The sequence below is a fragment of the Hibiscus syriacus genome, unplaced genomic scaffold (assembly GCF_006381635.1).
Source record: "Hibiscus syriacus cultivar Baekdansim isolate YM2019G1 unplaced genomic scaffold, ASM638163v2 tig00111013_pilon, whole genome shotgun sequence".
Classification (NCBI taxonomy): domain Eukaryota; kingdom Viridiplantae; phylum Streptophyta; class Magnoliopsida; order Malvales; family Malvaceae; genus Hibiscus; species Hibiscus syriacus.
Window position 1 is genome coordinate 1,569,069 of NW_024062953.1, and position 70,788 is coordinate 1,639,856.

General features: G+C 32.5%; 8 protein-coding genes and 1 long non-coding RNA gene across 16 annotated transcripts; 6 read left to right on the plus strand and 3 right to left on the minus strand.

Annotated features, from left to right (window-relative positions):
* The first annotated feature begins 8,187 nt into the window (after positions 1-8,187).
* Positions 8,188-15,828, plus strand: LOC120150116 (probable serine/threonine-protein kinase SIS8). 2 transcript variants are annotated; one of them, XM_039162837.1, is made up of 13 exons: positions 8,188-8,619; positions 10,407-10,847; positions 11,099-11,202; positions 11,550-12,574; positions 12,962-13,002; positions 13,400-13,468; positions 13,597-13,697; positions 14,159-14,237; positions 14,367-14,465; positions 14,595-14,663; positions 14,779-14,828; positions 14,919-15,095; positions 15,413-15,828. In XM_039162837.1, the coding sequence occupies exons 1-13, from the start codon at positions 8,227-8,229 to the stop codon at positions 15,516-15,518; spliced, it is 2,754 nt and encodes a 917-aa protein (XP_039018768.1). In that variant the 5' UTR covers positions 8,188-8,226; the 3' UTR covers positions 15,519-15,828. The 2 variants fall into 2 exon arrangements, with proteins under 2 accessions (XP_039018768.1, XP_039018769.1); XM_039162838.1 differs by lacking the exon at positions 15,413-15,828 and having other exon boundaries at positions 8,201-8,619; positions 14,779-14,849; positions 14,919-15,052.
* Positions 9,080-31,803, minus strand: LOC120150120 (protein NDL2-like). The gene is made up of 14 exons (XM_039162845.1): positions 31,687-31,803; positions 31,041-31,140; positions 30,616-30,713; positions 30,421-30,509; positions 30,020-30,080; positions 29,835-29,921; positions 29,679-29,756; positions 29,529-29,585; positions 29,375-29,430; positions 29,146-29,281; positions 28,786-29,032; positions 28,662-28,708; positions 15,127-15,134; positions 9,080-9,099 (listed from the first exon to the last, which is right to left on the minus strand). The coding sequence occupies exons 1-11, from the start codon at positions 31,744-31,746 to the stop codon at positions 28,820-28,822; spliced, it is 1,035 nt and encodes a 344-aa protein (XP_039018776.1). The 5' UTR covers positions 31,747-31,803; the 3' UTR covers positions 9,080-9,099; positions 15,127-15,134; positions 28,662-28,708; positions 28,786-28,819.
* Positions 22,346-26,243, plus strand: LOC120150117 (homeobox protein ATH1-like). Of its 5 annotated transcripts, none has more exons than XM_039162842.1 (6): positions 22,346-22,587; positions 23,705-23,735; positions 23,769-24,990; positions 25,439-25,791; positions 25,873-25,933; positions 26,041-26,243. In XM_039162842.1, exons 3-6 carry the CDS (start codon positions 23,848-23,850, stop codon positions 26,206-26,208), a joined length of 1,725 nt encoding a protein of 574 aa, XP_039018773.1. In that variant the 5' UTR covers positions 22,346-22,587; positions 23,705-23,735; positions 23,769-23,847; the 3' UTR covers positions 26,209-26,243. The 5 variants fall into 5 exon arrangements, with proteins under 5 accessions (XP_039018773.1, XP_039018771.1, XP_039018774.1 ...); XM_039162843.1 differs by lacking the exons at positions 22,346-22,587; positions 23,705-23,735 and adding exons at positions 23,058-23,132; positions 23,245-23,269 and having other exon boundaries at positions 23,802-24,990; XM_039162841.1 differs by lacking the exon at positions 22,346-22,587 and adding an exon at positions 23,147-23,269.
* LOC120150121 lies at positions 22,679-22,925 on the plus strand. Its single transcript, XR_005518503.1, has 2 exons — positions 22,679-22,762; positions 22,824-22,925. It is a non-coding gene; the product is annotated as an uncharacterized LOC120150121 (long non-coding RNA).
* A 9,708-nt stretch (positions 31,804-41,511) lies between the features above and the next one.
* LOC120150053 (NADH dehydrogenase [ubiquinone] iron-sulfur protein 7, mitochondrial) lies at positions 41,512-43,537 on the plus strand. Its single transcript, XM_039162755.1, has 2 exons — positions 41,512-41,982; positions 43,043-43,537. Exons 1-2 carry the CDS (start codon positions 41,579-41,581, stop codon positions 43,275-43,277), a joined length of 639 nt encoding a protein of 212 aa, XP_039018686.1. The 5' UTR covers positions 41,512-41,578; the 3' UTR covers positions 43,278-43,537.
* A 1,629-nt stretch (positions 43,538-45,166) lies between these two features.
* On the plus strand, positions 45,167-48,400 carry LOC120150049 (vacuolar-processing enzyme-like). Its single transcript, XM_039162750.1, has 9 exons — positions 45,167-45,403; positions 46,010-46,174; positions 46,239-46,395; positions 46,527-46,612; positions 46,709-46,908; positions 47,238-47,286; positions 47,365-47,574; positions 47,840-48,046; positions 48,131-48,400. Exons 1-9 carry the CDS (start codon positions 45,197-45,199, stop codon positions 48,311-48,313), a joined length of 1,464 nt encoding a protein of 487 aa, XP_039018681.1. The 5' UTR covers positions 45,167-45,196; the 3' UTR covers positions 48,314-48,400.
* Positions 48,401-51,430: 3,030 nt separating this feature from the next.
* Positions 51,431-59,120, plus strand: LOC120150052 (probable serine/threonine-protein kinase DDB_G0282963). Of its 3 annotated transcripts, XM_039162754.1 has the most exons (9): positions 51,431-51,633; positions 51,738-51,830; positions 51,930-52,157; positions 52,865-52,937; positions 53,061-53,454; positions 56,299-56,695; positions 58,526-58,603; positions 58,868-58,931; positions 58,987-59,120. In XM_039162754.1, exons 5-8 carry the CDS (start codon positions 53,075-53,077, stop codon positions 58,922-58,924), a joined length of 912 nt encoding a protein of 303 aa, XP_039018685.1. In that variant the 5' UTR covers positions 51,431-51,633; positions 51,738-51,830; positions 51,930-52,157; positions 52,865-52,937; positions 53,061-53,074; the 3' UTR covers positions 58,925-58,931; positions 58,987-59,120. The 3 variants fall into 3 exon arrangements, with proteins under 3 accessions (XP_039018685.1, XP_039018683.1, XP_039018684.1); XM_039162752.1 differs by lacking the exon at positions 52,865-52,937 and having other exon boundaries at positions 51,433-51,633; XM_039162753.1 differs by lacking the exon at positions 52,865-52,937 and having other exon boundaries at positions 51,433-51,633; positions 51,738-52,157.
* Positions 59,121-61,704: 2,584 nt separating this feature from the next.
* Positions 61,705-62,648, minus strand: LOC120149987 (transcription factor MYB36-like). Its single transcript, XM_039162692.1, is given in 2 exon segments — positions 61,705-62,330; positions 62,464-62,648. Coding segments are annotated over 2 exon segments (762 nt in total). The 5' UTR covers positions 62,600-62,648.
* Positions 62,649-67,449: 4,801 nt separating this feature from the next.
* Positions 67,450-68,537, minus strand: LOC120150051 (zinc finger CCCH domain-containing protein 23-like). The gene has a single exon (XM_039162751.1). The coding sequence runs from the start codon at positions 68,495-68,497 to the stop codon at positions 67,481-67,483; it is 1,017 nt and encodes a 338-aa protein (XP_039018682.1). The 5' UTR covers positions 68,498-68,537; the 3' UTR covers positions 67,450-67,480.
* Between the last annotated feature and the right edge of the window lie 2,251 nt (positions 68,538-70,788).

Genomic DNA, 70,788 nt, shown 5'->3' on the forward strand with positions numbered 1-70,788 from the left:
TTGATATTCAAAGAATTGTAAGTTTGCAAATGTGATTCATTGCTCGTCATCATTAAAGTAACATAAATTTATTCAAATGTTCTTACAAAAACTTGAGAAAAAAATGAAAAAACAAACTCAAACAGAATGCCTCAAATGATGAAATGATCTTCTTCACTTGGATGCCCCCGAGTTATTGAAGTCGATCCAATTCTTGTTATGTATTTTCAATACGATTCTCTTGAATGTGGAGTAGTTCTCGATAGTGCGCCCTGGGACACCGCTATGATATTCGCAATGAGCGTTCTCATTATACTACATGGGGTACGGGGGCTTCATGGATTCATATGGATATGGTGATACCACATGTGCGTCAAACAACTGTTGGTAAAGCTCTTTATATGTCATAGGATCGAAATGTTATCATTTTTACGAGACATGTGAATATAATAAAAAAAAATAAAAAAAATGTGAAATATGCAAGAATGCATGAAGCATGCAATATTCGAGGCGTTGATAAAAAAATGTGTATGTTATTAAAAATAATCCTTATTGGGGACAAAAGTATTTTATCTTTTAAGAGACAAAAATATCCTGACATGTTGATCAGTCTTCTACCTTTGTCTGTCACCGGTTGAATAACATGTCGAACTGCTTTGGCTTCTCTGGATGAACCGTGCAAATGTTGAGTTGCTTTTTGTACTGGCCCAAGAAGTCTCGAATGACTGCATCTCTGGCATTTATCTTTTGTTGAACCTGTTCCCAACGAATACGTCATTGGAGTCCTCAATTGATAGGAATTATGTGAAATTCATTTGCCTGTTTCTTAAATTCGTCAGCAATAGTCTCCAATTTCAGATATAGTTTTGCCATTGTTGTCTTTGAAGGGACTCCCAAGATCAATAACCTTCATCTTGCCCCTGCAAGCTCTGCCAGTCAGTTCTTCAAAGATAGACTTTCATTGTGCTTGACGTAGACCCGATTCATTCTGAGTCCTTTATGATGCAACAGAGTGATATACTTTTCAATTGTGGGCACCACGTCCTCTGGATTGAAGGTGAAACATATTCGTCTTGTAGAATGTCCTCTGTATTTTTATCTCTTGTATTACAACCCCTTTGTCCATTAATGCAGATTATTCATATTTAACAAACACATTTTTGGTAGATCAATACCTCTTTTAAATGATGCGAATGATGATAACAAAATGAAAGAGAAAAAAAATAGTTAGTGAGGTAAATCAAAACAATAATAAAAATGAAAAATTCTACCCCACATGATATCTACCCCACATACTTATTATTCATACCTGAACATGATCTCTATCTCGTATGTTAATTTCAAACAAATCCTAACCGCATATTTGTTTAGTTCACATGCTTTGAACAGAAAGTAAAGCAGGAAATAACTCAGGTATCCTAGGGTTTGAAATGAGGTTTTTGGGTGGGCTCTAATTCTCCATTGTCTCCCGGTTTAGGTTATAAAAAATGGTACTCGAGTTCTCCTTACCGGTATTCCCTTGGGCTTGCCAGACCCTTAGTCCTAAACCTATCACAGGCTTGTGTGGACTAAGTTAAACTCGAGAGGATACATTCCCTTATGACCGCCTTTCGGTTGTATTACAACCCCGAATTGGGCTTTGACTTAGATTAAATGAATTGGAGTCGCCACTGACAATTTAAAACGAATTTAGGTGGGCCGGACACCATCTTACATGATATGCGTTGTACCAGAAACGTGTCGGGTTCAAGAGTCGGTTACGGTCAAAGAATGATTAGCACCCTTGAACCGTCCTTTCGATAATAATTAATTTTTCGGTTATCTTTAATTGCGAAAATTGAAATTTAAAAACCCGATTCAAATTGTTTACCTTCGGTTGAAATTACTACCGAAGAAAAAATAAACAAAATGGTAGATGACAAAATAAAATATTGAATGCTAAACAAAAAAGAAAAAATGAATAATAAATAATAAAATAAATAATAAATAAATAAATAATAATAAATAATGTATTATCATTTCTTAATTCATATTTATTATGACAAATGAATATGAGAAACACCAATATGTGAAATAAACACAACAAATATAGAACTCATCCATTTCAAAACAGTCAGCGTTGGTATTTTATAAAGCAGAAAAAACAACAATTGTAAAATTCCGCAAACAAACACGTTCCAAAACAACAACAACAATTAAAAAAAACCTTTCGAACTGCAAATGGAAATTAAAGTCCGTGTATTCAGCTCAGCTACAAATCCTTAGCGCTTCTTCTTGCTTGCTTTTGCACCACTGGTGTAACCCCGGACTTGGATTTAAATGTCTTGGGATCGTGTGAAGCAGCAACACACTGGGTACTTTGTGTTTCAGACTCTGGAATGTGGTCCCACGTTTTTCTCTATGTTCTTTTCTCTTGATGCTTGAGTCTATTTATAGTATAAAGAAACCTATTTTTAGCTCAGATTTAGAGTCCTACTTGGACTCAAATGCTTCACTTTTAGTGTTTCAATAGGACTCAAATATGTTGATGTTAGTGTTTTAATAAGACTCAAATATGTTGATTTATTTTCTGGATCTCACTAAATCAAAGTTGTTGAGTGTGGGGCCTACAAAAATAATAAAGAAATATTATTATTAATAATAATAAATATAATATAATATAATAAAATATTTTTGTAGACCCGAATAAAAACGGGTGTCTATACTATCATTATTTATTTATTTTTTCGTATGTTGTACTTTGCAAAATCCTTACACGTGGTATTGTTGGGGTTAGACTTGTGGGTCCGTACACGAGTAAACGTGAGGTCCTCTCTCATTAAGGGTGCGTTTGGTTCATGGAATGTAAAATTATCATGGAATAGGATTACTGAGAATGTGGTATTTTGTGTTTGGTTGGCTTAGCAGGAATGTAATATTACTGTGTTTGGTTAAAGGAATAAAAGATTATTGGAATGTATATTTGACCTAATTGTCATTGTTATATATTTGTTTTTTTAACAAGTTGGAAAATATTTATATATTTTCTTTAAAAAATTTAAATTCATAAAATTTATATATATTTTTTTTACAAAATTAAAAATATAAAAAGTTTTAATGAAATGGTAAAATTTTATTTTAACCCCTGAACTTTATATAAAATTTTAATTATAGTTTTTTTTGTAAATCTAAAATAGTTTAAGGATAAATTTGTAATTTAACATTCGTAGAATTTTTATTATTCAATGATAGAAGAATGATATTTTTGAAAGAAAAAAATTTAAGGGCATTTTAGTCCAAAACGCCAGTAATCCAACAATACTTAAGGAAAGAGAGGTAATGACATTCCCGATAATATACTCCAAAAAATCTACTATTGATAATCTTACATTACCGGGAATGGGATTCCTGAGCTAACTAAACGGTGGATTTCATTCCCATGGGAATCCCACATTCCCCCATCCAAACGCCCCCTAAAGAATATTGATAAGTGATCGCATTTTCTCACTCCTAAACTGTGCTGTATTGCTACATTCACTTGAAGTCACTTCTCCAATTTTTTATTTAATCATTAGTATTCGGTTTATTAATCGATTAATTTATATAAAATATTATAGATACTCTGATTTTTTTAATTTAATTTAAATTTTTATGATATAAAGGTTCAAACTCTTAACTTACTTTAAAAGAATCTAATATTTTATCTCATAAGACCAAATAATTATAGGTAAAATTATTAATATTTTAATATAATTATTATTTTAATATAAATATTTATATCTAATTTATCAATCAATTAAATTGAATACTATACATATTCATTATTAAATAATTATTTCAATTTAATTTTTATTTATAAAATAAAAAATTAACATTAATTTTAATAGACTAATTAATAATTAATATACATATAAAAATTTCAATACTTTACTTCTAACCTCTTAATTTAATCTTTTATATTTGATTGTTCGAGAGCGAATTAAAAAACTATTGTAATCACCACCGACAAATATGGATGTTGGTAAAACACATAAATTAACAGTTAATTAGACTATTTTTTTAATTATATGGTTCTCTCTATTAGGTGTCTTTATTTGGTCCGTTCAAAATAACAATAAGGGTAAAGTATAGTAATGGTCAATAAACTTTTCTAAAGCTTTCATATAGGTCCCTCAACTTTTAAAACTTACAATAAAGTCCTCGAACATTTAGTCCGTTTGCAATATGGTCCCCAACGTTACACTGCCGTTAGTACGTTTACAATATGATCACTGAACTTTTCAGACGCTTACATTTAGGTCCCCCAACTTTTAAAACTTGCAACACAGTCTTCAATTTCATTATAAACCCCAAATTCCTTTTCGATCTCGAATTTTCTTTTTCGTTTCTCTCTTCTCATTTCTAGCGTAACTTTTCAGTCGGGGATGCATGAGAAATTCTAATATAACTTTGAATTATGTGGACGTGTTGACTTGAATAAGAGTTCATAGAGAGAAGACCCGACCAAGGGACTGTCGGGACCATCAACGATTCAAGGTGTAATGTTAGATACAAGTCATCTCAGGAGAAGCATAGATGTTCGATGAAATGTTTGTGAAAACAGTGGGGTTAGAAATGCAGAGTTGAAAAATATTACTAAGATGAACTAAGTATCATTGTTGAAAGTCACCAACAAAGCTGGAATTATTTTATATAAATGCCATATAATAATTTATTCGCTTAATCCTTGTGGTTAAAGATTTTCCCACATATGATCAAATATAATGAAATCCCAAACAGTGCATTCACCTCTCAGTCTCTTTCGTAACTCGAAAGGCATAATGACAAGCTCAAGTAGCTACTCCAAATATAATACCCTGTCATGATGTCTTTCGAGTTGCGTGCATGCAGAATTGTCTTCTAAAGCTATAATTCAATACAATTCGACTGTAAAATTTCCAAAACATGTAAAAAAAATCCAATTTGTTCACGATATATCAGTCCCATAATCAACATGAACTTATTAAAAAGAATACGAGCTCACATGACGTTGAAAACCACAAGTCAGATCAATACAATTCCAGTAAACTAGTACCAGCAATATCTTGGATTGAGCCTGACGATTTCACTGTGTTGATACTCATAACCAATTCCTTGATTTAAAGAAAAACCAAACAAGAAGATCAAAAAAATTTAGCCTAAGACCCTCTTTCACTTCTATTATGGTGGACTGGATATATTTCATAAGGAGTACTAAAAGTTTTGATTAATAATAAATAAAGAAAATTAGAAGGTTTTGGTTCAAAACTAACACTAAATATCTAGATCATTGACATGCAGTTCCATAAACATATAAATTTAACAAAAAACACACAATGCGAGTTGAATGAGAAAGTGCGAAAGAGGAAAAACTTACTTCTGGATAGCATAAAAGAGAAAATAAACACCTTCTTGCAAGTGAGGGGAGAGGCTAAGAAATAAACGCAATAGGTGTTACGTTCCAACAATTCTTCGTCCATTTTTTCGTTGTAAATAAAAAGATGAAAGACAGAGCACTGCTTGGGTTTACAATTTTACATGACGGAAAATTGAAGAACAAAAAATAAATGAGAGTGCATGTGAGCGAAAGAGATTGAGACGTGAATGTGATGTTTGGGATTTCATTATATTTGATCATCTGTTGGAAAATCTTTAACCACAAGGATTAAACGAATAAATTATTATATGCCATTTATACAAAATAATTACAGCTTTGTTGGTGACTTTCAATAATGATACTTAGTTAATCTTAGTAGTATTTTTCAACTCTGCATTTCTAACCCTATTTTTTCTCACAAGCATTTCGTCGAACATCTATGCTTCACCTGAGATGACTTGTATCTAACATTACACCTTGAATCGTTGATGGTCCCGACAGTCCCTTGGTCGGGTCTTCTCTCTATGGACCCTTATTCAAGTCAACACATCCACATAATTCAAAGTTATATTAGAATTTCCCATGCATCATCAACTGAAAAGTTACGTTGGAAATGAGAAGAGAGAAACGAAAAAGGAAATTCGAGATCGAAAAGAAAATTCGAGATCGAAAAGGAAATTCGAGATCGAAAAGGAAATTCGAGATCGAAAAGGAATTTGGGGTTTAAAATGAAATTGAGGTATGTGTTGAAAGTTTTAAAAGTCGGGGGACCTAAATGCAAGTGTCTGAAAAGTTCAGTGACCATATTGTAAACATACTAACGACAGTGTAACGTCGGGGACTATATTGTAAACGAACTAAATGTTGGAGGATTGTATTGTAAGTTTTTAAAGTTGGGGGACCTAAATGAAAGCTTTAAAAAAGTTAAGTGACCATTACTATACTTTACCCTAACAATAATTCTACATTTTTAAAAGATAGATTATTTCATTTGGTCACGTATTATTTGTTAAATTTAAAAAGTTAAATGTTACTTTTTATAAATATTAAATTTATGTTATAAAATTACTTGATATTTTAATATGTGTGTCGTTTTATACTGTATTTGTAATAAACTATTTTAAAAATATACATTTTTATAATGTTAAATTTGTTTAATATATCAATTGTCCTTTAAACTTCAAAATGTCCCCCCCCAAAAAAAAAAAAAAAAAAAAACTGGGCACATGAATTTGAGTGTACAATGTTGGATGTGCAAATATGCATGGCATAGTCAATGTCACAGTCACCTTGATCTTTGTGCTATTCGTGTTATTCTTACCTATTATAATTGGATTGAGAATATGAGTGTAGGCTTGCAAGGACATTAGCATAATTTTATGTTAATTATCGAATTTTTAAAATTTTAGGAGAAAATAAAATTATAAAATTTTGTATAACGAAAATAAGCTTTTAATAATATATATATAAATTAGATTATATATTTTAAATTAGGAGACAATTGTTCTCATACGCCCCCTTTTCAGTCCATCTCTATATGAATAGATGGACTCAAGAAGGAACGAGCGAAGTAGTCGTTATTTTAAAAATTTTAAATTATTATATATTTTAGAACTTTTTTATGTTAATATTGATAACCTATATTCGTTCTTCTTAATTTTATAAGTTTATTCTCCTATAATTTTTAGAAATTAATTTCTTCTAACGTAAAATCTTATGTTCGTCCTAAGTGTGTACTTGATGCATTCAAGTTCAGAGTTTAAGATTTATAATTTTATGTATAATATAATAAATTTGACAATTATTTTACAATAATAAATAATCTCTAAAGTAAGTGATTAAATCTTTCAGTTAACATATATCATTTTTCAAAAGTTATAAGTTCAATATCCATCAGGATAAAAATTCCCCTTCATATTCTCCAAGAAATTGTTTAAAAAATAATTATTTTATAATAATTTAATAAATTTTAATAATTATTTAAGAATTTAATAAATTTTAATGATTATTTTTGTAACAACTAAATGAATTTAATTACTTATAAATTTTAAACATTAAGTGACTAAATAATTGTTTAAATATAATTTAATGATTTCAATTGTAATTCATAATTTAATTTAGAGTTAATTGTACCATATGTTCTCAAATTATTACCCTTATTTTAAATTGATCTTTATAATTTTGAACACATCAATTTTATCCCTATATTATGAATATTATTTTAAATTAGTCATTAAAATTTTTAACATTGCAATTTCATCCCAAAACTATAATATTCATTCTAAATTAGTTCCTAATTTTTTTAATAGTTCAATTATCCCAAACTATAAGTATATGCTAATCATATTCCTTGTTAATAAAACGTAACACCAAACTATATTATTATATGTTTTAAAAAATAAAATTTAGGTTAAATTATTGTTGAAACTAATTACATATTTGGATGAATTTGATGATGAAATTAGAAGATTCAAAAGTTTGGAGACCAATTTAAAGTAAGGGTTATGGTTTGGAGATAAAATTAAAATGTTTGATAGTTTGAGGATTAATTTTGAATACGAGCCATAATTTTAAGATAAAATTGAAATATTTAAAATAAGAGTCATAATTGGAAGATGTGTGATGAAATTAAGTATCTAATTTATTACTTTTTGTGTGTGTATTTGGAGGGAATTGGAGGGCGCAGGATAAGCGAATCTACTTTTGCCTTTTGGGCGTAGGTTAAGCCTGTAGATAGAATAGTAAGAAACCAAGAACAGCGGAACAAGGACAAAATAAATAAATAATATAAAAATACTTTAAATTTTCTATTTATTTTTCTTAAAAGGAAAAAGAGAGAAAACAAAAAGGAAAAGAATCGCCGTTAATGATCGATGTCGAAAATGAAGCATCTCTTAAGGAAACTCCACATCGGCGGTGGTTTAAATGAGCACCAACGATTGGCGGAGGCGCTGCCCGTGACCGCCCCGAGTCCGAACTCGAATTCCATGACCGTGGTGGAACCGGAAACGATGACTTCTTTTTCACCGTCTTCAGTTAATTCAAGGACAATGGGGAGAATCGGGGCCGTTGAACCGGTCGGGGCAGATCGGACGGCTGGAAATGAGTTCGATTTTAATTTACTGGAAGAGGAGTTTCAGATGCAGTTGGCTTTGGCGATCAGTGCCTCCGATCCCGAGACAGCTCAGATCGACGCCGCTAAAAGGATTAGCCTCGCTGGCACCGTCACCGGCGCCTTCGCTGAGTTACTCTCGCTTCGTTATTGGGTAATATATTCTTTTGTATATCAATTATATATATAAATAGGTTTTTGAAATTGCATTTCCTGTTTGAATCGGTTCCAGCATTGAACTATTTGTCCCCTCAATTTGGTTATGAGGTCATTGTATTTATACCTTTTATTTAATTTTTTGGCGAATTGGTGTCTTTTACTAATAAATTCTGATTGCATTTCATGTTTTCTCGATGTAATTACTAGTGTATTTATTTATTTCCATTTTTTTTTGCAAATGGGGATTTTCGACTGCATATCTCATTTTGAGCAGTATTTTTTGTTGTTGTTGAAAATCTTACATTTGATTCCATTCTCATTAATCATGAATTGGTTGGGTTAAAAATTTACGAGTTCTTGAAATTCTCATAGTCTTGCTACCTCTTTTAATTGAAGTTTTCCTAAATGTAGCAATTGGTAATTTGGTACATCCTTATTGGTTTCTTTCATTTATGTTGATAATATCTCTTTGTTTAAGGCTTTAAGCATGTTTAAGTTTTGCTTGCCGCTTGCCACCAATGAATTGTGTTCCAATTATATGAAAATCGATTTTATTATTTGTGCATGGCAGTTTGTAGGATAAGCAAATCTCAAATCGACTTAAAAAACCATTTTCTTTTTAAATTGAGTTGTTCAAGTTAACTCATATTAATGGTCCAGATTTCGAGTTTGAATATTAAAAATTTGAATCAACGAAAAACTGTATTAAAACTGTGTTGTTTTTGGTTATTAGTTAAGTAATTTCATTGTTTTGCTATTTGGTTATTGATTTCCTTCATTCCTTGTTCCTTCAATCCCTCCATTGTTTTAAGTCTATTTTGACCAAATTTAAACCACATGCTCCTCTACCATGTAGAATATCTTTGTAACTTCACTTCCTCTTGTTGTAATTTGGTCAACTTTGTATTTTATTCAATTTGGTCCTCTGACTGCAACTCTCTGCAAAGTCTTTCTTCCCATCAACCCCTTAACTCCTTTAGACTATCATCAATACTTTGTCATCAAAATCTATTCTTTAAAAAATAATATTATAAATATATTATATAATTTTAGATGATATTCGATTTATTAAATAACATTACAAATCTTACTTACACGTGTGGAAAAGAATATGAACAAATATATATATGTATATCGTATACGGTTAGAGAGTCATTTAAATTGGAAACAACCAATACCATAACATTATAAACTCGAGATATTCAATTTGACTCGAATCTTATTTCATAAACTCGAGTTGAAAAAATTTCAAATGAAGTTTGAATGATAAAAAGTGCTCGTCAACTTGACTAACTCAATTTTTTCCCATTTGATTCAACTCGATTCGATCAAATACTCACCCCTAGCAGTTCACTAGTTTCTTTGATTTGTGTTATATAATGCCAGGTCCTTTGTAACTAGAGCTAGTTGGTAAACACTCCCAAAAAAGAAGAAGAAAAATACGTATGCTTTTTTCCATAAATATAAATATATATATATATATATATATATATAGAGAGAGAGAGAGAGAGAGATCTTGTTTTTATTGATTCCTGTTTGATGATTTCATTCACTATTGGTTATGACGGTGGGATATTGTATTCAATATGGATATGAATATTACTTGTTATTAGTTTTGAATGTGGATTTTTTATGTTGATTAATAAAAATAAATCCATTTTCATCCTTTGGTTTTTACGTGTTGTACATGCCTGGACAAGTTCTAAAACCTATTAGATGATATATTTGTTTCTTTTTCTCTTGAGGAAATGAAAACTAATTTCAATGTTGTGTTGTTTGCAGAATTATAATGTTGTAAACTACGATGAAAAAATTGTGGATGGATTTTATGATGTGTATGGCGTCGCCTCAAATCTGGGTGACCAAGGGAAGATGCCAACTTTGGTTGATCTTCAAGCAGTATCAGTGTCGGATAATGTTGATTATGAAGCGATTTTGGTTAACAGTTTGCTTGATCCTGAATTGCAAGCACTTGAGAAAAGAGTGTATAACGTATATATGCAGTCCCGAGCTTTTGGAAATGGCCCAATTTTAAGTGGCATGATTCAGCAAATTGCGGAAATAGTTGTTAATAGAATGGGTGGTCCTGTTGCTGATGCTGAAGAGATGTTGAGAATGTGGACCTCGAGAAGTTATGAGTTACGGAATTCTCTTAACACTATCATTCTTCCACTTGGACAGCTTGATGTTGGACTTTCTCGTCACAGAGCCTTGCTTTTTAAGGTTGTAAAAACCCTTGACTCCTCTTATTTCCATAAGTTAAACTAACTCATGAAAGATGTTTTCCTTTTGACTTCACTTATGTGAGTTATGCCTATACCGCCCCTCTTTTTCCTTTTCATTTGATGGCTTTTGTTTAACTTGCTTTTGTGCTAGTCATATATCCTGCCACTTTTGTCTAATTTTAACTTGCATTAAGGATAAATGTATGTGGATCGTTTATAAGGAAATTGTTTCAATGTTTCTGGTTCCAGGTTCTAGCTGATAGAATTAACCTCCCCTGCATGCTGTTCAAAGGGAGTTATTACACTGGTACTGATGATGGAGCTGTGAACTTGGTTAGAATCAACAACGGGAGGTAATCTCCTCCGTCTCTACTCTATGTTTTTCCTTATATTATCTTTGATTTTGGTAATTATGTATTGCATTCTACTATTTGTGCATATCAAGGTCTTTTTTCTTGAGCTTGTCCCTCAACATTTCGTCATACCAGTTAAAATTTTCTGTTCACTGTTCAGCCCTGTTCTTTAGGTGATGCAAATTTTGTCCTTAATGCTAAATACACATAGTTTTGAGTTTGTGGTTTTTCTTTCAGTTCCTTCATGTATTCTGTTTTAGCCTTTAAGTGGTTTTGCTGTCTAGTCGAAGAAAAGTTCACTTTTGGATGGGTACATGCTGATGTAATTAATTATCTAAAAATTGCAGTGAATATATAATTGATCTGATGGGTGCTCCTGGGACACTAATTCCTGCTGAAGTGCCAAGCTGTCACCTCCTAAATTCTGCACTGGATGTAAGGGGCTTTGCTGGTCGTAAAGATGCTTCTCAGAGTCCATCTTTTCTGCTTGACAAAGGAATTGAGAATTTGGCAGTTTCAGCTGCTCTTGATATGAGCCCTAAAGTTAGCAGTCAGGCAAATGAAGAGGAACGGAGCCATGCTGAAAGAGCTGTCCTTGAGAGATTTGAACAAGACTTTGGGAAGCTTCTTCCCTTGACGCCTAAATCCAGTGAAAATGTTTCTGGCTTCAATGAAAACCCTTCATCAGTGCAAAAGAGAAAGGTTAAAAATGTTTCTAAGTATGTTATCAGTGCAGCAAAGGACCCAGAATTTGCTCAGAAGTTACATGCTGTTTTGATGGAGAGTGGTGCATCACTTCCTCCAGATTTATTCAGGGATATTAACTCACATGATCTCCGTGAACACAGTGGGCCTGAACAAGTAGTAAAAGGGACAACTGTAGAAGCTGCCGCTAGCTGCAATTCAAATGAGGTGCTAATCAATGTGCACTGTCTTATATCCTCTGGCGCGGAGACTACAGAAAATGCTGATTCAAATCTTAGACAAAACCACATGGCTAAATACCAAAGAGAGTTTGGAATGAATGACATAAAAACTAACGTTGCATCTTCATCTGATGCTACATGTGAGGAATTTCCTGTTGGTAATACGACTAATGTGCGGACACAAGTTTTTGAGACTTTCATCTGCTCTGCTAACGAGTTTTGCCAAATACAGCCAGAAAATGTCTTGGCAACAGATGACAAGTTAATGCGAAGGACGTCTGGTGCAGAGTTCGATAAAGAATCTGCATCAGAATTCATTGAACCCACAGGTGATTTGCATTTGATTAGTAAGGCTCACAGTGAGAAGATACATCCTATGCTTAGAGAGGTTTCAAAATGGGAAATTCCATGGGAGGATCTTCAAATTGGTGAACGCATTGGTATTGGTAAGACCTCATAATAATAATCACACACACACACACACACACACACATATATATATGTCTGGCTCTGCTTTCCCTAGTTCTTTTAAGTTTTGGATATCTCCTCCCTGCACTAACATTGGACTAGCACAGTATAAAGAACAATCCCGTAAGTTTCACATTTTATCTCAAGCCTGCTAGACTTGGAAACTGCAAATAATATTATGAAATTGGTTAAACCTTCTTTTTGATATAACGATTTAGGAATAGGAGCTAGCTTAGTTGATTGTATATTTCTTTTATATTCGTGTTTTACTGGATCTACAGTCGTAGAATGCGGTACTTGCTTGAATATGACTCGACTGTTCCTTACCAGTGCACACTTGCTTAATAGATGAACGCTTCTTGCAGGATCATATGGTGAGGTCTATCGAGCAGATTGGAATGGCACTGTGAGTTGCATTTGCTATTACTTCTGTTCTGTGGAACTTTTAAGAGTTGTATTGTATATACTATATGACACAATAACAATGCTACATGCAGAATTTCCAAAAATTGTTATATCTTTATCTAAGCAGTGACATTGACATTGTTTACCAAGTTTTCTAGTTGGAAAATAGAGTAGGTGTATATGATTGAACAATCAAGGTAATATCTGATTCAAACTTACAAAAATCTCAAAATTTCTTACTGCTGTAGTAAGTTTACTACGTGCACTAGCATTCGCTTCTGCTAAATAATTCATCTATGACTGATAAAAAGTATGTGGCTTGTTCAAAAAGTCTCTTCGATGACTTTTATGGTATTTTCATTTGAGCCTTTGACTCATTGTCTTTGTTGGCTCTTCAGGAAGTTGCTGTGAAGAAGTTTCTAGATCAAGACTTCTCCGGTGATGCATTAGTTCAATTTAAATGTGAAGTAAGCCCCAAAGAACTTACTATAGTATGATGCTTGTTAATTTCCTCCCATGCTTGTGAGCTCAACTTTACTTTTGAATGAATTTATATTGAGAACCAAGGTCATATCTGATTGATGACCCTGTGCAGGTTGAAATCATGTTAAGGTTGAGACATCCAAATGTTGTTCTTTTCATGGGAGCTGTTACTCACTCCCCACATTTCTCTATACTAACAGAGTTTCTGCCCAGGTTGATTTTCTGTCTATTATCGAAACTGTTCTGATTTATCTTCTTTAGTTTTCAATGTTTTCGTTATTAGTAAGTTAACATTTGTTTCTATGCTGTTTTCAATTGTTATGGGTATCATTGGGCATTTTAAGCTTCATGGTAATTACCCTCTGCTATTAAAGGATAAAAAAGGAAAATAGTTTTAGCATGGTAATTTTGTGTGCATATTTTGTCACTGCTGTTATGTTTGCAGATATTAGATATTGGAATCTCCTATTACCCCGTGTAAGCTACTACTAAGTGCATACATTTTGTGCTTTTCTGTGCACGAAAACAAAGTATCCTTCTGTAGATGTGTGTTTTCTTTTTTATTCTGACGACCACTCTAATTGTTTTTGTGGTTTCTGCCCGTAAGTGATTATTTGTAAGACGATGTTGGCCATCCTGCCTTACATTCTTGTTCCTCCCTCATTCTTATGCAGGGGAAGTTTGTATAAGCTATTGCATCGACCCAATCTGCAACTTGATGAGAAGAGACGGATGCGAATGGCTCTTGATGTGGTAGGGGTCACAAGTGAATAATTTTTTTTTTATTTTGCTTCGTATTTTGCACTAAATTTGTGCCTCTCCCTTTCACTCTTCTTCTTCCTGCCTGTTTGTTTTTAATTGAAGCTTTCTATTTTTTTGCAGGCTAAAGGAATGAATTATTTGCACACAAGCCATCCTACTATAGTGCATCGAGATTTGAAAACACCAAATCTCCTTGTCGATAAGAACTGGGTTGTAAAGGTTCATATCATAAATCTAATTTCTGGCAAAAACTGTTTCTTGTTTTTGAGCTACTTTACCGATCGATTTACTTTCTGCTGAAAGATGTTTATGGATTTTTGTTTGGAATATGTTTGTTTCTCTATTCAGGTCTGTGATTTTGGGTTGTCACGCATGAAGCATCACACATTCCTCTCTTCAAAGTCTACGGCTGGAACGGTAGTATTACTAAAAGATTATCCTTGGTTTTCACTTTGAATTTTCTTTCACTTCCCTATTTATACAAATATATCATCTTCATTTTATGAAGTAAAAGTTTTCTCTTGAACTGCAGCCTGAATGGATGGCACCGGAAGTTCTACGGAATGAACCAGCCAATGAGAAGTAGGTGACTTTGATCGCATGATAACACATGCATATTTCACTGGCATTTTCTATTCTGTTTCTTACACGAATAGACTTGCTTGGTTACAGATGTGACGTGTACAGTTTTGGTGTGATATTATGGGAGCTGGTTACGCTATGTATTCCTTGGAAAGGTCTGAACCCGATGCAAGTTGTTGGAGCTGTTGGATTCCAGAATAGGCGTCTTGAAATTCCTGAAGATGTTGATCCAATGATTGCACAGATCATACGTGAATGTTGGCAAACGTGAGTTCTAGACTTAATTTAAGCACATTTATCTGTCTGGAGAATGATCATATAAAATGGACCAACTCAATCTCATCTTTATGTTCAAATATTCAATTGGTCTCTCATTTCTCAAACACTCATGCAACCGAACCAAACCTAGTTATCTTTACTTTCCATTAATCAGAATGATCTTTTTTATGGTTTTTCATGCTTCTTAGTTCTAGTATCATATAGGTAATAGTGAATCATTTGAACGATCTTGTTATTTTCGACTGTCTGCAATATTCATTGTTGTGGAACTCACATTAATAAAACATGTGTTATCATCTTTGCAGGGATCCACATCTCCGACCATCATTTGCGCAGCTCATGTCCCGACTACGACGTCTTCAACGGCTGTATATTGAAGGGCCAAATTTGGAGAATAAATTTATAGGATGATCTAGTGCAAAGTGTGTTGATTTAATAAGAGCTTGCTCGATCAGCTTTTCCCTGGCTCGAAGACCCAGGCACGGCCGGAAAGATTTACTTTCTAAATGTGCAAAGAAAGTTAAAAAAGAGTGAGGAAGCGTGAAGTGCCGGCTCATTCGAAGCGGGGGATCGGCACTTCCTGTCCTGAATGAGAGTGATTCCTCTGTTAAGTAATCAGCTGCATAATTGCAAGGGAGGATAACACTTGAAAATTGTGTCTAGTATTATGAATAGGTTAGCATTTGTCAACTGTAAGAAAGTACAAAAACAAAGTGAAAAGGAAAGAAAGAAAGGAAAATAATTACCCGTGGAGGTCTTTGTTTTTGGGGTAAGAAATCCCAAATCCTGGAATTGTAAACATGTGATCTACATCGTCGTGGGAAGAAAAGAAATTTCATTTGCCAATTTAAATGATTTTAAATTCTAAAATAACATTAAACCCTAAACAAGGTAATAATATACGTTCATAATCTTTCTTAGTTATTGATAATGGAAAACTTATAGACATTTTTTGTATTACTAAAATTGTTCAATGAGTTTATAAACATAATGATATTAGAATAATTAAAAGTTGGAATCAATTTCAAAATCCTTTATATCCTCGTTGAAGATTCTTGTCTCAAAAAGAGATTTCTTTAATATTAATATAAACTATTGTTTATGTGCTCAATATAAGATTTACAATCAATGATAAACATGAGATATTATTTAAGATGTAGGAATTTTTAAGGAGTTACATTAATGAAGACACTAAATTCTATCTGTTGTAAATATTATATGATAGTTACTAACTATATTATATAATATGCATACTTATGTATTTAAAAAAAAAAAAAAAAAAAAAAAAAAGGAGGAGGGGATTTACAGAGAGAGTTTACACTTGAGCCCATACACAGTAATTTTCACACAATCTCACACACACGAGATACACAAACATTACGAGAGGGTACACAAGAAAACACAGGAAACTAGCAAATCTCTTGTAAATTTCGAAAGAGAAATAAATAAAAGGTATCGCTTTTACCTTTGTTTTTCGATTCGGTTCCCTTACACTGCTTGCATGACCATTATTGTTGAGTTTTTGAACCACCAAGAACCATTCGGCCGAGGAACGAGAGGGAGGCCCTTCGTTTTTCAAAAAAAAAAAAATTCAGATCTATGTTTTTCTAGTCAATTTTTGAAAAACAATCTTTGTTTTTAGAAAGGAATTTCAAAAAGCTTTCGAGATCAAAAAAAATATATAAAAACACGAGTTTTGCCGCCGATGAACGACGGCCGGCGCCGTTCAACGGTGACGGCGAGGCGGCGTAGGGTGGCGTTTTACGGGTTCACGAAGAACCATGGCCCTGTTCTTCATTTCTGAAGAACAGGCGAGAACATATTAAAGGAGAAGGGAACGTTTTTTTTTGAGAAGAAGGGAAAATGAAGCATTAACCCTAAGCGTTAGCATATATGCACGACCCATGGGTCGGTTAAGACCCGCTTGCCTACCCGGTTTCACCCCAGATCCACGCGTTTCCAAAATAGAATGGGGAAACTCCCGTTTGGCCCTCTGCTTTTTCAAAACTTTCATTCTGACCCAAAATTTGACTTTTACGTTTTTTAATTTCGACCCCAAACTGGATCTCTCTTTCAAATCAGTCCTTATATTTGTATGCATATATAATTAATTGTATTTTTTTATCGTTTATATTTTTGGTTATTTTTATATATACACTATTTGTACGTTTTTTTATCTTCCTATTCCCTTTGTTTATATTATCATTATTACAATACATATATTTCGTTATTACTATCTTATGTATTTTATATTCTAATTATTTTATTTATATTACACCTTTGATTTATTATTTTTATTATTTCTCAGTACACATTTTGTCCACATGCATAATTGTTATATTCGTTTATTTACTTATTTTACCTTTTTCTTTTAACCCCGTTGTTTATTTGTTTATTTATTTATTTTTTTTTTCCTTTGCATTGTTAACATCATTTTTCCCCCTGTTCTATGTAATTTACTCATTTCTGTTTGATGATTCTTACTTTTTTTTATTTATTTGTTTATTTTATTTATTTATTTTTCTTTTGTTTTCATCATTTCATTTGTTTTCCCATTTTACTTTCTTTATTTCGTTTTCATTCTTTTTATCTAATGTGTTTTTTGGTTCTCTTAAGGGTGCAATTTAAAACAATCTAAAGTAAGTAGCTTGGATCATTGTTTTTACCTTTAAATTTAAACTTTCAATTTTTCTTAATTTAAGACAACTGGAAATTATATAGTACCGAAAGGGCAGTTCAAGGGTGCCAACCCTTCCTTGACTGTAACCGACTCCCGAATCCGACACATCTTTGGTAAGACGCAGATCAGGTAAGAAATAAGGTACCCGGTCAACCCATTTATTTTTAAATAAATGATCGGTGGCGACTCCAATCCATTTTCCTAAGTCGAAGCCCGTATCCCGGGCCCAACCGAAATACGGTTGCGACAATTAAAAATTTAAAATTAAAAACCTTTCTTCTACACCATCTTCTTCTTATTTACCAACCCTTTAAGAAGACCTTTGCTTTGATTCTTATCTGTTTTACCCTCTTTTGCTTCCAAGCATTTACCCTGCTTTCTGTTGCAGGTTAGTGAAACTCCTTCCTTCACTGGTCTAAATCTTTCATTTTTCTTTGGTTTTTTCTCTGTTCCTTTTCTCAATTCAATATGCATTACACAGAGCTGAAGTTCTTGTTTTGTTATGATGCACAGTTTCTGGGTTTTGCTTGGATTGCCTGAAGAAATGATTTAGAACTTTGGGGGAATTGGAAATCTGATTGGTGTCTTTAATTTGGTTTGATTGAAGAGTTTTAGGTAGGGAAAAATAATTTTGATTAGTTGACTGAAGGAGTAGGATCTGATATGTGGGATGCATGCTATTAGGTAAATTATCTATCTGAAGCATTGCAGACTTATGGTGATTTGTCATTGAAAAAAGTCTTCACCTTACAGTGCTCGGTTCACCGTATCGCGGCTATCTTGCCATGGACACCCTTGAGCCAATGTTAACTTTCGGCTATGGGGGGAATTCAATGTTGTAACGAGTCTTCAGTTTGTTAAAATTGGAATGATAGATACAATAAAAGGCCAAAATTAATGTTAGTCGAGATTATAAGGACGAAAACTCGATGCTTGCTAGGTTTCGAATAGACAAGAATGTAACATTTTATTAGGCGATTTAAAAAGGTTCGGATTCACGAATGTGCTATTATATCATAGTGTAGACTGCTTTGGATCTCAATGAACTTTGAACTTACACAAAGGCTTGATGCTCTTACTAAGGTATGCACTCATTCACTCTCTATTTTGGAACACTCACCAAATAAATGAAACATGGACCGGAGCATCAAGATTCAAATTCCGGATATTAAATGGCCAAAAATGTAATTTTGTCATTTTGTTAAATGGTTTAAAGGACTTAAATTAAAGTCTTGATTTTAGGAGGGGTTTAATGTGATATTTTCCCATCTTTCCAAGGGGTAAAGGTATTGGCTGGCTACCCAAATTCGAGCCAACACCAAACACATGCACGTCGCTGATAATGCAGTGCATCGTGGCCCCGAATGCGAATGGTCCGGCCATTCGTCCGGAGCTTCTAAGCCTCCCCGAAAATGCAAACACTTCTTCAGGAAATGTACCATGAGCGGCGTCGGGAGCATCAGGGAAGTCACCGTTGTTTCGGGCCTCCCGACTTTGACAAGTATCGAAAGGCAGGGCAGGTCCTGAGCATAGGCCAGGGGTGCAACCGCCTAAGGCCCTAAACTTGGAGGAGCCAATTTTTAAAAATATTTTTAAGTTTAATAATTAAAAAATATTTTTTTATTTCAAACACTCGAAAATATGATAATTCAGTGGGCCTCGATAATTAAAAAATATTTTTAAATATCATTTTTTATTTAAAAACTTGAAAACATGATGATCCAATAGGTCTCATTTTAATGATTGGAATGGAAATTAAGTGTGGGCTCCCACTTATCTTCTTGTCATCACCTCATGGCATAGGACCCTTAAAATGTGAGGATCGGACCTGCCGAAAGGCTCGAGATTTTGGATGACTCGAGGCGTATATTGAGCTTTAGGGGTGGCGACGGCGAGCATAGGCTGAGAAAAAACCGGTCAGTCACCTCGGTCACTGAGTTCCAAGAACGAAGGAGAGTTTACACCATTGGTTTAGAGTTTTATATAGTTGATATACCCAAAGCCGAAGGGAACACCGGGGAAGATAGATGTTTGGATTTTCTTTGGTCAAATTATAGTTTTGGTACCTCTAATATATCAAATATTTTACTTTCATTTTTTTGATAATAATTATTTTACTTTCATTGATTGGATGTTTGGGGTTGTTTTGTGTCCAATTGATTCATATCTTAACATTTTCGGTTCATTTCAAGTTGAATTAACTTCAGATTTAGATCATTTTGAATTCAATCGTTTCGAGTTTGAATCACATCGAATTTATATTATTTTATATTCAAATCTAAAAGTTAGATCTTCTTTTATTAAGTCATTTTCGAGTTATGATCACTTTAGATTCAAGTCGTTTTGAATTATTTATTTAAGTTATTCTAAATTTGGATTGTTGAGTTTTATGATCAAATCGAATTAGATCAAATTTCAACTTAAATTAATTGGAAAAGATCTAATAATTATTTATATATATAATTTATTATCAATTAATCCAATTTAAATATTATATAAATTCATTATGAAAATAATACTTCTAATCCAACTCGGTTCTATACACTGTAATAGCATTCTATAATTTACGAGACGGGCCATTGCTTAAATGGAAGTTTGGGCCTAAGTTAATCTTTATCTTTTATTTCGTTGGATCCATGTACATAATTTGCATGATGGTAAAAAATATAAGATTATTTAATATATTAATGGATATATTATATGATTTTATTTGATTAATAAAACTTATTTTTCTAAAATCAGATTTATGGGTGAATTGAACCCACTGAATAGCATTAATGAGAAAAAAAATATTTTTTTTAATTTTAAGTTTGAGTAGTTACATCTACATATGTATGCGTTTAATAAGTCAAAATATATTATATAGTAATCGTCTCAACCTATTAAAAAAATAATTAGAAGGTTTCAGTTACCGATCTAAATTAATTAGATAATCTTAACCATCCATTTACATTCATTAAATGAATATAAAATTCTTTGATATTGTAAGAGTTAATTGCATCACAAGTCCGTAACTTATGATATCATTTTAAATTAGTCTTTAAACTTTTAAATATTTTGATTTTATCCATAAATTACAACTCTCTTTCTAAATTAGTCCATAAACTTTTTTATATTTTAATTTCATCTACAAACCATGTCACTCGTTTTAAATTGATCCTCAATCTTTTGAATATTCCAATTTCATACTCAATTTTATCTAAACATGTAATCAGTTTCAACCATAGTTTAACCTATTTTTTTCAAGCATATAACATTATAACTTGGCCTATTGACTAACAATTTTAATAACAAGGGATACAATTAGCATATACTGATAATTTAGGATGAAATTGAAATGTTTAAAAATTTAGGTATCAACTTATAATGAGAGTCATATTTGGGGATGAAACTAAAATATTGAAAAGATTAAGAATACTTTAAAATAAAAATAATAATTAAAAGATGTGATATATGAGCACTTTTGCGGTACTATAACTTAATTTAATATTAAAAAATGATGAAAATGAACGTAATGAAAATATAATGAAAAATATAATATTTTAAGTTGAGTGTAACATAAAATATAATATTTTTCTTAATATTTTCGATTGAAACTAAAAATGATAGAAAAAAAAATATAATATATTTTGTTGTCAACAAAAAAATATAACAAGTAATATAATATTTTAGATTTAACCGAAAAATATTAAAAAAATATAACATTTTAAATTATGCTTAATTTAAAATATTATAATTTTTATTATATTTTAGATTATGCCAATTTTAGAAGTCTTTTATGGTATATAGATAGAGTTAACTTGTCAGCATTAATTTCTATTACACGGTGAAATTTAAGAGCTGAAAATACATTTTCCTACCACCATTTATACCTGTTGGTGGTTGCTCAACAGTATCGTTTTAAACCGAATCTTAAGAAAACATGGCAAAGTCCACAACAACACAGTTCATAAGGGGCAAGAAAAGATTGAATCATCACATCAGGATCCCACAAGAAAAACAACACCAAATTCTTGCTAAAACCCCTTCAAACATCAGCAATTACTGACAAAAATCCAAGGATCAGATCTCAGAAAGATCAACTGATATGGTTCAAAAATGTTCATTATGACAAAAGATTTGGTTTGCCTTCTTCCTCCATAGACAATCATAAGTAATAAGTAGTCAAGAGATTTAGACTATGACATTATGTCCTCTCTCTAAAGAGTAAATGACCCTTTGAAGTTTAAGTACACTAGAAGTAGACTAGACTAGACTACACTGTTAGTGCTAGCATTAATCTTTGCTTTTGGAGTTCTTGGAATCTTTGCTGGCCAACAACAATGGCAATAAAAAGCTGAAAAGAATAAAGATTGGTAATTGCTTGAATAAATGCGTCAAAGATCTTTGCCCATCAGATATTCTCGTCACCTTTTGGCGTAGCTTGCATCATCATATATGTTCAAAGTACACTGCAAAGAACACAGTGTGTTTTCTTGCTATACCCTTCACAATTTTTTGCAGTTTTGGTTGTTTTTTTGTGTTCACTCAACTTCACTCACCTTTCTCATCAAAACACATTAACCATGGAAGAACCTACCCCCATTGTGTCCAAAATGAGCTAAAAAAGCAAAAGACTTTCGTCTGAAAAATGGTGCCTGACATGAAACAGAAGTTTTCAACAGAGAGAATCCAGATATTTTAATTGTGATGATTGCAGAGAAAACAGATAAATGAGAGGGTGAGAAAGAAAGAGAGATAGAGAGAAAGGGGCCCTCTCTCTAAAGCCTGCAACAGAAATGAGTGGCACTGCACCAAAGAGTAATGTGTTCCCCTTCCTTTTCTCTCTACCTTCTTGTTTTTTATTTAACTTTTCTCTTTCCATCTTAATGAAATGGGGCCATCACCATATTGTGTTTTCTCTTCTGCTGCATTTCTGCTTTTTATTTTTCATTTTTTCTGGGGCTCTTTTGGACTCTACCTTCGTCCCTTTTTAGTGGGGCTCTTCTCTATGATTTTTGCTGTTTAAGTACATTTTCCCAAGAACCCAATGTGAGTTTTTAGAGCTTTAAAATCTTTGTTGGACTGATTATGTATTATCTTGTTGGAGTCTGAAACTGTGAATCTCAGTTTCTTGGTGTTTGGGTTCTTTTGAGAGATTATAGAGCTCCACTTTTCTGTTCATGCAAACAAATTAACCCCACCTTTTTTGTGTTTTCTTCCTTTTATCATTTCTTTATATTCCTTTATGTTAAAGAAGAAAACAAAGGGTTCTTCTTTTTTCATTGCAGTTCTTTGATGGCTTTTTGACAATGCTCTTTTTTATGGAGAATCAGAAACCCAATGATTTCATGTGAACTTTGCATTACAATGGCTTCTGTTGAGCGTCTCTGAGAATACCCTATATTCATTTCTCAATCAATATAGTTATAATGAAGCTGGTTTTCCCTTGTAGATATCATTGTGCAAGCTTGAAAATACTCTACTCTTCATATAATCTCAGGTTAGTCATCCTTTTTATTTCAACTTACCTCTTTGTTTCAGACACACAAGCATTGAATAAGATGAACTTTGAGGCCTCTAAATGTTCTACTTTCTAGTACATGAACCTTTTCTATTTGTTCTCAAGTTCTTCCTTTTTGTTCAACTTTAGACCTTCTTGTAACTGTGCTTTAGCGTTAATTTCCATAGGTTTTTTTTTGCATGGATTTGTGTTTTCATGGCATTATGAGTCTCATTCTACTAACTGAAATCCATCTGCACGTGGAATTTGTGGTGAAATATTGCTCTATCAATAGTCTTATCTTTTTGTGTAAGAGAGTGGGGCAGGAAATGACCTCAATAATTTTTGAAAAAAGTAATCACATAATGCCTCTGAGAAATCTGTGTACCATTTTTGTTTATATGCATTAATTTGGTGATTTTATTTCATTACCAGTTATCCAGGTTCATGGTGGATCAATGGAATGATCCTTGTTGATCTCAAGGAAGTTGTTTATTGAACTTAGTTTGGCATGAAACCCTACATGTTGAAGGAGCTTCATATGCCTATGGCCATGTGATTTTTGTTCCCAAAGTATAATGGAGAATGATATGTTCGGTGTTCCTCGAGCGATGGTGAGTCGAAATTCCGTTGTTATCGATTTGATCCCATCAGAGACGATCACTAATAATTCAATAGTCAATTCCAACTTGTTTAACCAGATCAATCAAAACCAGACACTAGCTGGATTTCATGTGCTTCCCTCGTTGCAAGGGGAGTTTAGTGGGGATCTAGGTGCTGATCACCATACGAATCATGTCCGATTCTTTGACCCTAATGCATTGGTTGGAAGGAAGAATGCGAGTGTTGATTCGGGTTCGGAACATAACATTGAGTTTCATGAGCAATTCATGGGGAGGACACCCATTTCTTTGACTCCACCTGCAAGGTGTGTTCTTCAAGAAAGCTTAAACGAGATAGCGAACGTACCACCTTCGATCTACCCTCAGGATTTTAGGACCTACTCTTCAACTGAAAGTACTGATGGCATGAATTCTACAATGGTGGCTTCAGTAAATAATGTGTTTAATGAAGTTTTTGGCAATATGGCAAATAAATGGGATTTCGAGAAGTTTCCTGGTTCTCTCGAAGTGATAGGGAAAACCCCATCGAAGATGGCATTTCAACCTTATTCTTTGATAGGATTTCCAGATCCAAACGGTTGGATAGCGTCAAATGGTGCGAATATGGGCCTGGATTATCCCTGTGGTTCCTCAAAAAATAGTAATGATCTATCTTTAAGTCTTGCAACATCACTTCCTGGTGTAATCAGTGGGAACAATATACCTGATCAGTCCTCTGAAATAAATTGTTGCTTGAATGCAACAAGATTAGGCTCAGAACAAACTTCTTGCAATGCTAAGGAGCTTTCTCTGTGTTTTGGTTCCGATGGACCATTTCAAGTATCACATTTGATATCGGGATCGAGATATCTTCATGCTGTTCAAGAAATACTTGCTCAAATTGCAAGCTATTCTCTTGAAAATCTAGAGCAGACGAGTGTCGGAGCCAGAGCAACTACGGCATTCTCCTCTAGCTGCCTTGCCAAACGATGGATGGCGATGATTGATTCCAATGATCTCCCTGATGTTAATGGTAACTCCGAGGTTCAGTTAGATGCAGAAGTACAAACAAGGTCTGTCGAAGCAAAAAAATCCCAACTGCTGACTTTGCTCCAAGCGGTATGTTGATCTAGTTTATGCTTGTAGAATTATGCATCATAACTTTTGTCTGGTTCAATTGCTATATTGAAATATGAACTGAATAATTTTCTGGGTTATCGAATATGTAAGTTGGATTTTTTTTGGGATAAATACCTCGTATTATTATCCAAGAAGCAGTAGAAAGCTCACTGCTACAGCCAATACAGTCAACAAAGATCTAACAACAGCCTCCTAGGAGGTATTAATCCCCCAAGCTAAACAAAGATTCTTGTTAACATCACTACTCTTTATGACTATCCTAATTGCCTTCACCCTAACAACTTTAATATAATTCACCACATTATGAGTAAATAAAAATAAATGTAAGTTGGATTTGTTTCTCCGATTTCTTGCTTTTATCTATTTGATGATGTGTTTAACACGGCATTGGTGTGTACTCAAATGGCTTTGCTACAATCGAGACCAGGTTGATGACAGATACAGTCAATGCTTGGATGAGATCCATACAGTTATATCCGCATTTCATGCCGCAACCGAGTTGGACCCTCGAATGCATGCTAGTTTTGCTCTACATACCATCTCTTTCTTGTACAAGAACCTTAGGGAGAGGATCAGCAACCAAATCCTTGCCATGGGAGCAAATTTCGACAGCGGATGCACGAGAAGTAGCAATAATTCTTTTCAGAATTCATTCATACGGGAGCAATTGGCACTTCAGCAGCTGAAGAAGAAGGATCAAATATGGCGACCACAGAGAGGATTGCCAGAGAAGTCTGTCTCAGTTTTACGTGCATGGATGTTTCAGAACTTCCTTCATCCGTAAGCCATCTTTCCGGATAATTGCTTTTAGGACACAAAATCTAGAGCAGTTCTGCATTTCTTGACATTTTGTATTCGCAGGTACCCCAAAGATGCAGAGAAACATTTACTTGCAATAAGAAGTGGCTTAACCAGGAGCCAGGTACCTGAGCATTCGATAAATTTTTCAACTTAACCGGTGCTTTCTTATCAGACATTTATTTGATTCGATTGTTTTCATTATTTTCATTTCGATCGACGGATGACTAGGTCTCTAATTGGTTCATAAATGCCCGTGTTCGTCTATGGAAGCCGATGATAGAGGAAATGTACTTGGAGATGAACAGGAGAAAAGCACGACAAAACGAGGAAGGAACCAACAGCAGGAACCCCCAGAGCCAGATAAGCATCAACAACCATCAAAGGTTTAACAACTAAAAGCACAAGAAAGAGTATACGGATTGGATCCCGGATTCGAGCAACTTTCCGGTAGGAACATCCACCTCAAGGATACAACTGTGCATAATGCTCCATTGTAGTTGGCACCTTCAGCTTTTAAGGGTGTGAATTCAAACAGAGTACTCTCTTGTCGAAAATCTTGTGAAATTCATAGTAAAATTTCAATGGAATCTGTTAGTATGTTGAATACGTTGAACGCCCTATGATGGGTAAATGGCACGATTTTGTTTGTTGCATGCATGGGATATATATATGTAGAATGTAATACATAGTAAAACCGACTCAAAAGTTTTTGGGCTCCGAATATAAGTATATTCAATAATTTTGAAACATTAATTAAATATTTTATTATAAAAGCATAAATTAAACTTATCAAATATATTATTCTCATTGTTTTATTAAGAAAATATTTTTTATTATTCAGAAAATACTTTAAATACAATTAAAACAATAAATGATCATCGCTAATCTATAATTTCTTTTGATGTGAAAGAGGCATAAGCCATTACTTCAAGACGAGGTTATTCGGGCAGAAGGGACCATAAATATCTCTATTAGGGATATTTTGCAAAAAATCAAGAGTTAATCTTTAAACTAATAAGGATTCAGTTGAGGAAGAGGGGTCTTTGGTTATTCTATCAGTCGTTGCGTTAGCTTCACACCGGATAAGCCTTATATCAACGAACCATGCTTTATTGATTAAAGCAACAATGGCACGAATTAGAGAGAAGGGACTAATGAATGAAGTGGAGGATAAGAGCCTGTGTACATCCGCGCTATCTATTTGAAGCGAGACTCTCTCAGCCTTGGGACGAGGTCAGTTTTAATCCTTCATATATTTCCCAAAGTTTGGCTTAAAGAACCGTTGTGACTCCTAGCTGCTTTCTGAATCCCAGGATGAAGTTACCGTCTTGATCTCGTAAAATGCCACATGTTGAACCGAGACTGCTCCATCAGTGTTTAGTGCAATCTGGCCCTGTCGAGAGGGTTGCCATTGGATGTTTTCGATTCTATTGGTCATTGGCGAAGGACTCTGATTGATGTTGCATGAGTACGATTTCGCCCAACTGATACAAATGTTGAGAAGGAAGCTGTTTGGAATGGACTCACCACAAAAACTAGAAGCGTCTATAATATTATTAAACATATTATTTTATGAAGATGGAAGATGGAAGATGGAGCTGTGAGTGGAAGCTCATAGTGTTCCCTTTACTAAGTCGACTCTGATACAAATAATTTAGGTCTCATTACTCATTCTCGTTGTCTCGACAATTGACATTCAACCCTCAAAGGACGAAACCTCATCATTTATTTTATATCTATCGTACATTTAAAATTTAATTCGAACTACTTTTTATCAATTTACTATATTATTAAGTACAAAAACTTTGGGTCAACCTTGCACGTTTACTATACGGTGTAAAAGAAAATTTGTAAAACTATTTGGATTCAGCAAGTTCTAACAAAGAATAGTTTGATGTGGGAATCTAATAATTTTGCTGGAAAGTTGGTGGTAAAAGACAAAGATGAGTGTTTCAGGGACACTGTGACAGCAACTAGTATAATGGTTATTCTTTGTTTTCCCATCATTTTCCTGGAAAGTGACATGAACCCATTTTCAATGGCTCACTCTATAGCCAGATGATCAGGCAGTGCACCACACTTGTTAGACCCCATCATGTTTTTGTTTTTATTGAATGATTGAATCATCAACAGTAAGCAGAGATACAAAATGGAAGTGAGTATTTGATTCAATCATAAAATTTGAGTCGGTAAAATTTACAACAATCATTTTATTATCTAAGTTTTATTTAAAATCTTTTCGGATCGAATTGAATATATATTTTTAATTTTTTTCACATATATAATTATATATAATTTCTCTCTTTAATGTTATATGATATATACGTAGATGTGTAAATAAGATTTATTCCGTCATTTGTTAAAAAAATTAAAGATAAACTATTGATGAGAGTAAACTATGAATGAGGAATTTTTCTCAAAAGAGTTATAATTTATAATTTGAGAATCAAATTAAATAAAGTAAAAAACCAAGGGATTAAACTTTTAAAATAAAAAATTTATTATAAAAAAGAGGGGATAAAGCTACTTGTTTATTTCATAATTTTACAGTAGTTGAAGAATATATAATTCAAATTTAATAAAAAAATAAAATGAATTATAAAAAAAAATGACCAATCTATAAAAAAAAATTAAAGAACTCGACTAAATACTTTTCAGTTTTTAAATTATTCAAGTTTGAAATTCGAACTAATAATTCTCATTAACTAATAATTTGAATAACTCGACACCACCAAGTTATATTTAAAAAAAATCTCAACTATTTTTGTTTATCCCTAATTATTATGACAATTTACAAAATTATTTTACCTCGGCTAGAATTTATGGTTTACAAATAAAAGAATTGACAATACTTCTCTATCTACAATCCTCACCAACCTGTCAAAAGATGTTTACAAACACCTTATATATATACATATATATATATATATATATATATGTGTGTGTGTGTATATATATGCATTACAAAAAGGTGATGTTGCCGTTTCTCTCATCTTACCTCAACAACTTACAAAGAAATCCGGGTTTTAATCGGTTTCAACTTCAAGCCCATTCTTTCCGGCGAAAGAAGCTCCGGACAGATGTAAGATGGACTCAAAGGGCTTCTCGGGCTAATGGTTAGAGTTGGCCGGTATAAGCCGTATCCTGTAAGGAAGTACTCTATCGGTATCAACATGGCATGGGGTTGCTCCTCTGTCACCATCGACCCGCATGCCTGAACCTGCAGGTTCAGTTGTTTCGAGATTGTTAGTTCATGGCAATGCCATGTTAATATGATTTTGGAAGTTGGATGCATGATGTTATAACATGTTAGGCATTAGACTGCTTGCATACCTCCACTAGGGCACTGTATCTTCTATCTAATTTCGACGTCATGTGAAGAGCCTCAGCATGGAATGGAGAGTTCTCCCCGACAAAGATTAGCGAACGGCAACGCAGTTTTCTCAGTCCTTCGCTAAGGTCGGGTCTCCTGAACAACGGTAAATAAGATTTTATGTTGGATCAAAGAAGTAACAGCAAGCTCAAAGTAAATAAGAACGATCTACTGTCGGACTGGGCTTACCCGTTCAATGCTTCAAGGAATCGGCAAACATTTATACTCTGCCTTTCATCTAACAACTGCAGGGGTACAAAAAACACTAATCATGTCAGAAAAGTGCCATGTGAAGGACTATCATATTTCGTATAAGTCGGATACAAGGAGCCGCAGAACTAACTCTTCTACATGCTTGAACTATATCGGATTCTGCTACTACAACACCACCGCGAACTTCCTGAAATTGTCATTCACAACCTCATAACTCAACTAGTCTGGTTCTAGACACAAAAACAAACAAACGACACAAGTTTTTGAAGCAGAAAAATACCTTACTGAAGTACCGCTTAAGCAATAACTCCTTTACCATGCCACACATGCCATAGAAATAAAGCAAATTCAACATCACCTGAAATAAAACGAAAATCTATCTAAGCACGTAATCATTTAGCCCCCAAGAGAAAATAAAATGGTCTAGGACAGGAACCTTATTCAACAACCATTCTGTCCAGGAAGGTGGTCTGCAGAGGGGTGAAATGAGTATTAACCCAAGGACACGTTGACTGTATTTCAACTATTAAGGGGGGTGGGGGAAGAAGTCATAATTATTTCCAATTCAAGAGGGAATGATGAAGAAAATTTCCACAAACGATGACAACATAATCGACTTACTGCAAATAGGGTCAGAATATATGCTCCGGCAGTAACTCCCATACAGATTACAGCACCGAGCCTGCCGTTAAAACATTAAAGAGAGTTAAAAGATAAGGAATATCAGCTTGCTTGCCTTTATTCTTTCCAATAAAAATTATTAGCGCTGATAATATATACACGAAGACGACAGCTTAAGAAATTATCTAAGGGTGGTAGGTGCCTCAATTTGCATCCTTTTCAGAAAACTACAGCACACCAATTACCAGCCATCATGACAAAATAATATGTGCCATACAATGTCTAGAGCATAAGATATTATAGTAAAGTAAATTTCTAATCGGCTGACACTTGGAAATGTGAAGTAAATAAAGTAACGATGAAACTATATTTTACCCTTTATAAAAAAAACTATATTTTACCCGAAAAAGTTAAGAACCTCAACAATCTGATCTGCCAAGTCATCAACGGAAGGAATAAGGTCATCAGATTGGACCGGGGCAGCTCCTAACTGCAATATTTCTTGAAGGAAGTTCGGATAAGAAAGGTGTGAATTATAGGATTAAACTAAAACAAGGAAGATTAAAACAGCTAATTAAAACAGGAATAGAACTGACCTCATGCCCGGGAGGACTTATATGATATATGCAAAAGTTGTGCAGGAGTAAGGAACTAGCTTCTGGGCAAAAGAACAAGCCTTGGAAACAGGAGATATCTGCGCAATGTCACATGATAAAAAAAATTGAGAAACAAAACGTATCACCCCAAACGATCTTGGTCAGTACAAAAATCTAACAAATAATGTCACGAACTTCAGGCATGTTTTGGATTAAAAGCATTACAGCCTCGAAACCCATGCACTATGATGTGAACACAAATGAAGATCTCAAATATAAAACAATATCTACGTTTAAGGAGAAAATTCACCAAGCAAAGATAAAAGCCAAATTGTTAACAAAAACCAAGATTCATTTTCATAGATTCTGAAGAGCATAAGCACAAGGAAACTAGGCGAAACGATAATGTTCCCTGCATTACTTACGATTTAGAGCTACATCAGGATAGGTTATAAGAGCCCGCTTATCTCGGTCTCCAAACACGACAACAGAAACCGAACCGAGGCGAGTTTTCACAAGGTACTCCTGCAGATAGATTTGATGATGCATTGTTATTCATTTAACAAGCCTTCACGGAAAACAACCAACCTAATCAAAACAAAATCACAATATATGATCTAGTACTACTAGGTAAGGAAAATCCAAGTAGATAAAGCTAAGTAAATCCTAACTAGATAAAGCTAGCATGTGCAGCAGAATTCCTTTAATCAGAATACTGTTTTGATCATCTAAGCATGTTCATCATCACCAAAACTCCGGATTTGAAGAGACATTGACAAGAAACTCATTATATTACTAGCCATAGTTCTCTTCTTCTTGCACTTAAAAAAATAGCTTCTAAAATGAGCACAAGAAGAATCAAAAGCCACCAATCAAACGATAAAAAACTAAAAATATCAGCTACACAGCTTTAAAATAGAGAATTAAACAAGAAAATGAAAGAATAGTCCCGTTTAGCTAGAGAAAAAGATAGATAGCAGCTGCATTGAACTTTTTTCCATTCCATTTTCTCTTCAATTCCCGCATTTTCTCGGTAACCAAACAAGAAGATACAATATCAATGCAAGTTACCTTGCCGCCTAGAGAGATTATTTCCATGTCAATAGAAATGGAATCGCTAGAATCCGCCATTTCTCCCTCTCACTACCAAAACGAAGACGCATTTTAGGAATTGGGTTCCATTCCCTATATACCAAATTTCCCCCTGTGTTTCCTTTTCAGAATTTTCTCATGCTATTAAAAATAATTTAAATTAATAATAATGATGAGAAAATTATAATATAAATACTTTGTACCTTTCGTATTCGAAACTACGAGTTTAACTCGTGGGTAACTCTGACCGAGTCACCGACGCTCCGAGACTCAGAGTCAGGGGAATAACTCATAACTCACAAGGGTACCATACTAGAGGGCTTTAACCAGAGTCTCGGGTCTATTTAACCCCAGTTAAGAGGCCGACAGTTTCTTCCATTTTACGATATTGCCCTCGATTCATTTCCCAATTTACTTGTTTACCCATTTATGTATTCTGCAATGTATTTTATTTGCGATCAATTTGCTTTATTAGTCCCTTTACTTGTTAAAGTAGTGGATTTAGTCATATAACCTAATTTGATCATTTGTAGCTCAATAATTTTATTATTAATTATGTAATATGTTGAAATTGTAGATATAATTATTGTTTTTTAAAATTTATCATTTTAAATTTTCATAGCTTAGTCGTATTATTCATGTATTATTTGAGTCATTACTAAAATTTTAACATTTTAAAAATTAAATTAATTAACTTTAAATAAAAAACTAAATTCATAATTTATGTATAATACATGAACTATTGAATGAATATGATCTTTGATTTTAATTAAATTTTGCATGATCAATTCATTAATTTGGTCAAAGATCATGACCTAAATTCTTTTTGATCTGATTCAAAAAAATCACGATGCTACTTTTATTAACCACATATCCTTTTCTTGCGAAGGGAGATGGAGCAATACGTTTAACTAAGTTTGAATTGGATGAACTAAAGCATCCTTCTGAAAAAGAAGAAGAACCTTCGACGGTTATGCGTGATAGAGACAAACACCAGGATTCTTCGATGGCACGCTCTTTGCCAACAAATCCTATTATTGCCCCGCATAACATGTTGAAATCAGATGGACTGATCTCATTTAATAAACTCGAATATATGCAGCAAAACGGATGAACACCCTTGACGTAGCTCACGATATTGGAGTAGACGAACGACATCCATGCAATCCACCTCAATCAAATTCTTATGCGTATCGGTATTCCAATCATACGAGAGACCAACAAGTGCTCCCCGAGAATGGAACAAATTCCAATATTTTTTTGCAAATCTGAACCTCCAACTACCATTGAAATCTCGCAGCACGCCTCCACAAGAAGTGACACCATCATTTGATCGTCTCGCAACATTGGTGTTCAGCTTATATCAGTCTTCAACATGTGGAATCCAGTGAGTTGGTCTTTTAGCCAACTTCGACACCTTCGTAGTGGCGATAGTGAGACTCGCCCACACCTTACAAGACACCAACTGCAAGTGTTTGCTTCGCTCAACCATTGATCGTGCATCCTCCAATGAAGCCACAAGTTTTAATAATACATCGTCAAACATTAGAGTCAAATCACTGTTATCATTCGCGAAATAATTGAGATGTCGATCACATATCCTCCAATTTATCTTAAATTTAATTATTCATCAGATAAATTGCATTATAAAAAAATTTAATTCGATCAAATAAAATTCGAGTAAGAAATTATAGTCAGCTGTCATTAATATTTATTTTAATATTTTTTTTATTTCTTTGGCATTTGTCAAGAAATATTTGTTCCTACTTATATGGAAAGATTCTGATTTTCTCTACTAATAAAATACCTAAACGATTCCTATAGAATTAAACTATAGTTTTTTTTAACATATATTCATAAATTATTGCCAGCCATAGGATCCGACGGTTGAGACATCATTGACTAAATTGGGGCCCAGTTAACCACATCAGCAATCCACCTCACGCAAACAATGCGGCATCTTTTTGCACTCAAGTTGGTATCTGTCGTTACCACTCAACCAGAAGGCCGACAATAACCCGGAGATGAGTCCCTTTCCGTACCGCTTTCACGTCGTTTTACTCCAATTGAGAAAACGTTTTACATTTGTTTTAAACAAATTGATATTTTAACTGCAATTTATTTTTATGAGTTTAATTCTTATTTATTACTAATATGATGTTTTAACAAAAAAAACGTTAGATCTATTAGAAGAAGCTCTATGTTTTATGCTCCATTATTGATGACGAAAGAGAAAAAAAATTTAATGACAAATAATAAAAATAAAAACGAAATATAATATTATATATAATTTTAAGAAAAAAAAGGAGTTCAGTGACCAAATAAATAAAAATGTAAGACTAGATGAATGGGAATTAGATAATTTACTCTAATGAAAAAATAGTTTTTTTTATAAAAGCTAATCTTATTAAATAATAAAAATATTCAAAATTACAATAATGATTTACAAATATCATCGTAAACTTAATACATAATTGGATATTTTTCTATAATATTGAAATTAGTCACTTTGGATCATATAAAGACCATACATGAAAAAATCTAACTAAAATACTCAAACGAAAAATAGATACGAACAAATATGCTATATTGATAAACGAACCACAAAAAAATATTAAATTATTTAAAGATCACTGAGAATTGTAAATCCAAACCGAGTGTCGTGAGAAACTATCCAATAATGTAAAACTACATATACAAATTCAACCATAAGGTCAATAACAAAAAAGATCAACAAGATTACGAAAAAACCTCATATTGAGCAGTTGTGACATCGTCAAATCTAACCATGAGAAAACATAAAATATAAAGAACAACCAAATAAATGAAAAAGAATACGAAAAATATGCGACAAAGATAAAATTATTCTTATTAAAAAAATAAAAAATTAATAAATAGAAAAGATAACCGATAATCGACAATAAATATCAAAATTAATATCGTCGCCGACTAAACAAAATTAAAAAAAGAAAAAATTGATATGATTTATAAAAAAAAAGAGAAAATAACCTCAGTGACCAAAAATCTCATATAATATACGATTTTAACCAATTTTTTCGGATTTGTCAAAATGACCAACAAAATCGCAATGCGATCGCTAATTCGCAACGCGATCTCCATTATCGCAAATCAGTTTCCAGATTCGCAACGCGATTATGACTATCGCAATGCGATTTTCCCAATTCGCAATGCGATTTTCCAATTTCGCGTTGCGATTTTCCCAATTCGCAATGCGAATAAGTAAATCGCAATGCGAATTAGGAAAATCGCAATGCGAATACGTAAATCGCAATGCGAATCTTACTATCGCAATACGATTTACATAGCGCCATTCGTATTAACGCGTATTTTTTTCAAATTCCAAACACGAATTTTTTCTTAATATATCGGAAACTGAACCGTCCACAGTAATCGCAACTCATAACCTAAAATCACAACACTCAGTCCCATCTCCATCTCTCACTCTCTACGACGAAATCCGTCCCCATCTCCGAAGATTTCCGTCCCCATCGCCGATGAAATCCCTCACAACCATTCAAGGTCAGAAATCCCTCACAATCATTCAGAAATGAAAAATCAACCTCCGAGGGTTAGTTTTTTTTAATTATTTGTATTTTGAAATTTTTGCATTATTTTAGGTTTTTCATATTGAAATTGATGATAAGTTTACTGGTAATTTCAATAATAGATTAACCATTTCACTTAGATTTCTTATTAAATTCATTCGATTGATGCCAATACTGCTAAACTGTTTAGCCTGTGAAGTTAGTATTTATCTTTGTTTTGTCTTTTGGTTGAAGTAATGCAGAAGAAGAATAGTTTCGAGAATGAAAATCGCAACGCGGAAATAACTATCGCAACGCAAAATGAAAATCGCAATGCGAAACCAAAATCACATTATACAATAACGATTAACAAACACTATTTTTATATTAAGTTAAATGCCCAATTTCACTTAACATTTCTAAAAAAAAATATTTTGGTCTTAATAATTTACCTTTTTTTTTAAAAAAAATGGTATCTACAATAAAAAAGATAAAATTTCACCTAAAGTCATACTTTGTTACTACCGACTAATAATGTTGTCTATAGTTGACAATGAATTTAAACTCGATCCTTTTTTTGCATCATATGTCTGGACAATTTATTAAAGCCATCAAAAATTAAAAATTATTATAAATTTCATCTTAAATCTCTAAATATTTTTTTCATGTCAACATTTCCCTGTTAAAATCATTTTCCTAATTTTTCCTATAAATTACTTACGAGGTACGACTTCCTAATTCATGAATAATCAAAGTAACACGGTTGAACTTAATATGTTAAAAATTATTTTATTAACTTACTTTTTAACAATTTTGATTTCTTAAAAAATAAAAACGGATAATAACAATAAATCACATGTATTCAATATTAGATCTAAAGGTCGAATAATGCGTCAATCTAAAGATCCACTGATTTTTTTTATAATTTGAATGAAAATATTGAATTTAAGAAATAATTTTGAACTAAAAAATAAATATACTCGTTTATAAACAATATGAGATGGGCTTGGACTTTATTCAAGGATCAAGCCCTTTACCTACATGTCATACCCGGTTAATACAAAGGCAAAATACCGACATGTTCGGCTATACAATTAGGGGTGTGTAAACTCAGATATCAAATATGATCCGATTCAAAAAATTTGATATCCAAAAATTTCAAATACCTAGAATAGTGATTTGTATTTAATCATAAAAAAATCAAATATAATTATCTCTTATATATTTAGATAATTATGACGTGACCATGACAAAAAGCGATTCAATTTTTTAGGATTAAACCTTTCTTAAACATTTGGTTCGAATTGGGTCAAATTTTTGAAAGCACAATATTAAGTTTGATTAGTTTTAAGTTAATGATAATTTTTTTATCTGACCCATTAAAATAATATAATTATCTCTTATATATTTGTAGATACATGTAATATATATATATATATTATTGATGAGAATAATTTAGTCTCGGCGACTTCTAGCGGTTTATCTCCTCTGATTTGAATGAAAAGTTACAACTAGTGAGGTAACAATCATTGACCGATGTTTCTCTGTGAGAGATAATAGCATGAGGGGTAAATTGGAGTGAGGAAGGAGAAGAAAGTGGAAAAACCTTATTCTCAATTGTGGTTGTGATGTATTTATAGTGATCCTAGCTGATGGTATCAAACATAGGGTTATTATGATTACTCGTAAGTTAGCATTCTAAATAGATATAGTTATCAGATCTCGAATTTTACTTTGCTAGATAATGTGGGTCTATTAGAGGTATAGTCTATGCATTGTAGTTGGCTCAGAGGCTATGATACTATTATGCCTGGAGCATATAGATTGTTTGGATGCTTGATAAGCGAACTAAACTATTTGCATGTCTCAACTGACGAAGAGTTTACAACTTTAAGAGGTGACATTCGAAGGTATAATAAGTTGTCCCCCTTAATCGAGGGAATACAACAAAGTGACTTGATTCGATACTTATGGTGAAAAATACAATGATCATCTCTCAATTTTGTTCAAGAGCGGAGGCATCTCAACGTTCTTATTCTCAGGATAGAGACAACACATACTATTAATAGGAATAATTTGGACTTATCGGTTGTTAGCAGCGCACCTGTTCTGATTTGGGAGGAGAGCAAGAACGAAATCTAATATATGATGATAAGATATATTTACCATGATGACATACGAGTAGTTATAATGACTACATGCTTGATACCATCAGGAAAAATCACTATAAATACCTTTTAATCACAATTGAGAAGAGGGGTTTTCCACTTTTTTCTCATTCCTCACTCGTATCTTCTTCGATATGCTCTTATCTCTCTCGTAATGAAACACCAGTTAACGACCATTATCTTACCGTCCAAACTAAAAGGGATAAACCGATAACGGCCAATGAGACCAAATTGTTCACATCAATGTATAGGTTATGATCCACTTAGACAATGTAAAACTTTTTAATTTTATACAGATTTGGGATCATTGGATGAATGAAAATATATAGCTGAGATTGACTCCTTATTTTTTGTCTATTGAATATGTTTATCATTTCCTACTATTAATCTCAACCATATTTTTTCACTCACTTAACCGTCATAAATCTGTGTAAAACTAAAAGAATTTTACATTGTGTAACATGATTATATATATGGAAAACAATCTTATTACACAATGTAAAACTCTTTTAGTTATACAGATTTAGGACCGTTGGATGAATGAAAATAGATGACCGAGATTAATAGTATGAAATGACTCATGAGAATATATTCATTGAAAAAAAACAAGAAGTTAATTTCAACCATCTATTTTCGTTAATATAACGATCATAAATCTGTGTAAAACTAAAAGAGTTTCACATTATGTAAGTGGATTCTAACCATATATGTATTGAGACGAAACAATTTTTTATTCAAAAAATAAATTGATTTTTAAATTAAGTGAAACCTCCATAAATCTGAATCGAATCAGATGATAAATGAAAAGATAAAATATTCAAATCGACGAAAACCCGATCTAATTTATGCTAATCATACATGTACGTCGATGAGAAATCCAATTGCATAGTGTCCTCATCTATATGAAATCATAATGATAAAAAATGATTAAACTATCTCAAAACAGAAACCAATTTAGTTAACTCTGATAAAAAAATGGTCTCAAAATTCCTACATATTACTATCGTAATAATTTAATTTGTGCTCGTATTAACACATATTTTTAATGTATAGCATATGCATTTTTTAAAAACAAAATTAATACATTTTCCTTGTTATTTTTATCTTATTATTTTTTAATTTTGTCATTTTGGGCCTCGTTATTTTCAAGGCTCTTACTTCGTTTCCATTATCTATAGAAGGTTATTGGAGTCAGATAAATCATCGACAATTGATGCAGACCTTATCTAATTTTTTTAGTTATTATCCAATAACTGAGACTGAGAAAAGGCATTATCATCTACTTACGATTTTGTTATTCATGTGAAAATCACAATAGACCCCTAAATATTTTTTTACAACCCATCTTTCCTTAACCATTTTAAAAAAATAAATTTATCTTAACCAGATATCAACTCAATTAAAAATCATAAAAACTTGTAGACATTCATTTTCGCCCAGAGTTTTTTTTATTTGATTATATATATATATATATATATATATATATATATATATATATATATATATATATATATATATATATATATGTGTGTGTGTGTGTGTGTGTAGTAATATAGTTTGTGAAAATGTTTTTGACAAAATATAATATATAATTTTCAGAAAATGATTTTCGAAAATTTATATATTATATAATTTTTGAAAATATTTTTAAAATACATATATAATATTTTAGTTTTGAAAACATTTATATATTATATAGTTTTTAAAACATTTTTAAAAATTATATAATATATGGTTTTCAAAACATTTTTGAAAAAATTATATAATATATAATTTTAAAAACATTTTTTGAAAACTTATATAATATTTTTTTTAAATCATTTTTGAAAACTTTTTAAAGTATAATAAATAGTTAAAAAATGTTTTTGAAATATATGTTATATAGGTTATATTATTATTAGTATTGTATTTATTATTATTATTATTATTATTATTATTATTATTTTGTTTACTTTTCATTTTATTTCATTTTGTCCAGGGTCTATATGTCCAAAACGGTCAAGAGTCCAAGTCACGAACAAGGCCTGAACTAGCCCAAACAGTTAGGGTTTTCATGCTTGGGACCAGTGCCACTCAACATGTAACCGTCAGATCGAGATGGGATCAATGGCCAGGATTACAAAGCAACTAGGGTTTGTCTAACCCTTAAATGCGCAGCCAGATCCAGACCGTTGGATCTGACCCAATCCAACGGTCGAGATCAAATCCGGGAAGATTCCAGAAGCCTGAAAGCCACTAACGGCAGTATGATTCAACACCGAGATTTCCAGCCAAGGAAATCGGGACTAACCCATCCCGAAGTCCCCGGCCAACGACGAACATTACCATGATAATCGGAACCGATGAACGTCGGTGGTGGGTATAAATAACCCACCACAAATCGGACCAAAAGGGGGGAAAAATAATCAAGCCATCACCACCACGAAAACACCACTAGAGAACTCATAAGAGAAAACACAGTACACACGAGCCACAGAACCGAGGCCAAAACATCGGTCTACAATCGAGCATAACACAAGAACAATACACGAGAAACCATCTTAAGCCGAAACATCACAACACAGAAAACCAAAACACCGAACCAAAGCCAAGCACAACAACCCACGAAATCCAAAAAACCCACACAAGCCTATACTACACATCGCACAAAAAAATAGAAATACAAGTCACAAAGCAAACCACTCGCACAAGAGGTGAGGCTTCGGTCGTGGTGCTCGTCGGAAGAGGAGGGGTCACCGGGAATACGAACGGTTTAAGGGTAAAAATCGAAACTTTACACCTAGATCCACGCTGGTAGGGGTAAGTTTTGGTGTTTTAGGTCTCGGGTTTGGGTGTACGGGGTTAGAGGGAGTATTTTGCTAAGGTTCAGTTTGTTCGGTCGCCGGCAGCCGGGGTGTAGGCGGGCGGTCGTTGGGTTTCGGTCGACCATTGGCCGAGGAAGGCTAGCTGGGAGTATTCTCTCGTTTGAGAGATGACACTTCTGAGAAAATGAGAGAAATGAAGCATAATGGGGCTCATTTGGGCATTTATATACGGAGGACTAGAGTGCAAATAGAGGATTTTTAAATCCTCTCCGTGGTCCCTTTAACTTTGAGTCTCTTTACAATTCAGTCACTGTATGTAATTTGGCCTTATAATTTTCAATCTTATCAATTTGATCATGGTTCATATTTTTATATTTTACGAATTAACCCCCTAATTTTTTTCCTATTGCAGTTCACCTTTAGAATTCATTTCAGCCCATAAATTTCAATCTCATTCAATTTGATCCTTTTGTTGTTTTTATTTATCTTTTGTTTTCATCATAGGTATTATATTATTTATTTATTTATTTTATTTTTCTTCTAACTCATTTTTTTGTTCTCTTTAATATTTTTTTTTATTTATTTATTTAACATTTATTTTTATTATTATTTAGTTTTTTACTAACATTTTTTGTTTTTATAGAAGTACTCCAATCGATCAAAGGTAATTAATTCGAATCGAATATTTCAAATTTTAATTTTAATTTTTTTGCAACTAAGACAATCGACAAATTAATTGATACCGAAAGGGCGGTTCAAGGGTGTTAATCCTTCATTGACCGTAACCGACTTTTGAACTCGACATGTCTCTGGTGCAACGCAGATCATGTAAAAAATAGGGTATCCGATCAACCCATTTGTTTTAAAATAAATGATCGGTGGCGACTCTAATCCTATTCATTTCAAGTCGAAGCCCAATTCCGGGACCCAACCGAAAGGCGGTTACGACAAAACTATTTTAATAATAATAAATACTTTTTTTATTAAAAATTTAAATAAAATAGAACTATTTGGAAATTGAACATAAAACTATAGATTTATATATAGATCTTTATCTGAATAAAATTTTATAAATAAATTTAAATATTTTTAAAATATATATATAATAAATTTTAATATAAATATTAATATTATACGATCAAATGAAATTTTTATCGAGACACAGATCGACCGAACTAACTATAGCGTAATGAACTTCTAACTCCACACGTGGAAGCCAACAAAGCATGACACCGATGCTAATTAATAACACCACGAAATATTAACCAATGTATTCGTCGCTTTAAAAATCATAGCTTCGAAATCCATCGCCTCTCCAAAGCCAAACTCTTCTCTTTCGCCACGCCGGCGTATCATGGCTTTAATCACCCGAACCACAGCCAATCGACTCCCCCACCTGCTCTACGCTCAGCGTGCCCTCTCTATTCACACCACTACCCCTTCTCTGTCCTCCTCCGCCACGCCATCTACATACGCCCGCCCTTCTCCGCCGTCAACCTCTGGCCCTCCCACCGGGCTCTCTAAGCCTGCCGAATACGTGATCTCCAAGGTCGATGACCTCTTGAACTGGGCCCGTCGTGGGTCCATCTGGCCCATGACCTTCGGTCTCGCTTGCTGTGCGGTCGAAATGATGCACACCGGCGCTGCTCGCTACGACTTCGATCGCTTCGGTGTCATTTTCAGGCCCAGCCCTCGCCAATCCGATTGCATGATTGTTGCCGGCACCCTTACCAACAAAATGGCCCCTGCTCTCCGCAAGTATGATTTAATTTCATTTCCTAGGGTTTCGCTAAGATATTTAATTTAATAATCCTTTATTTTGATCTCTATTTTATTTAATTTAGCTAGTTCTTTTTTAGGGTCATTATATGCAGGTATAATTGCAAAATTTAATTCGTGAATCCTTTATTTGATCTCTGTCAAGGGCATATTTATAACTTGATTTGTGGCTGAATTCCTTTGATTTAATATGGGAGCAATTTTCAAATAATGAATATAATTATTTCTCTGAATTTGATGGGTTTTTTTTGGAGTATTTGATTAGTTTATTTTGAACTGAAAGCTACCCGGGGCTGTTTCTTATTAAACATTATGCACTTTTCATGCTCCCTTATATGAGAAACATTGTGGTTCGGTACACAAATTGTGAAGGTTTTATATATATATTGTCTATTCAACATATCGGTTTCCTTCTGATTTTGGGTGAATTTTGAAAGTTAAAAACATAAAGAACTATGGTTGCCATCATTTTCTTTCGGAAATCTTTTTATGCCATTAGCTTGGTGTGTAAAACCTGAGCTCAAGCTTGCGTGGCCCTGGGTAAATTTGTGTGATTTTACCAGGACATGGAGTGTTATGAAGAAGATCCATAGTTTTTCGAATATATTAATACATGTCAAGGTTTGTTATTGTTAGAGTGAGATGGCTTATTTGGCTTGTAATTTAGTCTCATAAGGACAATATGCTTAATGTGTGATGGTGAATCTAGAGTGGGATGTTCATGAGAAGTTTTGTTTTTTAATGTGACATGACATTTTTATTTTTTTTCTCCGTGTTTGTGCGAAACAAATGCAACCATAATGCTTTTACCCTTGCTGATATCTCACCCTCTGCCTTGAATTTAATGATTCTTAGTAGCTTTTCCCAAATCTTGTTGCTTGGCTTGGGGATTCTCTGTAATAGTGTGAATGACGACTTGGCAAAGACTCAATACCATGTCTATTCTACTTCTTCCTCCTTTCCTTAATATTTCCCTTTTGTTTTCCCAATCTTCAGTTAATACAGTTCTGATTTGACAATGGTATTGTGATCTTTGCAGGGTATACGACCAAATGCCTGAGCCAAGGTGGGTTATTTCCATGGGAAGCTGTGCAAATGGAGGTGGATACTACCACTACTCATACTCGGTTGTGAGAGGTTGTGATAGAATTGTCCCCGTTGACATCTATGTTCCCGGTTGTCCACCCACCGCAGAGGCATTACTGTATGGAGTTCTTCAATTGCAGAAGAAGATCAACAGGCGCAAGGATTTCCTCCACTGGTGGTCCAAGTAAGGATATCATGAGCTGTTTCCGGGATATTTGCAAAGAGTATGCAGTGTGAAGGACTATTAAATAAATCAATACTCTAGTGAAATGCCATGTAGAAGCTTTAGAACATAAAAGTCAATGAGGTTTCTATTTCTTGTATGGTGACTATACTTCATGTAATAATTGGAACTTCAGTTTCCTTGGACCGATCATCATGATTTTGTTCAGAGGATGTTTTATTTGCTGTTTTGAATTTAAATGGGTATGCAATTTGAATAATTTCATTTGTTTTCTTGTGGTATGTATCTGGGATTTGATGCTTTTTCCCGAAGAATATCGCCTTTTGAGTTCTGACCTGATAGGTCTTCATACGAAACAGGAACCCTAATCCTGCCATGAACAGATTTCCGTGCTCCTGTGGCACCAAAATGTTCTTGCAGGATTTGTGGAAGCAGTTGAGAATCTTCTGCAACACTTGCCGAAGTTACAATATTCGGCTTGCAACAAGTCTCTCGAGAAGAATTCCCTTTGTTCCGTGCCGGTGCTCGTCCAACATTTTGATGCCTGAACTGCTTCTGCAAAATTGTAATTGCCATAACTCACGTATTCAGTACTATACCATTCGCTGTTGATAGGTTCCGGACAACATTATTTAGACACCTCACTGCAGGATGAAGTAGAAGTTCTTGTGCATATTCATGTTTATCAACTGATGAAACGGAAAAAGAATAGTACTTGAGTCTTGATATGCTCATCAATACACACCTAAAAATCCTTGGTTTTCTTCATTATTTCTCGATAAGCAGCGGGTTCTCGCACTTATACGATATTCCGCAATACGCCACCACCTGTCCGACAACGTTTTCTGTCAGCAGTTATCTGTCCGCCACTAGATTGAACTGCATCCACCTGGAACCGTCGGGTTTCATCATACAATCCCGGTGGAAAAACAACAGGGAACACGAATGCCAGAACGAAAAGATAAAAGAAAGAGAGTGGCAAACAGAGCATGGCAAAAACTATACAATCAAACCAACCAAATGTACAACAGATTTGATAATGAAAGTTCTGGTTGTTTTTAACCGGTTTTTTCTGAGTTTGCTTTTCTTTCTTTAGAGTCTCATCACAATTTTCTTTATTCTAATTATATGGATTGATTAAACTGTTGAACTTAGGGAAAGATATTGGATTCGAATTTGACAGATTCTATTTCGAATCGATATAAGATCATTTTTTAAAAAGGAACCAAGTTCGGATCGGACTAAGTTAAGTTTAGAGTGAAAAATCTCAGAGTTAATACGTTTTTATTTTATTGAATAAAAATGAGAAGTGTCTGTATGTCTTGCCGGGTCTAGTTTGGCTAGATTAAGTTTTTGTCTAAAAAATCAGGCTGAGTTTTAAATATGTAGAGTTTCTCTAAAGTCACGTTGTGCTTAAATAGTCGAATTATAAACTTTTTACTTCAACCAACTAGTCCGATTAAAACCTAATAAATCCAACATAATTGAACACAAAGTGATCATCAAAACTCAAAATAATCCAAATTAATAATTTGTTAAATTTTTATGACTTGTGTTCCCGTCCCTATCTACAAAACTTGAACCTCGAACATGAATAACCCAAATATATAATAATTTTGTCTAAAAATGCTTAAAATTCGAGCTCGAATAATTTAAATTCAAAATTAATTTGAATCCAATATTAATTCTAACCTCAAATTAACCTAAAGTAAAAACTACCTAATCCAACTGTTATAAACAAGTCTTTCTCTCATCACAACCGTCAATTGTAAACAACTCCCAATGACCAGATCGACGGTCCAGATGCATTCACACGTCTCCTATCAAAATCTTCTTAGATAAATATCTCCGGGCACCGTTACGTTTTCCTTGACTTTCTATATTAGCTGCAACAATCTTGAATTTTGCATAATCATCAAAATCATGACAGCGATCGCCTCTGGTGTGATTCTAATCTTGTTTTCGTTGACCGGAATTGTCTCGGCCGGAAGAGATGATACCGGCGACGTACTCAGGTTACCGTCGGAAGCTTATAAGTTCTTCCAAGGAGGCGACAAAGATGAAACTGAGGGCACCAGATGGGCGATCTTGATTGCTGGATCTAATGGGTATTGGAATTACAGGCATCAGGTCGTAAATTCTTCCCGAAATCTCAACTTTTTTTTGGGTTTTCTTCTCTCTCTCTCTGACATGAATTATGAAAAATATTTATGATCATGTTTGAATGCCCACTGCGCTTCAATTAAGTTTAATTTTTTTGGGAAACTTTATGATGAATTTATTGCTTTTTGCTTCGTATGATGAATTTAGGTGCTAGAAGTATTTGAACTTTTGAGAAAATTAATTAAGTCTTCGAATTCCTTTTACATCCAATTAAATTATTATACTTTGAAATCGAACAATTCATCTCTTTAAATAATATTGATCATTAAGTCATTGAATTCCTCAAATGGTATTTTCATAAATTTGTTAATTTTTAAATAAAACATTTAAAATTTTCTTAAAAGAAATATGCAAAATTATGATACAACTGTAGTGTGTGATTCCCAATAAAAAAACGATAATACTTCACCGTCAAAATTTATTAAACGACTTAATAGATTCAATTACGCAGTTCATGTGTTTAATTGATTTAATTTTCATTGAAAATAGTGCAGGGGCTTAATTGATTATTTTTAGAAGTTTGAGGACTCCTTTATTTTTTTTCATAGAGATGTTAATTTTTATATGTTTCAGGCTGATGTTTGCCACGCTTATCAACTGCTGAGAAAGGGTGGTCTGAAAGAGGAAAATATAATTGTTTTTATGTATGATGACATTGCCTTCAATGAAGAAAACCCTAGACAAGGAATCATTATTAACAGTCCCCATGGCAATGATGTTTATAAGGGAGTTCCAAGGGTCTGTTCTTTTTCCCTGGTAAGATTATAAATTGTTACATTCCCTAATTTGTGTTCTTTTGCAGGATTACACCGGAGAAAATGTTACTGTTAACAACTTTTTTGCTGCTATTCTTGGAAACAAATCCGCTATCACTGGTGGTAGTGGCAAAGTTGTAGATAGTGGCCCCAATGATCATATTTTCATTTTTTACTCTGACCATGGAGGTCCTGGTATTCTTGGTTAGTTATCTTTAGCTTGCTCCTTAGCGTCATAGCTATTACTTCGAATTCTAGTATGTTTTTCGGCTTGAAACTTAATATCGGTTTGGAGAGTTGCTAATGAATGATCCGTCCATTGTGTGTTAATCCAGGAATGCCTAGCGTACCTTATCTTTTTGCTGATGATTTAATTGATGTTTTAAAGAAAAAGCATGCTTTGGGAACCTATAAAAGCTTGGTAATTTTTTTTCGTTTTAATATCAATCGGTTTCCGGATGCGTTATTCATCAGTTTATCACCATTTTTAGTGTCCTGTCTGCATGTAACTTTGTAGGTGTTCTATCTTGAAGCTTGTGAGTCTGGAAGTATCTTTGAGGGTCTTCTTCCAGAGGGTTTGAATATCTATGCAACGACAGCGTCAAATGCAGTTGAGAGTAGCTGGGGAACATATTGTCCAGGAGAGTACCCAAGTCCTCCCCCCGAGTACGAAACCTGCTTGGGAGACTTGTACAGTGTGGCTTGGATGGAGGACAGGTACGTATAAGTCCTTTTCATTTGCGCTTTAGAACATTGAAGCAGCGACATTTTTGAAGTTGAAGCTTATTGCTTATGTCTGTTTTTGAAAAATTTCCAAAAGTTGTACATAAATTAAAATCTTTATTAGATTCCGTGGCACCACCTTACTGAAGTTGAGAATTTGGTAAACAAATATAGGACGGAGGCAAAGCGGGAAAATATATTCTTCTTCTTATCGTACCACCGTATGGATTAAATTTAGGAAACCTTTTAAGGCTGAGGAATTGGCTTTTATTTTTTTCTGTTGAGTTACATCTCTTGGCATGTTCTGGTTTTTTGTTGAGCAGTGACATGCATAATTTGCGGACGGAGACTTTGCACCAGCAATATGAACTCGTAAGGCCTTTTTAAAATCTGCATTTGCTTAACACCTATGAGATCCGTCGTAAAAGTTCACGTCGCTGGCTTTTACAGGTGAAAAAGAGGACTAGCAATGGCAATACAGCATATGGCTCTCATGTCATGCAATTTGGTGATATAGGTATTAGCAGGGATCATCTCTTAGCATACTTCGGTACAAATCCTGCAAACGATAACTTCACATTTGTTGACAAGAACTCCTTGGTGCCACCTACAAAAGCTGTTAATCAACGCGATGCTGATCTTGTCCATTTCTGGTATAAGGTTTGTCTCTAATTTCTCTTGATTCGTTTTTGAACACACTAATTGATTGTTCCCATCAATTTTTAAATCTAATGAGGCACCATAATATATATATGTGTGTGTGTGTGCATACATAGATATAGGCTTTCTGTTTCTTTCTGATGCTCTTAGTGTGAATAACTTCAAGTCTCTAAGATATAAACACTTTGTTCCGTACATTTGAAAGCCGAATATACTAGTTTTCAGTTTCCATCTCACTCGAGCTATATTCGAACCCATCGTGCAGTATCACAAGGCACCTGATGGCTCGGCTAGGAAGGTTGAAGCCCAAAAGCAGTTTATGGAAGCCATGTCTCATAGGATGCATATAGATGATAGTATTAAACTCATTGGCAAGCTGTTATTTGGAATCGAAAGAGGACCGGAAGTTCTGAACACTGTTCGGCCTGCTGGTCAACCTCTTGTTGACGACTGGAAATGCCTCAAGAAAATGGTAAAAGATCTTGATTCTCGGCCTCTCTTCCATTGTTTTTTTACGGTATTCCAACATATAAAGATTCTCTGTTCATCGACACAGGTGAGAACCTTCGAGACCGATTGCGGATCACTGTCTCAGTACGGGATGAAACACATGCGTTCCCTTGCGAACATCTGCAATGCTGGGATACAGCCGGAAAAGATGGCCGAGGCATCAGCACAAGCTTGTGTCAGCATTCCTTCGGGACATTGGGGCTCCCTTGAGAAAGGGTTCAGTGCATAAAATGTAGCAGAATTGGCAAGCGTCAACTTTGATGATGTTGTACTGTATGCCGTAATGTATTTTCCTATGTACTTATTGTCCGAAGCTCCTTGAAATTTGATGATTATTCATGTGATTGCTTAATCTAAAGTAAATATAATTAAATTAATCACTTGTTTTAAATATATTCTTCGTCAAATTTAAATTATCACTATTCACAATTGTTCGAATATTATTATATCAAAATCATTTTTTATTCGAATTTGAATTATCTTACAAGCACAAGTACCTCATTTATAGCCCTAATCTCAATGATTGCTTCCATTTGTTTCTAAAACCCCGATTAAGCTACCGGAAATAAATTAGGGATGGGTATGGGTCGATAAAACAATAACTTAATTATAAAGAGAATATTATTGTAATTATCATTAAATATTATAAGAATTATATTATTATTTCAGGTTAGATAAAAAATATTCACTCTAAATCTATATCTAAATTTAAATCCGATTTAATATTATCCTTAAAAAATCTAATTGAATCTATTTTTTAAATAACCTTATAAAATTGAGTTGAATCATAATTCGGTCGAGTCTAAGGCTTAGTTTGTTTTCACTGTGCAACCTCTTCAGACCTCTTATGTATGCGTCGCGCAGACCACGCGCAGACATTAGGCTTCGCAGACCGTTTGTTTTTTAGAAGACAGAAGCTCTTCTAACGTCTGCGCGAGTTCTTCTTGTGCAGACATGGTTTTATGTCTTCAAAGGTCTTCAAACCTCTTCAAGAATAATTATAAAATATGGTTATTTATTAAAATAATTTTAAATAATTTAATAAGGTTAATTATTTTAAAATAATTTATTTTAAAATAATTTATTTTAAAATAATTTATTTTAAAATAATTTATTATAAAATATGGATTGATTTATTTTAAAATAATTTATTTTAAATAATTTATTAGTATAGATTTATTTATTTTAAAATATGGATTGATTTATTTTAAATAATTTATTAGTATAAATTGATTTATTTTAAAATATGGATTGATTTATTTTAAATAATTTATTAGTATGGATTGATTTATTTTAAAATATTGATTAATATATTATTGTAGTTGTATAGATTGATTTATTTTAAATAATTTATTAGTATGGATTGATTTATTTTAAAATATGGATTGATTTATTTTAAATAATTTATTAGTATGAATTGATTTATTTTAAATAATTTATTAGTATGGATTGATTTATTTTAAAATATGGATTGATTTATTATTGTATTTGCATGGATTGATTTATTTTAAATAATTTATTAGTATGGTATGATTTATTTTAAATAATTTATTAGTATGAATTGATTTATTTTAAAATATGGATTGATTTATTATTGTAGTTGTATGGATTGATTTATTTTAAATAATTTATTAGTATGGATTGATTTATTTTAAAATATGGATTGATTTATTTTAAATAATTTATTATTGTAGTTATATTGATTATTTAAATTTTAGTATTATAAAACTAAAATTATTTAAATCTCAATATTGCAAAACTCTTTTAAGTTTAAAAAATCAATTTATTCATATTTCAGTTCATTTTAACAATATGCAGACTTTAAAAAATAAACAATCTTATTCTTGCAGAATGCATACTTTTGATCTATATCTTTTACTACAAATATCTACAAATATAATCTACAAACTACATACCTTTTACCTTTAGAAAAAACAAACAACACTTAAATCTATACTATCCGTAAATCAAACTGCTCAATCACTATCTGCTGCCACATGGTATAGTGAACCAATGTCAAAGATGGGCACAAAATTTCAAAAATAAAGTTGGGAAGGCGCGATTACCTATTGATTCAGAAGTCAGCCATGAATTACTAAATTGCCCTACAAGAGTCAAGTTGAGATATTCGGGTCGGGGGGACCCGTCTTACATTTAACCATGGTTAGTTAACCAACAATAGTAAACTTGTTGCGCGGTTGTGCTAAGCACTACCTCACCCGGCAGCGACAAAATTAAAATAGAACAAAAAAGTTGTGAAAAAAATATTAGGAAAAATAATAAAATAATTATTCATGCGTTGTTTGAAGATTCCGCTAGATCTACTAACGCCGTGAGTTAAAGTTGAAGGGTAGTAAGGGACAAGTATTTGGTCAAATTGCATACAAGGTCCTTCTACTGTGAATCTTTGATGGACTAATCCTTTTCTTTTTAAAAATGTGTGTTTTTCTTTTTCGAGTTTTAACTATTTCAATATTATCTTTATCAAATAATAGGCACTTAGGTTTTAATCTTATGATGAAAGGACACATATATTGATTTTTTTAAAATTATAAAATTCTATTAAATTAGAATAAGGGCAAAGTATATCAAAGGTCACCAAATTATGTTAAAATGATTAGTTTCATCATTAAAATTTTAAAATTACAAAATAAGAATTGTAACGTCATAATAGTTGTAAAAACTGATAAATTTGATGAATATCTTATAAAATTTTATCAATTTTAATGATAATTCTATTTCCATAACTTTTTTATAATGTATATTCTTTAGTGAGATTAATTTTTTTATATTATCTTTATAAAATAATTAGACATATAGATTTTAATCTTGTGATGAAATGATAGATATATTGATTTTTTTTTGTAAAACTGAAAAATTCTATAAAAACATAATAAAAGTAAAGTATACTAGATATAATTAAATTATACTTAAATAATCATTTTCTCCTAATTTTGTAAAAAATTACAAAATAATAATTGATTGTATTGATTATTACATAATTTTTGAAAATTCAGTAACCAAAATGATCATTCGAAAATAGTTCAGTCACCTTTGGTGTACTGTAAGTCTGTAACCTTATAATGATTAGACTGAATCGAAAAAACCATATAATACAAGACTTTCTGTACAGTTTGACACAAGAAAATCCCGTAACGAGAATCATAAGATAGACTGAGTTAACGGTTCAAATTTAGGGTATGTGATAAGAACCGTTGGATCAAAGATGAACGGATTGGATATCTCGGTGATGAAACTTTTGGTGGTGTAACGGAGGGTGAGAAAGAGGTATAAAGATTGGGGTCTTCGTAAGGGAGAGAGAGTATTTCGTTTTTATGATTTCTTTGTATAACTTCTTTTCCTTCTTCTTTGTCTTTGCTAATTTGCTTCTACTTTATTTTTCTTCTTCTTTCTCGTGAACCAAACAGAAAATTCCTGAGGGAAAAAAAAGAAAGAAAAAATTAAAAGCTGACGTGAATTTATAAATATATGTTGAGGATCTAAAAGCGAGCGAAACAAAGAGAGACGGCGGAGACGAGAAATTGTTGGGTGTGTATGATTTGAGAGCGGAGATTGTGTTTCTATTTTGATTTGTTCTGATGAATTCTCGTTGTCTATTTCCAATGGATAATTTTATTTTCTTTTTTATGCAGATACAATCGAAGAGGTTGGAGGAAAGTTTTTGCAGGTTCTGGAAACTAATCGTGAAGATTTCTTTTGTTTTTGTTCAAGTTTTTTGAGAATCCGTAAGAAAAGAAGCCTGTGAACGAAGTTCAAGAGATTTGCAGCTACCGCCATGTTCAATTCTTCTCTGGAAATAATTTTGTTTGATTTTTGTTTGGCAGATACATTTGGAAGATTACAGAGCTGTTTTCTGGAGAAATTTGGACTGAATTCATCTGCGGATAAGCAGATCAATTGCTGACATATTCAAAGGATTTAGAATCTTGTATCACAAGAAAGTGCGGAGAATAGGCTGCAAATGTCATTATTTTGTTGAAATACAAAGTAAATTTGTGTTCATAACCATAAGACTGAAGCAAAGTTGTAACGGCAAGGCTGAGTGATTTCAGGTATGAGATAAGATCAGGAATCTGACTATCTGAATACCGATTCTAAATCCACCTCAATTGACTCGCCATTGATACACAGACCAAGCTTTTTGTTATTGTTTTCTTCTCCTCAGCCTCTTTTTTTTTTCTTCAGAAAACTCAGTGTTCTACCAAATGGTTTTCTCAAGTTTGGATTTGATTGAAAATAGGAGTTTTGTTTGACAGAGTTGATGTTTTTCTCGAGAATGTTAACATCTCTTTGGAGAGAATTGTGATTCCTTGTTCTCAGATTTCAATTTCACTTTGGAAGTGTTGTTTTTTGTTTTCATTTTCTCAAAATTTGAATCGCAAGTTTCTTCATAATCCGTAAATGGATATTTTCAAACTATGTTAAGAAGAATTTGATCTGTTCCGCTAAGATTTTTTCCCAGTTTATTGAAATCTTTGTTTGGTTTTTATTTCGCTTGCTTAAATCTCCACTAAGATTTTTTCTTCTTTTGCTGTGATGCTCCCCGGATTCTGTTGATTTTTCATCTCGTTTCTTCGTAGCCAATGACTTCCCGTTTGGTTACGGGGAAACCAAGAGAAAATTACTTCTACCAAAGACATCTTCGCTCACTCTGTTTCGTCACTTTTAAAAACTTCCTCTTCGTGCACTTCCTTAAAGTAATCTTCAGCTTCTCATCAGTGTTCTTTTTGAACTGAAAATTTTCCGTGAAAATTCCCAGACGTCCGATGCACATATTCCGGTGATCATCTACGGCAACTGTTGCTTGAAATTGCGTGAACGTTTTAACAGAAGTGAGTATAATTCTTTCTTTTCTTATCCTTATCGGCTCTTTCACTTTATTTCTGAAATTAAATCAAAAACTTTTTCCAAAATTATATTTATAATTCTCAATTTTCACTTTCATGATGGGATAGGTGTGCACGAAAGAATGGAGAAGGACTCATTAAGGAACAATAATAACACTGGTATTGGTAGTAGCACCAACTACAGCAGAGACAGAGCTGCCGGAGCCGGAGTCGACGGCGGGTTATTAAGATCCAGCTCGGATCCGGCCAAGCAAACGGCGTCGTCTTCTGCTTTCGTTTTGCAGTGGGGAAATCGGAAGCGTCTCAGGTGTATGAAGATCCAGGTCAAAGACGATCAGTCTGGACCGGTTAGTCGAACCACGGTTCGAGTCGACCGCCGAGTCGTGAGGGCCGACATGGATTCTTCAAATCAGCCAAGCAATAACAATCACGGGAACGGATATTTTAACCTCCGTCAACGGCCTGCTTCCCCTCAAGCTCCGCCACCTCAGCGCATTCTCAGGTACGTTGTGAAATTTACGTTTTTACACTTCTCTCAATGGGTGTCGGACGCGTGTAACATACGTTCCTTTCTGATTGGTTGGTTTTGTATGTCTGGCTTTTTATTTCACTTGTTTTTGCGTTAGGTTTTTTGTTTAATTGGGGCGAGAAAGTTTTCATAATGCGGATATTTTAACATACGCTCCTTTAATTTTTTGCATTCTCAGGTCCCACTTAACTTGTATGCCTGAAATTCTTAAAATAATCTTTTTTATTTTAAAATAAAATAGATTAATAGTATAATATTTTTAGAGAAAATAATATTGTTTTTTGATAGCGTGTTATTAGCCTAAAGATGTCTTTTTTTAAAATATTATTCTTCTAATTTCTTTTAGAGGTATATTATTTTCATAAATTAATTTACTGATTTGCACTAGTTAAATTGACTAAATATATGGTTTAAAATTCGTTTATAATATGTAAAACTCATTAATTTTAGATTAATTTAGCATTAGTAGTCGAGACTAGAATATTTACATTATTTTTCTTTTTTTTTACCTGTTACAATTTATTTATTTTCAATTTTTATATTTTTTCCTTTATATTTTTCTATAATTTTTATATTTTTTTGGGACACATTTCTATATTTTGAAACCATATACACCAAGTATATATTAAAAACATAGGTATGTGACTATTTTATGTATACTTCTTATAAAAAGTTAGATAAATTATAATATATATGAATTAGAATACAAATTTGATCAATATATTTTAAAATATTGAATTTAAAATTTATTAATAAAAGAAATAATATTAAACCACGTCATTATTTGTTTTTATTTTCGTCCGGCTCTATTGTCATTCCCGATCTTCGTATAAAGATAATTTTTTAGGGCATAATAAGTCGTTGGATCTAAGGATAGATTGAGGAGTATCTATTTTTCTATTAATCATCAAATTTTTATTGCAAAAAATTATAATTTTAAATTATTAATATAATTTTTTAAATTTATATTCTCTAACATAAAAACTTATATTCGTCTCTAGCTGGATCTGATCAAAGGTTGGATGATATGTTAATTGACTTTTTTTTCCCTCCAAGAATGGATAAGCTTGACACTTGGTTGCCATTGACTCTCCTAAAACCTAAACAAAGTTTGGATAGATATTTTTCCAGATGGGCCTGTCGACTAGTTGGTGAATGCATATAATGGGTCTCTCTCCTATATAAATAAACAACATTTCAGCCTTAGATTTGCTATCTAACATTTCATCATTGTATGATTTGATGCATATTCAGGGCTGAATTATTTTTCTATTAGGCTCATATATATTCGTGCACTCTCCAATTTGGTCAGGTGGGCGCCAGTGTATGGTTCTGGAGAAAAGGAAATAAAAACTCATGGTGAGTTTATGAAAATGGAGCCTTATGTGTTTAGGGTTTTTTGTTAATTTTTTGGTAGATCTGACTGAAAGCCACCAGGTTCTTCATGCTAATCTAGTGAGCATACATCTTTCTATAGATATAAATATAGGAAATCCACTAGGATCTTTTAGCAAAGTTTTCCGTGGTTGCTTCTTGAATCTCCATCTTTTCATTAACTGGGAAAAATATTGTTATTGTATTGAGATATCAGATATTCGGATTATAAAATTTATTAATTCTACATAAAATAATAATCTTCAAATGAATATAATTAAGACGACTGATATTAAAATAAAATTATTATTTTTTTATGAAAATTGATAAGTATAAAGGTTAATATGTATGTTTAAAGTTTTAATTTCAGTTATATATTTAGATTTATTGTTATTAATGATTTCTATTGTGTAATCGAATCTTATGTAAGCAGGATAAGCATGGGTTGGGGTTGTCAACCCAACTTGAATATTGTATTCATCTATTGTTATATAAGATTTTTCACTCTAAATTCAACTCAATTTTATATTTAAAAATATTAAATCTTACCTAAAATTAAATTTCAAAGAATAATTCTATAGAGTTAAATTGAAACTTGTCAGATCCAAATGTTATACTCATTCTAATCTTACGTGTATAAAATATACTGATTGTTTTTTATGTTACCTACTGATTTTTCGTAAGCGTTTTAATCTATAATATTTTTTACAAGTGGATCTCATCTCATCATGTGTAGCAATTAAAATATTAATTGAAGATATATGATGATAGATTGATATTGCTTTACATTTGATAGTTATTATTAATTGATGCTCTTTTCTTTGAGTAATTTACTAATATATATATATATATATATATATATTAATATTAGTTATTATCGTTTTCTCGATTGTTATTTATCCTGCTCGATACAATTGATAGATTGTTATTATTTCCTGTCTCTGAACCTTATCACAGCCGATCCCAAACCCGAGCATCCGTGGACTTCTTGGAAAACTTCAACCATGCAAAAATAGACAGTTACCTCACCATATGTCTACAAATAGTCTGTTTTGATCCCCAAATCCTCTTTAAGCCGTCCGATCAGAAATTAGATTTGGAAATCTGGTCCCACTTTCTAATACCAACCTATATCTCACCGTAAAGGCAAAAAAGGAAAGAAATGCCTTTAATCCAACGGCCATAAATTCACCTGCGCTCCTTTTAACAACTCTTACTTAAAACCCAATCTCAAAGTCTCACCCTTTAAGAAAGCCAATACTTTCAACAACCGATCTAGAAGTCTAGATCACTCAAAAGGTTATATTAGTAAATTCGGTATTTACAATTTTTGTTTCTTCAAAATTTACTGTAGTTGATTTATTTCTTTAATTTTTGTTTTTTATATTCCTTTTGTCTTTTGTATTCTTATTTGGGAATTGTTGATGTAAATGATTTTTCCAGGAACTCTGAGAATTCCAGTGCTATGAGAGGCCAAAGCAACGGAGCAGCTGTTAGGGGATTCGCCTCGCCAGATAGGGGTGCGCACGATAAGAGAGTGGGTGGTAACAACCATAATAATAACCACCACCAGCTCCACCAGCGAAGCAGCCACAACAACCATGATAACAACCACCACCACAGCAAATCAGCGGCGTCTTCCGAGATGGCTCACGACAGCAAAAAGGGAGGCTCGTCTTCAGGAAGCGGCGAGGCAGCTGCTCCGCCCATCGTTTGGCCTCCGAAATTCGTGATCGCTTTGACGAATAAAGAGAAGGAAGAGGATTTCATGGCCATCAAAGGATCTAAACTGCCACAGAGACCCAAAAAACGAGCGAAATTCATTCAACGAACTCTCAACGTAAGGTCTCTCACTCTTTTCCTTGAATTGAATCGAAATTCCTATTTTAAATTTGACGCGAATTGAATATTTAGTCATTAGATTAGAGCAGATTTCGATTCGAAAATAAGATTAATTTTCTATATATTGGGGAAAGTCTTGTAGACGACTTTCAAGACTTATAGCAGGGGAGAACTACCCGTTGAATTTCAGGTCAAATAGAAAACCTTTTAGAGTACCTAAAGTGTAAGTGAGTGAAACATAGTTGTATACGTGTCATCCAATGAGTGGATGAAACCTAACTTGGAAAGGCTGTGACCCATAATGTTTTGCGTTGTGTCGTGTACTACTATGATGTATTTGCGCAATGCACGCCAAGGACCAGGGATGATAATTTGATTCTAATCCGTTATGATCTTATAAGTTTATTTCTTAAAAACTAGTTTAGATCAGGTTTAATTTTGTGAAGGAGAAAGCGGAGTTAGATTTAAAGTGAAAAATATTGATTCGAGAATAGTAGTAGAATTGATCTTTATATATATATAAATTGAGGATCTTATAATTATTATATTATTTATTTATATATTTTCTCAAATAAGTTTTAATCGAATAAAATAGAGGATTTTTATATTTGGATAGAATTGAATCCAAGTTTTTTATCCTAAAGTTTGAGTTAGATTTTAGATTAATTCTTTTTTAAATTAAGGTCAGGTATCAAGCGAGGAATATAATTTTTAGATTGGGTTCAACTTAGTCCAACTTAAACCGACGCAACACAGATAATTAATTAAGGAGGGTGGTGAAGGGTTTTCTTGTTTAGGAAGACTTGAACCGGTTTCAATGGGACGATTCGAGTGATGCTAGTTATTAGTTGGGTAAACTACACTTTTGGTAACTGAACTTTACTCTCTCTCCTAGTTCATTCATCGTACTTTCATTTTTTTTAATTTACTCACTAAATTTTATAAATTGAATTTTTTTGTTACTCTTCCGTTAAATAATTAACGGTGTTATAATATGGTTGTATTTTAATTAAAACGATGTTGTTTTAGTCTAAAATTTAATTTTTTTTTCAGGAATAAAAAACGACTTCGTTTTGATTAAAATACAGTCATATTATAACACCCTTAATTATTTAAGGGCGGAGTGACAAAAAAAATTCAATCTGTAAAGTTTAGTGAGTAAATTGAAAAAATTGAAAGTACAGTGAAAAAAATAGGAGAGAGGGTAATGTTCATTTACCAATCATGTAATTTACCCTTGTTAGTTTTGTAAGTGAAGAGGAAACGGACAAAATAGGGCACACGAGCCAAGCGGGCATTGGTCGACCCATCGTTGTTTCTGTGAATATGCTGTTATTGTAGGGTTTACTTTTTTGCATAGTTGAATAGTTGTCTTCCCGGGGTGGTCCACAATGTGATGCATAAAAAACACAAAGCACCAACTATTATTCCTTTTTTTTTCAACACTATTGGATCACGCCTAATTTAGGTGAATGCACTGTGATGCTGAAAATACAAAACTTTAATAGGTTTTGATCTTATAAAATCGTATTTGAAATTTGGATTCTAGGAGTGTCGGTACTGTTTTTGTGAAAGAAAATCAAAGTCGAGGTGGAGTTTGGTTTGCCTCTCCCGGTGCCGACCTATGAGTACATAAAATTCGGATAGATTCTATTATCGTCTTGTTGAGATTTTAAAATTCATAGTTCAGAATTTTGTTGATGTGATCATCTTCGGCACTAAAAAAATCATTATGCATAGTTTTTTTTTTATAAGAAATACGTAAACCATTGTTTAATATTTATATTTAAGCCTTAAAAATTCTAATCCCGAAATTATTTTTGTACAGCTGGTAAGTCCGGGGGCGTGGCTATGCGATCTATCCCTCGAACGATACGAGGTCAGGGAGAAGAAGATCACAAAAAAGGTATCAAAATAAGTAGAATTCTATTGTGGTTGAAATAATATTATTGGTTTTTCGAGTTATTTCTCGGATCGAATCGATGTACGGTAACAATATCATATATAATTGTTCGAGTCCGTTCGTGATTTATAAATGATTAATCCAAGTATTAAATTTTAAGTTTGACACTTATTTTAAGCATGTACAACCTTCTTCGTCGATGCTCGTTTTTGAGTTTAATGGGTGCATTTATCTGAACCTGAAGTGGTTAAAATGTAATGTTTGCAGAGACCAAGAGGATTGAAGGCAATGGGAAATACTAATATGGAATCGGACTCCGAATAAGACGGAAGCCTTTTTCGCGGAGGAGCAGTTTAGGCGTGGATCGAGTATCGGAATACGATGCCCTGATGAAACGTTGAAGGTAAGATGGTCTTTATGTTGAAGATGACAAGAAGGATATGAAGTGGTGTAAATGAGGACAGGACCCTTTGAGATGAATTAAAAAGAATGAAAAATCAAAGCCAAATTTTATTTTCTACATTCTACTTCTGGTAGACTCGTTATTTTCAGTTTTGGAAACTAATTTCTTCTAAACAAGAATTAATTTAAACTCGAAATTAATATAGAATTAAAATGATTCGAATTTAAAATAGGAGTACGAAATACGACTACGAGCTTTGCAACACAACATAAATTTAAATAAAAATAAAATTTAAATACTGGTTTGAACTAAAATATCATTTTTCGAGTAACTAATTGGAACAAACAATCATATATCAAACTATACTGAAATCAAGTTCATACATCTGATTGGACAGAAAAATTTGTGTATCAAATTAAATTTGAATTTCAAATTCAAATCGAGAAACTAAATTTATCAAGAATAAAATAAAAATTAAAAATAATTTTATTTATTTGTTGGTATATAAATTTTACATGTGAACATGTCAAACATAGAAATTTAATTAATGTTATCTTATTTTCTTTGAATAATTGCAAAACCCCTTCCAAATATATTTTCAAAATGAAAACTTGAGCACGAATCAAGTGGTTAAATAATTGTTGTTATTCTTTGAGTTTTCGAGTTCGAGCACCGTACATATAAATGTATGAGTGTTTATTGTCAAATATTTGAGAGTTTTTAAACATATATTACCTTGTTTTTATCTCAAACCAAATGAAGAACGTGCGTGGAAAATTCATGGAGAATTTTGAACTTAAAATAAGCCATAATTTTTGAAATGGTCAATGCCAAAGACAAATAAGCTTAAACATTCATGATCGGAAAATTCAACATTCAAGATAACCAAATAAGCATATTTGAATTTTTATTTTTCATTTGAATAAGTTTTTTTTCCTTTTAATAAAATTGATGAACACTTCTTTTTAATGTGTTCGATCTATTCTTGTGATACGTTTTTTTCTTTTATTGACAACCGTCTCTCTAGTTGTCATTTATTTGACTATCTTACTGACCTATTTCTATTTTTGTCCCTCAAATTGACAATATTTTATTGATGGGTGCTCGTGATTATTGAAGATAATTCACAAATGAATTGTGATAAATCTATTTTATCAATGTGTCATAATTGTTATGTATTTTAATTTTAGTGTAGATTGTGTTTATCTTTCACCATCTATAATGGTGTTTGTTTATATCATTTTTCTTTAATTGTTTGGTTAAATTTTTAACTTTCTTCTTGTATGATCTTATTATTTTACTCTTTAATGATTTTTAAAGGAAATGATATGTTAACGTGTTTAATATACTCTTTAATAAAATAATAATATTTAGTTAAAAAAATGAATTTATTTGAATTTATTATATACTATATTGACGGGTCAAATTTGAGTTTCCTTTATTACTCTTTTCGATTATCATACTCAATAATTTTTCGTTTAAAATAGACATGATGAAACATCATCAACATTAATAATTACAATCTCTCTTATTCTACATCAATAACATATATTCTATTTTATGAGACTCGAAATTTTAGACAATAATAAAAATGCATATGGAAAGTACAATTAGATTGAATAATACTAATGCCGTTGGAATGAAAATCTTTGTCTATATGCTCACATTTCATGACAGATAGGTTTTTAAATACTAATTAAGGATTAAATTAAATTATGTAATGTCCCCAAGCAAGAAAGGGGAGCTATTGTGGCCTATCCAATGGTGCCGGTATGCTTGTCTTTGTTAAACACTTTTGTAATAAATATGAGATACAACTTTATCATTTAATTAGTGAACAATAACTATATCTAATGAATAATTATATATAATGAGGGGACTAAAACAGCAATTTCACCATGTTTCTATTTTTCACTCGGTAGTGTGGTTATAAAATAATGAAGTAGAAAGATTATACGTATAAATATTAGACGAACACACATAATAATAAACCATTGTCCGTATTCGTATTCAAATACGTGTAGAATACTCAAAGGAAGAATCTTGACAAGTAGGACACGTCGGCAGAAACTGTAATAGAATATGTTTTGAGGAGAGAGAGAGAGAGAGATTTTATGGTTACTGTAAGAAGAGAATACGTTTACATGAAATGCATGATGAGGTTTGAAGAGAGGCCATCCATGCAACTTTTGTGACCACTCAAATCAAACATCATGATGGAATCGCCCCCCTAACCCAAAATTATATATATATATATATATATATTGGATTTGATTGATTGCGTGTGAGTTTTTACTTTAACAGTCGGGTTGATTTATAGATTGTTGAAGTGTTTTTAAATTTGGTTAAATCAGGTGATAAGTAAAAAAATATTATAGTTGGGTTTACTTGTGATCGATCATTCTTATGTATATATAATCAGGTGACAAGTAGATTTTGAACATATTTAAAGACTAATGACTGTAAAACATCAACATCATAGATTAATTTAAAGCTACACTTACTTGACTTGAATCCCACGTACGTTAATATAAACCATTTTGTTTATCTACATAAACCCTAATATTTAAATCATAAATATAACAGCATGTGAATATATATATCATCTCTCTTTCTTTCACATGGCTTAAACTTTGTTACAACGATTCCACGTTCAGTATGGGTTAGCAACGCTTTGACTCACTCCCGAGTAACCTTTATGTCAGCACGAGAAATCAGCTAAACTCGGGACACCAATCTCGCCGCCATTGATGAATTCATAAGGGAACTCGTAGCTAAACTGTTGTTGTTGTTCATGATGATGAGCATCGACCAGAACACTGCCCGAATCTTCAACATATCCATTACCGGCGGATCCTTCTAGGGATGAGACGACAATGACGTTGCTGTTGTGACTGTTGTCCAGATTCGAACATGACGGGTGAGAATTAAACTGCATGACCGGGTCCAAAGGCAAGCTTTGAGAGGTACTGCTGACAGAGAACCCATAGCCAACATCAGCAGCATTGGTGAAACTGAAACCGCCATTGTTGTCGATATTAAAGCTTGTCGATTTTCCGGCGAGTAGCTTCTTCTTCAACTTGGTGTTCCAGCAGTTCTTCACATCGTTGTCGGTTCTTCCAGGGAGTTGAGATGCTATGATTTTTTTTAGTGACCATCCGGAACAAAACAAAGACAAGAACAAGATAACAACTTGCCTGCTTCCCATTTGAGTATAGAGACTGCATATAATGTCGTCTTCCTCCTCGGTAAACCCTCCATATTTGATGTCTGGTCTGAGATAATTAAGCTATCGCAACCGGCAGCTCTAGCCGCATCTCTTTGGGCCTAAAAAACATAACCAAAGATGATAAAACTTGGTAATCATATCAACAAAGATCATGACAAAACAACAAAGAAGCTGTCAGGATTCTGAGGAAACCCTAGTTTTCAAGGGACAAAAAGAGGGTTGGCTTAGTACCAGCTTTAAGGGGCAAAGCGATCCAGTTGCCACCAGTGCCATGGGTCTGAACATAGGTTTTGAGAGCGGCGTCTTCTTCAGGAATCCAAGGCCGTCTCTTCACGTTTGCTTTGTCGCAACATGGAGCTCTACCCATGGCCCTGTCAGCTAAACAAAAAGACACAGTCAATTAACACTCGACAGATCACTGAAACAAAACAAGTTGAGCAAAAGAGAAACAGTGGGTACTCTTGTGGTGAAAAAATGGGATTTTTAAAGGTTGGTTGGCTCCTTTAAGGGCAAAACGACTTGACTTTGTAGGACTTATTTTTTAGGTCAAATTTGGTTCCCTGTACTTTGCTCAAATTTGGGGTTTAGTTTTTATAAAACTTTTGATTCATCATGTTGGCATGGATGTTTTTAAGAAAGTTCACATCAACACTTTAACTAAAACAGTTGATGGTGTTGAATTTTTGGAGTAACTGATTGCATTGCAAAAATAATGGATTAAATACCATTGAAATAAAATATAGGGACTAAAACTATAATTTTCCTTTTGTTCATTTCACCTACTTTCAAAACTAAGAAGGACCTAAAAAGCAATTGTACCCAAAAAATGGGGGACTGAGATCTAGTTTAAGTTCACCTTGTTTCAAAACTAAACGGCCCTAAAAAGCAATTGATTAAAAAAAATAAGGGAACCAAGGCTTAGTTTATCGAACTTTAGAACTAAGAGGACCTAAACGACAATTAAACCCAAAAATTTTTAGGACAATACTGGTACTCATAGCTCAAGTTTCGAATTTAGTTTTTATAACCCTTTTGATTTATCGTATTAGGATGGACGTTTTTAAGAAATTTCACATCAACACTTCAACTAAAACATTAGATGATATTGCATATTTGGATTAACTAATTACATTACAAAAATAACGGATTAAATACAAACTGAAATAAAATATAGTGACCAAAACTATAGCTTCACCTTTGTTCGTTCTTTTTATTAATTTACTTTTGCCCTCTTCTTCCCTGCATCTTTCTTGTCTGTTAAGACAGCAGGACCCAGTCAATGTTCACTTATGTTGACTGTTTGACATCTGATTCATTACTTAGGTAATCCTTTTTCACCACTGCCTTGATGCAATTAAACCCATTGTTTTAACTCACCATTTACTTTTTTGACTAGCATTCATCGGTCGAGTGTTAATTCAGTTGATATTGTTAAAAGTATTTAATATTGAATTTAAAATATTATGTTTTTTATTAGAATGATTATAAATTAGATCGGGTTTTTGGTTCATCTATCATCTGACTCAGATTTAGGGAATATTTATTTGATTCGATTTTGGGTAAAAATTCATATTTGACTTGATTAAAAAATTAACCTATTTTTTTGTGTAAAAACCTACACCTGACCGATCCAACATGAATAAAAAAATATATAAGAAGAGATGTATTATAGCAATTTTCTTAGATATATAAAGTTCAATTATACTATTATTTTTTATATCGAATCGAATTGAGTATTTTCCATATTAAATCTAAACCCGACCAAATCTCATCCTTCAACAACGGATCTCAGTTGAACCTCTTGTTTTATTTTAAAAAAATGATCCTATAAAGTTGAATCGGATCGTATACCATCAAGTTAAATGTCTATTCCTCTCCTCTATCCTCCTCGAAAGAGTAAATTAATTAGGATTAATGTGTAGAAAATAATGGTTAATTGTGGGAATTTCACCGCAATGGATCTTTGATTGCAACCCAATGGTAAAAGGAGATAATTTTACCCTAATGTTTATTTGTATAATGCAGGTTAAATTTAGTACAATTTAAATGAGCTTTTACTCGATTTAAACCTAATAATTTGATTGTGTTGTGCTTTACATTTACTACTACTCTCTTTCAGCTTCTATGGGGGGGGGGGGAGTATATTCCCCACTAGTGATGAGTATTTTGTGAGAAGTTCTACCGTGCGGCTGTCTTAATATACGGTTAAGAAAAGATGTTATCGATTTTGTTATTATTATTTTTAACAAAACCGATACAAATTACCTAAAACATTATTGTTTATATCTAAAACGTTAATATTTTTAACATTTCCGGTAAAGTGTCTAATAATAACAAAATCGGTAGAAAAAAATAATATTTTAAGTAACGCTTTACAGGATATGTTAACAAAACCGGCAAAACGTCCAATATTAACAAAACCAGTAAAAATAATAATGTATAAGGTAATATTTTTCTGATTTTGTTAAAAAAAATAATAACAAAACCGATAACACAATTTTTTAGCCGTATATTAAATTTGTCGCACGTAAAACTTTCTCGTGTTTTGTAGGAACTTTTGTAGAAGCAACCAGTAGGTGTGGCAAACTTTATAATAGCTAGCTAGGGTTCTGTTATTTAATTAACTTTCTAGCTGCCAATTTTTCTCAGTACAACAATATTCATTTTTTTTCGATTAGTGTAAATTAAATATTATAAAGATCTATCGTGAGATGATTCTTGTAATTTATTTTTAACTTATATCGTTAAAATTCAAACTTTTAAAATTTATTTAAGAAATCTAACGTCACATCCCGGTTAGACATAAATCAAATTAGATTAAGTCTAATTTTTTACTCACTCAAACCCACTCCTACATACACATAAACATAACTCCAATCCGACCAAATAACTCAAACGTTATACAAATATAAAGCCTAATATGAGCTTATTATTTCTTGTAGTTTCGAAATGGGGTTTAGATTGGACCTCATTTGGGGCTTGGATTAAGTGGATTTATTTTGTCATCCTTAAATATTTTGCATAATATATAGTTTGGACCAGTGAAAAGATGATCTTGTTATTCTATGAAGTTGTTGTACTCTAGTGACGCATTGAAAAAATTGTGATGGAGAGATTGAGAAAATTATCTCTCTACGGAACAGTGACTTTTTTGAATTGATTTCGGGAAGAAAATAATTGTTTGGTTATTAAAAAATAAGAAAAAATGAATGAATTATCAAGATAAATAAGCATGTATGGTGAACTAGCGTCACGTAAATCAACTAACATGCCACATCAACATTTCATTAATGCAGTAACGACAATAACGCTGAGTGATCGATTTGTTATAAATTAATAACATTAGTGATTAATTTGTTAATTTAAAAATTTCAGTAGATAAAATTAAAATTTACTCAAATATTAGTGATCATTTGTGTAGTTTATCCTTTTATTTATAATATAAATCGTTAATAGGAGGAAGGGAGTGTAGAGAGCGATTATATCTTTTAAAAATTTTAAATTTATATATAATTTAAATGTTTTTATTTTTATTAATATGATCTTATGATTTTTAAAATTTTAATATAACTTTCTAAAAAATTGATATTTATACATAAAATTATAAGTTCGTCCTGATTTATATAGAGAATAGATATACAGTCAAAGAAGGCCAAGGATAGAGTCAATAGTTTAAGTCATAGAAAATTTAAAGGGTTTCATATGATTCAAAACCTGATTGGATTTTTAAGTTAAAAAATTACACTCACAATTGACCCACACAAATATATATAAACAAATCACATTTTTTTATATAAAATATGACCTAATTAAAAAATATAAAAAGAGCGACATTACTACATTTATATCTAAATATATAAAAAATTAATTATACTATTATCTCATATTGAATTAAATTCGATTCAATACTTGAAAAAACTAGTCTGGCTTTATTCAATTAAATTTTAAATTTTCACTAAAAGTAGTTATTATTATAAAATCATATGGAATAAAAATATATTGGATCTAAATTTCGTACTCATTTTTATCGTCAAATCCTTTCTCATGATATTCTAAATTTAATTTTAGAAAACAAGTCAAAAGTAAGGAACAAACCAAGCCTTGGAACTGTGGTCCGAGTTGTTGTTGTCGACTTGATAAAATTAATCAAAGTGGCTTAGATTTGATTAGTGGGACCCTCCAAAACAGATTAGTGCTTCGTGTCTCCATCAAACTTTGACATTAAATAATTAATGAGATTACAAGTGGGTGTTGAGGAGACAGTTATCCAAAGCAGATAAGGGTCCACGTCACGAATCTCATCACCAGATAAGATAATACTCCTCGTCTACTTCTTTACATTTTGGTTGCCCCATCAATTCAATTTATTCTTTCATTTTCATTCATGCACGCCTAGGGATTAGGATGAATCTAATTTTTATTATTTTGATCTGATTTTAAAATTATATATTTATTTAAATTTAATTTAAGTTTAGTAAAATTACATTTTATTTAAAATTTTTATATAAATTTAAAATAAGAACTTGTATAGACGTTCAATTTAACTCGATATAAATATAAAAATTTTATTTTATTTAATAAAAAAAATATATAATTAAAAATTATTGAAAAATGAATATTATGATAATCATCTCTAATTATATGGAAAGGAATTATATTATCAGCTTATATTAAGTTAGAAAAAAGATTTTATTGCATACTCAAATATATTTTCACTCTTTATTAAATTCGACTATAATTTAATTTTTTTAATTTAAAAAATATTTTATTAGATTATTAAAAAAATAATATAATATCTTTATTTTTTAAAAATAATAATATGACATTATCGTACATCAAAGTTATTAATATTATATGCTATTAAAAACTAAAATTTAAAATTTAAAAAAATATTTAAAAAAGAAAGAAAGATGATCAAAGCAAAATTGTACAAATAGTTAGATGACTTGTACACAATTTAGTTCATGTAATTTTGTATATTGTCAATAATTCTGTTTGTTTAATGAGAAAATAAAATAGTTCTAAACTGCAATCTAACGACGCAAGTTGGGGGTAAAAGATGAAATAAATATATTACATGGATTCTGGAGAAAATTACAAAGATAATCTCAGAAAGCAAATGATGAAGAAATCAGAAACAAAGAGAGCAGGGAGCCATAGTAAATCCTTTGTTTTCGTCTGTACAAAAGTCACGATTTCCCGGAAAACAAACTTTTTTTTTTCTATTTACCACGCAAATTATCCAGCATCAATATCCAACCAACTCCGATACCCAACCAACATCAGGACCCGATCCGGTAGGATCCAGGGGGTCGAGAGAATTATCCTCGCTCAGCTTAGCGTACATCCTTGCCCTCAAGTCTCTCCCTGATTCCACTCGCTCCATTGCAGGTTCCTCCTCCAACGGATTACTGAGTCCCCGAGTCGGTGTGGAAGGAGACCCGAGTCGGAGCATGGAGTTCCTTGGAGAAACGAAACATGATCCCATAGGAATGCCCCGGAAACATGCGGATCCCATTTTCGACTTACCTAGCTGTAGATTACGTATCGAAGTCGTGAGTTCAGTTACCGATGAGTCACTCGGCGACATGGGCGGTGACTTGGAGGGAGGAGAAAATGGAGGTGGAGCCAAAATGGAAGTTGGTGAAGAAACGTGGTCTAAACGGTAAGACCCGGAACCGGATCCATTCCCTCTCGAGCTCTGCTTCGGCAAGACCCGAAGCTGCTCCGGCGTGTGAGCGAAAAAGCAAACCCGTCGTTTACAACCAGTACCGTCTTTGCACGGCTGAGTCCGGTAACGAGTCGGGTGGAGCCAACACTCGAAAACGCCATGAGCGAACTCACACGAGTCGCCTATCTTACAGCTCCCCTTCCGGAAATCGGGGCAAGCCGATCCGGCGTAATGGAACTTCCTCGGATCCCTCCTCCGAGCCTTCTCCCCCGGATGAGCGTACGGACAGTCGGTCCAGTCATGTGACCTGGCACGTGCGCACCTCCTCACCTTGAACTCGTACATACGGAAATGGTCGCACGAGAACGCATCGACGACCGGCACGTCGGAGTCGTCGTAGAAGACGTCGGGTTCGAGATCGTTCGACGGAAGGTAACGGTGGAGTGCCGCCAAGTAATCAACGGGACAAGGACTACACGGTGCATTGCAGTTATAGGAAACGGCCGGGAAGTTATCTGCCGGATCGTTTGATGGATCCCACGCGGGGATGTTCACGGTGGGGCTTGGTCGTGTCGATGATTTTCCTATCATCATACTTAGGACATCGTTCTTCTACACTTTAGCTCTAGGTGGAGCGGTTCCCTTCAATATAAGCTGTTTTATTAACCCATAGTTCGTCTCTCGTTAATCATGGTCGAGTTATTTTATAAATTTAATCACTGATATTATTGTTTTTAGTGTTTAAAAATGTTTAAACGATTAATTTAATCACCGATTCAACTCAATCAATTAATATCATATTAATAAAAAAAATTCCTTTAATTGGTAATTGAGTCAATTTTTCAAAAAAGTTATTAACCGAAGCCGAAAACAAATTCAACTATTTTGATTTTCAAATTAACAGACATTTGTTGTAATTCTTTTAATTATATTAATTCAAGTTTAATATAAATATTTTTTAATCAAAATCAAGTCAGAATGAGATTTTGGTTCAACTAAATATAATATTTTTTTCACTGGTTATATGATCTAATTTGATTTAGAGAAGTTTTATCTGACCTAATAGAATAATAATTCTCGCTTTTATTAGATTAGATATGAATTTAATTAAAAAAATATATAAAGAGAAATATTATAACAATTATCTTTAAATATATAAAGATAAATTATAATATTATTTTCTTGATAGAATATTTTTACTTTAAACTTTAACTCAATCTTATTGTTAAAAATATTGATCTAATATAATCAATACACATCTTTTAAAAAAAGTTAATCTTACAAAATCAATTAAAATACATATCCTTACACGTGAGTTAATAATAATAATGACTAATAATTTTTAGAAAATTGAAAAAAAGGCAAATTTTCGTTTTTTATCCAAATATCACTCAACCAAAAATTAATAGTGAGAATAACACTTATTTTAGATTATTTTATGGATTGACGTCCTTTTTCTCACTTAGGCAAAGTATACTTCGTAGAAAATGTTTTTCAAAAAACGTGTTTTTTTATTTATTAATGTGACAAAATTATTAGAATTTTAAAGGTTGGGTTCGAATGAAAGTAAAGAAAACAAATGTGCCAAAATAGGAATAAAATTATGAATTTTGTACTAAACGAATAAACATATACGATACATATCGGGTACACAAAATTACTAGAAGGATCGAATGACTACAATGACACGAGTGTATTAACCTTATGTTTAATCACTTAATAAAAGTATGTTTAAAAATTCATATATAAATATTTTAAAATTGTCATATTTAAAAAAAAATGAGATTTTAATACTCACATATGCTTCTCAAATATCATATTATTTAGATACAAGAATTTTCAAATGTTTAAATATAATTCTTTTATTTATGGCTTTATTAAGTGGTTGAACATAAAACTAATGCGCATGCGTTGTTATCATCTTCTTACTTATGCACAGTATGTATTTATTTATTTTAAACAAAATTTATAATTTTAAGTTATTTTTTATTTTGTTTCATTCTGATTAAAATTATGTTCATACAACTGTCACGTAGATAAAAGATACGGCTTATATAAAAGACTTTCAAAAGTACTTTTTATATAACGAGTAATATGTTAATTCAAAAATAATCTGAAATAGATAATATTCTGTGATTAATTTTTATTTTTTTATGTTATTTGAGTAATAAACAAATTTCGAGTATAATTTAAAAAATCCGTACGAATGCGGCCACGTGGCATCCCATACGGATTTTATTGATTCTGCTCTCCAGATTTTCTTCATTTCTCCTTAATTAATTCAAGGATTATCCACGGGGGTTTTCCTTGCATGTGATTCTGGGACGGCAATCTCCGTGTCTCTTAATATTTTTATTAATAATTTAAAGTGACTGTAAAATAATATATATTTAAAATTATTGATAATATAAATATATTTTTATAGATGTAGTTACTTAAAGTCGGTATTTTTTTTAAAAAATACTTATTTTAATTATTGAAATCCCTTAATGAGGTCTCTCCCAATCGCTTTATTGTTTTATTCGTTCAATAGTACAAAATTTTATAATCTACTATTTAAGATTTATGAATTTAAATAAAGAATTTAGAATTACAATTTATAATTTAAGACATAGAATGATAAAGAGATGTATATAGTTTGATTCGTTCTTTTGATAAGATATCAATATTTGATTTGATTAATTTCACTTTTTTATTTGTTAGATTAACTTTGATTTTTGAGATTTTATATTTATTTTAACAAAAATAACTTTATATTATGACTTTTAACATTATTTGGTATACATTCTACAAAAAGTTAAAAATATTTATAAAAAACATTTTTAATTAAATAAAATAAAATATTTCATATATTTTTTAGGTTATTTCACCATTTTTGAGTATAC

Bases quoted from the DNA above. Each gene is read 5' to 3' on its own strand.
- LOC120150051 (XM_039162751.1), bottom strand. From the start codon at position 68,497: ATGATGATAGGAAAATCATCGACACGACCAAGCCCCACCGTGAACATC.
- LOC120150117 (XM_039162839.1), top strand. From the start codon at position 23,199: ATGAAGCTGGTTTTCCCTTGTAGATATCATTGTGCAAGCTTGAAAATA. The intron at 23,270-23,801 runs GTTAGTCATCCT...TACATGTTGAAG, and splicing joins TACTCTTCATATAATCTCAG to GAGCTTCATATGCCTATGGC. The intron at 25,934-26,040 runs GTACCTGAGCAT...ACGGATGACTAG, and splicing joins GTGGCTTAACCAGGAGCCAG to GTCTCTAATTGGTTCATAAA.
- LOC120150053 (XM_039162755.1), top strand. From the start codon at position 41,579: ATGGCTTTAATCACCCGAACCACAGCCAATCGACTCCCCCACCTGCTC. The intron at 41,983-43,042 runs GTATGATTTAAT...TGATCTTTGCAG, and splicing joins ATGGCCCCTGCTCTCCGCAA to GGTATACGACCAAATGCCTG.
- LOC120150052 (XM_039162754.1), top strand. From the start codon at position 53,075: ATGGAGAAGGACTCATTAAGGAACAATAATAACACTGGTATTGGTAGT. The intron at 56,696-58,525 runs GTAAGGTCTCTC...ATTTTTGTACAG, and splicing joins TCATTCAACGAACTCTCAAC to CTGGTAAGTCCGGGGGCGTG. The intron at 58,604-58,867 runs GTATCAAAATAA...TAATGTTTGCAG, and splicing joins AGAAGAAGATCACAAAAAAG to AGACCAAGAGGATTGAAGGC.
- LOC120150049 (XM_039162750.1), top strand. From the start codon at position 45,197: ATGACAGCGATCGCCTCTGGTGTGATTCTAATCTTGTTTTCGTTGACC. The intron at 46,909-47,237 runs GTACGTATAAGT...TTTGTTGAGCAG, and splicing joins GTGGCTTGGATGGAGGACAG to TGACATGCATAATTTGCGGA. The intron at 47,575-47,839 runs GTTTGTCTCTAA...CCCATCGTGCAG, and splicing joins TTGTCCATTTCTGGTATAAG to TATCACAAGGCACCTGATGG.
- LOC120150116 (XM_039162837.1), top strand. From the start codon at position 8,227: ATGTCGAAAATGAAGCATCTCTTAAGGAAACTCCACATCGGCGGTGGT. The intron at 8,620-10,406 runs GTAATATATTCT...TGTTGTTTGCAG, and splicing joins TACTCTCGCTTCGTTATTGG to AATTATAATGTTGTAAACTA. The intron at 14,466-14,594 runs GTTCATATCATA...TTCTCTATTCAG, and splicing joins ATAAGAACTGGGTTGTAAAG to GTCTGTGATTTTGGGTTGTC.
- LOC120150120 (XM_039162845.1), bottom strand. From the start codon at position 31,746: ATGGCGGATTCTAGCGATTCCATTTCTATTGACATGGAAATAATCTCT. The intron at 29,757-29,834 runs GTTCCTGTCCTA...GTTTTATTTCAG, and splicing joins CAGAATGGTTGTTGAATAAG to GTGATGTTGAATTTGCTTTA. The intron at 29,282-29,374 runs GTAAGCCCAGTC...ACCGTTGTTCAG, and splicing joins TTCCTTGAAGCATTGAACGG to GAGACCCGACCTTAGCGAAG.